The 64014-nt window shown below is 45.9% G+C and overlaps 1 protein-coding gene across 2 annotated transcripts; it reads right to left on the bottom strand.

Moving 5' to 3' along the window:
• Positions 1-6105: 6105 nt before the first annotated feature.
• On the bottom strand, positions 6106-32357 carry ANAPC4 (anaphase promoting complex subunit 4). 2 transcript variants are annotated; one of them, XM_075568372.1, is made up of 22 exons: positions 32276-32357; positions 31443-31614; positions 29822-29927; positions 29559-29691; positions 27913-27987; positions 25807-25833; positions 25665-25709; positions 22085-22169; positions 20277-20381; positions 19778-19861; positions 19547-19633; positions 15544-15608; positions 15108-15150; positions 14944-15020; positions 13666-13766; positions 13476-13527; positions 12788-12843; positions 12283-12329; positions 11346-11402; positions 11133-11189; positions 7487-7580; positions 6106-6311 (listed from the first exon to the last, which is right to left on the bottom strand). In XM_075568372.1, exons 1-22 carry the CDS (start codon positions 32293-32295, stop codon positions 6121-6123), a joined length of 1779 nt encoding a protein of 592 aa, XP_075424487.1. In that variant the 5' UTR covers positions 32296-32357; the 3' UTR covers positions 6106-6120. The 2 variants fall into 2 exon arrangements, with proteins under 2 accessions (XP_075424487.1, XP_075424496.1); XM_075568381.1 differs by lacking the exon at positions 25807-25833.
• Between the last annotated feature and the right edge of the window lie 31657 nt (positions 32358-64014).

Genomic DNA, 64014 nt, shown 5'->3' with positions numbered 1-64014 from the left:
TGAGGTCCGCGCATGCGCGGCGCGAGCACGGGCACAGTGCAGGCTGGAAGTGTGAGGGAAGCACTTTGAGGTCTGCGCATGCGCGGCGCGAGCACGGGCACAGTGCAGGCTGGAAGTGTGAGGGAAGCACTTTGAGGTCCGTGCATGCGCGGCGCGAGCACGGGCACATTGCAGGCTGGAAGTGTGAGGGAAGCGCTTTGAGGTCCGTGCATGCGCGGCGCGAGCACGGGCACAGTGCAGGCTGGAAGTGTGAGGGAAGCACTTTGAGGTCTGCGCATGCGCGGCGCGAGCACGGGCACAGTGCAGGCTGGAAGTGTGAGGGAAGCGCTTTGAGGTCTGTGCATGCGCGGCGCGAGCACGGGCACAGTGCAGGCTGGAAGTGTGAGGGAAGCACTTTGAGGTCCGTGCATGCACGGCGCGAGCACGGGCACAGTGCAGGCTGGAAGTGTGAGGGAAGCACTTTGAGGTCTGCGCATGCGCGGCGCGAGCACGGGCACAGTGCAGGCTGGAAGTGTGAGGGAAGCACTTTGAGGTCTGTGCATGCGCGGCGCGAGCACGGGCACAGTGCAGGCTGGAAGTGTGAGGGAAGCACTTTGAGGTCTGTGCATGCGCGGCGCGAGCACGGGCACAGTGCAGGCTGGAAGTGTGAGGGAAGCACTTTGAGGTCCGTGCATGCGCGGCGCGAGCACGGGCACAGTGCAGGCTGGAAGTGTGAGGGAAGCACTTTGAGGTCCGCGCATGCGCGGCGCGAGCACGGGCACAGTGCAGGCTGGAAGTGTGAGGGAAGCACTTTGAGGTCCGCGCATGCGCGGCGCGAGCACGGGCACAGTGCAGGCTGGAAGTGTGAGGGAAGCACTTTGAGGTCCGCGCATGCGCGGCGCGAGCACGGGCACAGTGCAGGCTGGAAGTGTGAGGGAAGCACTTTGAGGTCTGCGCATGCGCGGCGCGAGCACGGGCACAGTGCAGGCTGGAAGTGTGAGGGAAGCACTTTGAGGTCCGTGCATGCGCGGCGCGAGCACGGGCACAGTGCAGGCTGGAAGTGTGAGGGAAGCACTTTGAGGTCCGTGCATGCGCGGCGCGAGCACGGGCACAGTGCAGGCTGGAAGTGTGAGGGAAGCACTTTGAGGTCCGTGCATGCGCGGCGCGAGCACGGGCACAGTGCAGGCTGGAAGTGTGAGGGAAGCACTTTGAGGTCCGTGCATGCGCGGCGCGAGCACGGGCACAGTGCAGGCTGGAAGTGTGAGGGAAGCACTTTGAGGTCCGTGCATGCGCGGCGCGAGCACGGGCACAGTGCAGGCTGGAAGTGTGAGGGAAGCACTTTGAGGTCCGTGCATGCGCGGCGCGAGCACGGGCACAGTGCAGGCTGGAAGTGTGAGGGAAGCACTTTGAGGTCTGCGCATGCGCGGCGCGAGCACGGGCACAGTGCAGGCTGGAAGTGTGAGGGAAGCACTTTGAGGTCCGTGCATGCGCGGCGCGAGCACGGGCACAGTGCAGGCTGGAAGTGTGAGGGAAGCACTTTGAGGTCCGCGCATGCGCGGCGCGAGCACGGGCACAGTGCAGGCTGGAAGTGTGAGGGAAGCACTTTGAGGTCTGCGCATGCGCGGCGCGAGCACGGGCACAGTGCAGGCTGGAAGTGTGAGGGAAGCACTTTGAGGTCTGCGCATGCGCGGCGCGAGCACGGGCACAGTGCAGGCTGGAAGTGTGAGGGAAGCGCTTTGAGGTCTGTGCATGCGCGGCGCGAGCACGGGCACAGTGCAGGCTGGAAGTGTGAGGGAAGCACTTTGAGGTCTGTGCATGCGCGGCGCGAGCACGGGCACAGTGCAGGCTGGAAGTGTGAGGGAAGCACTTTGAGGTCCGCGCATGCGCGGCGCGAGCACGGGCACAGTGCAGGCTGGAAGTGTGAGGGAAGCACTTTGAGGTCCGCGCATGCGCGGCGCGAGCACGGGCACAGTGCAGGCTGGAAGTGTGAGGGAAGCACTTTGAGGTCTGCGCATGCGCGGCGCGAGCACGGGCACAGTGCAGGCTGGAAGTGTGAGGGAAGCACTTTGAGGTCCGTGCATGCGCGGCGCGAGCACGGGCACATTGCAGGCTGGAAGTGTGAGGGAAGCGCTTTGAGGTCCGTGCATGCGCGGCGCGAGCACGGGCACAGTGCAGGCTGGAAGTGTGAGGGAAGCACTTTGAGGTCTGCGCATGCGCGGCGCGAGCACGGGCACAGTGCAGGCTGGAAGTGTGAGGGAAGCGCTTTGAGGTCTGTGCATGCGCGGCGCGAGCACGGGCACAGTGCAGGCTGGAAGTGTGAGGGAAGCACTTTGAGGTCCGTGCATGCACGGCGCGAGCACGGGCACAGTGCAGGCTGGAAGTGTGAGGGAAGCACTTTGAGGTCTGCGCATGCGCGGCGCGAGCACGGGCACAGTGCAGGCTGGAAGTGTGAGGGAAGCACTTTGAGGTCTGTGCATGCGCGGCGCGAGCACGGGCACAGTGCAGGCTGGAAGTGTGAGGGAAGCACTTTGAGGTCTGTGCATGCGCGGCGCGAGCACGGGCACAGTGCAGGCTGGAAGTGTGAGGGAAGCACTTTGAGGTCCGTGCATGCGCGGCGCGAGCACGGGCACAGTGCAGGCTGGAAGTGTGAGGGAAGCACTTTGAGGTCCGCGCATGCGCGGCGCGAGCACGGGCACAGTGCAGGCTGGAAGTGTGAGGGAAGCACTTTGAGGTCCGCGCATGCGCGGCGCGAGCACGGGCACAGTGCAGGCTGGAAGTGTGAGGGAAGCACTTTGAGGTCCGCGCATGCGCGGCGCGAGCACGGGCACAGTGCAGGCTGGAAGTGTGAGGGAAGCACTTTGAGGTCTGCGCATGCGCGGCGCGAGCACGGGCACAGTGCAGGCTGGAAGTGTGAGGGAAGCACTTTGAGGTCCGTGCATGCGCGGCGCGAGCACGGGCACAGTGCAGGCTGGAAGTGTGAGGGAAGCACTTTGAGGTCCGTGCATGCGCGGCGCGAGCACGGGCACAGTGCAGGCTGGAAGTGTGAGGGAAGCACTTTGAGGTCCGTGCATGCGCGGCGCGAGCACGGGCACAGTGCAGGCTGGAAGTGTGAGGGAAGCACTTTGAGGTCCGTGCATGCGCGGCGCGAGCACGGGCACAGTGCAGGCTGGAAGTGTGAGGGAAGCACTTTGAGGTCCGTGCATGCGCGGCGCGAGCACGGGCACAGTGCAGGCTGGAAGTGTGAGGGAAGCACTTTGAGGTCCGTGCATGCGCGGCGCGAGCACGGGCACAGTGCAGGCTGGAAGTGTGAGGGAAGCACTTTGAGGTCTGCGCATGCGCGGCGCGAGCACGGGCACAGTGCAGGCTGGAAGTGTGAGGGAAGCACTTTGAGGTCCGTGCATGCGCGGCGCAAGCACGGGCACAGTGCAGGCTGGAAGTGTGAGGGAAGCGCTTTGAGGTCCGTGCATGCGCGGCGCGAGCACGGGCACAGTGCAGGCTGGAAGTGTGAGGGAAGCACTTTGAGGTTTGTGCATGCGCGGCGCGAGCACGGGCACAGTGCAGGCTGGAAGTGTGAGGGAAGCACTTTGAGGTCTGCGCATGCGCGGCGCGAGCACGGGCACAGTGCAGGCTGGAAGTGTGAGGGAAGCGCTTTGAGGTCTGTGCATGCGCGGCGCGAGCACGGGCACAGTGCAGGCTGGAAGTGTGAGGGAAGCACTTTGAGGTCTGTGCATGCGCGGCGCGAGCACGGGCACAGTGCAGGCTGGAAGTGTGAGGGAAGCACTTTGAGGTCCGCGCATGCGCGGCGCGAGCACGGGCACAGTGCAGGCTGGAAGTGTGAGGGAAGCACTTTGAGGTCCGCGCATGCGCGGCGCGAGCACGGGCACAGTGCAGGCTGGAAGTGTGAGGGAAGCACTTTGAGGTCTGCGCATGCGCGGCGCGAGCACGGGCACAGTGCAGGCTGGAAGTGTGAGGGAAGCACTTTGAGGTCCGTGCATGCGCGGCGCGAGCACGGGCACATTGCAGGCTGGAAGTGTGAGGGAAGCGCTTTGAGGTCCGTGCATGCGCGGCGCGAGCACGGGCACAGTGCAGGCTGGAAGTGTGAGGGAAGCACTTTGAGGTCTGCGCATGCGCGGCGCGAGCACGGGCACAGTGCAGGCTGGAAGTGTGAGGGAAGCGCTTTGAGGTCTGTGCATGCGCGGCGCGAGCACGGGCACAGTGCAGGCTGGAAGTGTGAGGGAAGCACTTTGAGGTCCGTGCATGCACGGCGCGAGCACGGGCACAGTGCAGGCTGGAAGTGTGAGGGAAGCACTTTGAGGTCTGCGCATGCGCGGCGCGAGCACGGGCACAGTGCAGGCTGGAAGTGTGAGGGAAGCACTTTGAGGTCTGTGCATGCGCGGCGCGAGCACGGGCACAGTGCAGGCTGGAAGTGTGAGGGAAGCACTTTGAGGTCTGTGCATGCGCGGCGCGAGCACGGGCACAGTGCAGGCTGGAAGTGTGAGGGAAGCACTTTGAGGTCCGTGCATGCGCGGCGCGAGCACGGGCACAGTGCAGGCTGGAAGTGTGAGGGAAGCACTTTGAGGTCCGCGCATGCGCGGCGCGAGCACGGGCACAGTGCAGGCTGGAAGTGTGAGGGAAGCACTTTGAGGTCCGCGCATGCGCGGCGCGAGCACGGGCACAGTGCAGGCTGGAAGTGTGAGGGAAGCACTTTGAGGTCCGCGCATGCGCGGCGCGAGCACGGGCACAGTGCAGGCTGGAAGTGTGAGGGAAGCACTTTGAGGTCTGCGCATGCGCGGCGCGAGCACGGGCACAGTGCAGGCTGGAAGTGTGAGGGAAGCACTTTGAGGTCCGTGCATGCGCGGCGCGAGCACGGGCACAGTGCAGGCTGGAAGTGTGAGGGAAGCACTTTGAGGTCCGTGCATGCGCGGCGCGAGCACGGGCACAGTGCAGGCTGGAAGTGTGAGGGAAGCACTTTGAGGTCCGTGCATGCGCGGCGCGAGCACGGGCACAGTGCAGGCTGGAAGTGTGAGGGAAGCACTTTGAGGTCCGTGCATGCGCGGCGCGAGCACGGGCACAGTGCAGGCTGGAAGTGTGAGGGAAGCACTTTGAGGTCCGTGCATGCGCGGCGCGAGCACGGGCACAGTGCAGGCTGGAAGTGTGAGGGAAGCACTTTGAGGTCCGTGCATGCGCGGCGCGAGCACGGGCACAGTGCAGGCTGGAAGTGTGAGGGAAGCACTTTGAGGTCTGCGCATGCGCGGCGCGAGCACGGGCACAGTGCAGGCTGGAAGTGTGAGGGAAGCACTTTGAGGTCCGTGCATGCGCGGCGCAAGCACGGGCACAGTGCAGGCTGGAAGTGTGAGGGAAGCGCTTTGAGGTCCGTGCATGCGCGGCGCGAGCACGGGCACAGTGCAGGCTGGAAGTGTGAGGGAAGCACTTTGAGGTCTGTGCATGCGCGGCGCGAGCACGGGCACAGTGCAGGCTGGAAGTGTGAGGGAAGCACTTTGAGGTCTGCGCATGCGCGGCGCGAGCACGGGCACAGTGCAGGCTGGAAGTGTGAGGGAAGCGCTTTGAGGTCTGTGCATGCGCGGCGCGAGCACGGGCACAGTGCAGGCTGGAAGTGTGAGGGAAGCACTTTGAGGTCTGTGCATGCGCGGCGCGAGCACGGGCACAGTGCAGGCTGGAAGTGTGAGGGAAGCACTTTGAGGTCCGCGCATGCGCGGCGCGAGCACGGGCACAGTGCAGGCTGGAAGTGTGAGGGAAGCACTTTGAGGTCCGCGCATGCGCGGCGCGAGCACGGGCACAGTGCAGGCTGGAAGTGTGAGGGAAGCACTTTGAGGTCTGCGCATGCGCGGCGCGAGCACGGGCACAGTGCAGGCTGGAAGTGTGAGGGAAGCACTTTGAGGTCCGTGCATGCGCGGCGCGAGCACGGGCACATTGCAGGCTGGAAGTGTGAGGGAAGCGCTTTGAGGTCCGTGCATGCGCGGCGCGAGCACGGGCACAGTGCAGGCTGGAAGTGTGAGGGAAGCACTTTGAGGTCTGCGCATGCGCGGCGCGAGCACGGGCACAGTGCAGGCTGGAAGTGTGAGGGAAGCACTTTGAGGTCTGCGCATGCGCACGCACAGTAGTAGCGTGAAGTCACTTCCGTCATGGAATTTTGTTACAACACAAGGGATTTTTCCTATCAAAACTCTCTAGGTGCCAGCAAAGATGTTTCACTTCAAAAAATATACCACTCACTGCTGGTTGTGACAAACATTGGTCAATAATTCCTTCCATTTGCCTTTTCACAAAGTGCAATGACTTTTGAGGGTAGTAAGGAAACAGGAGAGGACTGTCTGAGGTAAAAAAAAAAAAGGTTTGTTATATAAAACAAAAAAACGAAGTATTATTGCTAAAGCCCAGTACCACCAGATTCACGTGCAATGTTACAAGCAGGGCCGGGTATATTAAATCTGTGAGTGCTGTGGCTCTACCTGAAACATGACAAAGACTTTCATTTGCATTTCATTTTAGCTACAGTACCAGTTCCGAAAAAGCTGTACAGATTATAAGTATACACATAATAGTTGCATACATCAGGGGTTCTCAACCCCAGTCCTCAAGACCCCTTCCCTCCCCAACTGTGGCTCCCTGCTTCAGCACAGGTGGCTCAGTCAATAATGGAGTCATCTTTGCTGAAGCTGGGATATCCTTAAAACCTCACCTGTTGCGGGGGTGGGGGGGGTCTTGAGGACTGGAGTTGAGAATTTCTGGCACACGATTGTGGGCGTACAACTCGTTATGGACTGGGGGGTTGGTGGGGGGGGAAGGAGAAATAATGTAGGTTCAGCAGGGTCAAGGCTCTACCTCGGGTCTCCTGAGCCCAGAGGTGCATATCATTTCAGGCTCCGGTAGAGCTCAGAACAATGGGAGCGTTGTTATACGCAGCGACATTCAAATGTCACAAATAAATACTTTTGTTGAAATCGAATATTTTTCTGCCATCGCCTCAGCTGGCAACACAAGAATAAGTTCTGGAGCATTTCTTTTCTAATAAGCCCCAGTAGATCTGCATGTTTAGCTCCATTGCTTTTTGAGCAGCCTATTGCACTGCAGGCAACATTTCTCAAGTCAAATACTGCAAAAGAACAAAAAGTGGCATATCCTATCCATTTTACGGATGCCAAACAGTCTGGAGAATCGCTTCACAGAAAAGAAATGTTAAACGTATTATGAACAGCTGCATCGGATTCCTTTTTTGCCTCTTGCTCACGTTGCGGTCTATCCAACTTTTACATATCCCAGATCTGCTTAGCATATCTATATTCAAGGGAAACCAGCTAGCAGAGTATTTTTATGTGTGTGTCCGTGAACCCTGGCACCACAGGTGGGGGATCTGCCGCTTAGAGGAGGAGACACCACGGACACAGACTGTTTAGCATGAGAGAGCCTATAGATGCATAAAGCTCAGTGCTGCATCGATGTAAAAGTCCTTATAATGTTAAAGAGTAAAGCTACATATATACTGTACCTTTCAGGTGTGTGCTGTTCTCAAGGAAGCTGAACCACTTGTTCCCCTCTGTGTTGGGTGGGGACATAAGGGTGTCATCTTCGTCTTTCAAATACTAGGAAATAATTAATGGGAGGTTTTTGAAAATGTATCAAATATTTAGAGAGAAAGCAAAATGGTCAAATGCCTAGTCTATTATCCATTACAAAAACACAAATGTTATAGATAAGCTGCATGCCATAAAAGGTTATTTCCTTAAGTGCAATGTTTGCAGTTGATGACCAATATCTCAGTCCTTTTGTGCACTGGTATTTCCTTGGAACTAGCATCATAAAGTGGTTTTATACAGTAACCACATTTTGCACGTGTGCCAGGATTCATGTCTCCGCGGGTGCATTCGAACAGGATATTGTGCACAGACACTGCCATTGAGTCCTATGGAAACTGTGATTTTCTGTGTTATGATGGAATAGGTTGTGTTATTTGGGGGGGGGGGGGTGGAGGGGACAAAAATTTCCTTTTTCTGTAGATGAGAACAAAATATGTGCGCAAAGTGTCCAAAAAGTTGTTTCTCAAAAATCTACTTCTAAAAATTTGGGGAAAACGTTCCAAATGCACAAAATCTCACATATCTTGTTGTAAGGCGTTACAAATTCCCGAAATAAGTAATTTAATCAGAAGTGGGGGTATGATACCTTTAGCTATTTCAGCTGGGCAGCACTCACATAACACAGAAAGATATTACCACATTACAGGCAATAAAGTGATTATTTATGTTGGGCTGCAGTATGCACTCATACAAACTTACTCCATTGCCCTTCTTATTAGAACAATAGACCTTGGCTGCAACAGTGCTTTTCTAATGAATGGCTACTGTTAGGCTACGGCCACAGTGCCTGCGCTGCCCTCGCGCCTGCCAGGCTGGCGGCGCGGCAGCTGAGTACCCCGGTCTGCAGTGAGCTGCAGGGGAAGAGAGAGGGGGTCGGGCGGGAGTGTGATGGGGGCGCGGCCATGACGTCACCTGGCAGGTTCGCCCTCATTGGCTGAACCGCCGAGGGGCGTGGCCTAGCGCTCCATCGCTAGAGCTGATCACAATTTTCATGTATACCTGAAAAACTCGCAGCGCGGCGACCGTACCTCGCAGCGGGCCCAGCCCCATTGAAGGGCGGCTCTTGTCCCCGCAGCGCCCGCCATAGTGAGCGCTGCAGCAGCCTGCGGGGACCTGGCCTTAGGCTGCATCTTAAAATACTCCGCTTTAATTGTTCTCATAAAAAGTGCAAATATTTTCACGTTCTAACACGGAGTGGTAACGATCAAAGACAGCGACACGCAAGGGCAGGAATTCCTCGTGGATAATTTAGAGGGATTTAATAATAATAAAAAAAAATGCAAAAGACAGGGAATCCGCGCTCGTGCGGTCTTGTGATGTATGTCGTAAGATCAGAGCTCGTCTGATTACTGATCAAGTAAAAGTAAAATAACACACAAGTAATAATTAATGAAAAAATGTATAAATATATTTTAAATAATAACCAACCAATGAATAAATAAAAATTATTTACAAAAAATCAGAAGGCAAAAGCCACTCACACAACAGACAAGCTGTACAGTACTTAACGTGTCTGTTGTGTCAGTGGCTTTTGCCTTCTGATTTTTTTATTATTTACATCATTGGTTGATTATTGTTTAGTTTAAAATATATTATATATTTTTTTTCATTAATTATTGATTCATTTATTACTTGTGTTTTATTACATTTTTACTTGATCAGTAATCAGATCGTTATTTCAGGTCCTTGTTTGGACTTTATGCAGCTTTTGCAATAAACGTACATATATTTTATTGACCCCCCCGGTGCGCTGTTTGCATTTTTCTCATCGTGATTATAAAAAATATGAATAACATGAATTTGCAGCACATGGGTGTAATAACCCCCTTCTGCTCAAGGACACAGTGCACACAACATACTGCAAGTAATGGCATCAGGAGCACATAGCGGTCATACTGTCCAGTTTAAAGAGGCTTCTTTCTGACTACATCAGATGTACTGTAACAGTATCCGGTACCATATATTTGAAATGCTATGATACTCTATGTATAATATTACAGATTAAAGCAATACTGCGAGTGAATTTTCCCCACTTTTTGTTGTTGTTAAAGAATTCGAACCAAGGGGTGCTCCTGAGCAGAACCAGGCTATTTTTTTTAGCTCTGCGGACCCTTCCCCTCCTACTAGATCCCGGGACACTTACCTGTTTAGTTGCCAGCGTTTTCCTCGCCTTCAGGAAAATCAAAATGGCAGCCAAATCTTGCATGTTTCACCGATAGGAAGCTGCAAGGTTATCAGGGGTGGGAGGGGGGGGGGGGGGGGGAGTGGAATGACGTTGCTGCTTCCTACTTGACTACTTTTTATGATGTCCATGAGGAAACACTGGTAACTAAACTGGTAAATATCTTGGAAACCATGGGGTCCACAGAGCGACAAAATTGCGCGGCTCAGCTCTCGAGGTCCTCCTGGCTTGAATTTGTAAAAGAATCCTGGGATTTGATGCTTTAAAAAGCCACCTGACCACAAGACTATGTAATGAGGGTAAGAATCACAACAGGGGCACTTCGATGACACCATTTGTTGGAGAATGCTTAAAAATCCATAACTCATTCTGCCACCTGACTTTCTTCAGACATAATGTATAACTCGGGTCTTGGCAAAGGCAGGTTTCTTCACACTACACCAAAACACGGGCATAGGTTTATGGGAGACAATGATAATGAGAACAGGCTACGTCAAGGGCTTTCTGGTCGTTGGCTATGGTGCGCTGACGGTGATCTGGCTGGACGTGGAAGGGAAAAGGAGGCGACTCCTCTCCCGTATACCCGATCAGTGTTGTCATGATAACGTGATGGTGACGAGTTAGAGCGAAGGTGCGCAAACTTGTTGCGCTGCGCCGCCCCGTCTGTTCCATCGTGCCCCCCTGTACCTTCAACGCTTAGATGATTCTGCTGGGTCATGTGACATGTCACGTGACGTCACGTCTCCATGGTAACGGGCGTCATTTGCCGCCGCGTGGACAAAAAGCTGGTGAGTCAATTTACAGAGGCCTCGCGCTCTTAGTGCGTGGGCCTCTGGTAACTGCCGCGTGCCCCACCCCAATAAAGTCACGCACTCCGCTGAGTTAGAAGGGGCACTCTCCTGCCGTGAACCCTCTGGCACTCAAAAGGATTAAATCACCCACCAACAAAATTGCAACATCACATATTTGTTTATGGACTGTACACTTTAAGAGGAGACCTGTAAAGTTTTGGAAGCCCTTTATAATATTATTGAATCTATAACAGAGTTCAAATTGATTCCCTAAAAAGTATCACAAACTACAATGTATATACATTTGTGACAGATGTTCTAGGAGCTCTGGAGTCTCACTCTTCTGTTTCCTATACAGACATTCTAACTACTGAGGAGACGCAGGAGGTCCCTCTTTACCAGGAGAGGCAGACACCAAGAGGATGTGGACTCATGTACGGATATACTAACAAGGTAGTAAAAGAAAACTAATTTAAACAGAGCTAAACGCACTGTGTTTTTTTAATCCCTTTTCAGATATTCTTAAAAATCACTGAAAATGTAGAATGATGAACCAAACAAGATACGCAAGCAGTGGTACTTTACCTGACCCACTCTCTCTACGTTGAAGTATTTTCCCTTCTGGGTATACAGATCCGGTGCCTAAAACAAAACAAAATTCAATGGGATGGAGCAATTTGCTAGTTTAGGATTCTCTGTAAAGCAAACGGTGAAATATTCTGGGAATGTGCAGAACAGACCCGGTTTAATGTGAATTATAAGGATGCTTTAATGTACGAAGTATTCAGGGAACGTTACCTCATTAAAGTGCTCTGTTAGAAAATCTGCAACAAATGTTATGTCTTTCTGAGTCATCTACAAAGCAAAAACACAGGAACGTCAGACATATCTTACACAAAAGTATTACAGGTATTCTTTTCAATGCTCCACATAAAATATAAAGAAAAGGGCTTAGGCCATTACAAGCCCAATCCTAAATAGCATCTACTTTTTTTTGTTTGTTAAAAAGACTAATTAAATGTAGATAACTGGGATACTTTAAGCAACCTAATAAATGTATTTTGAAACAAGAGTATGGAGGTGTTTAGAAATTAATACAGGACACATTCTCCAGTGAGACCCAATTAGAGCCGCAGTTCAGGCTGCCACTTAATTTTTCCCCCCATTCAATATGTGCATCAATACAATCTACACACTGACAAGTGATTAGCCAAGTTGCTGATTGATCTGCGAAGATTCGGCTCAGGGAGGGGGGGGGGGGGGGTCACTAAAGTTCTGTCAGTGCAGCAGAAGAGGACTAAAGATGCAAAGTTGTGTGTGGAAGATGTGACCAGGCAGTCACTAGATACAATTGGTGCACTGCTAGAAAGAGGGCAGGCCTCAAAAAGGGATGTGCCAGAGCCTGTTTCAGAAGAGGAAGAGGATGTGACTCTGTAAATGGTTGCTATAGGAACAAAAAATGCTAGGTACATTATAATACATTAAAAATGACTTTAAAAATAATAATTTTTTTAATGCTACAAGTATTTTCTCATAGTACAGAACTGATGATAAAAAAAAAAAAAAAAAACACAAGAGGGAGATTGTTGAACTGGAGCTTTACGGTTTCTGTTATATCCACTGTGCACTAATGCTTACTCTTCAGTTTTATTCCGTGAGCCACTGATTAAGTTGAAAGTGTTTTTTCTTAATAGTAAAGTCTGCCTTTAAATATACACATTACATGGCACGTTACCTTGTTAAGTTCAGGAAGTACATGGTCCTCAGACATTCGCAACATAGCTAGGAAGAGAATTGGTTACACTTAATGAGTTTAACAAAAATCCATGTAAAACTGTAGGAACTATTGCAGCCACAAATCCTACTCATTTTATCATCCCGCCTCTGGAAATACCCCAAAACATTGAATTGAATTTGTATTTCCTTACCGAGACACGCAGGGACGGACAGACTTGTATTGCCAACCTCTTTACCCTTAAACTATTACAACCCAGATTAATATGGTGATTTGGTACAAACATGTTGGAAAATATAATAAGACACAAAACCTTGCTGTCATGTATATGTTGTAAATGCCATCTAGCTTGAATACTGCCCAGGCTAACAGCTTTATGGTTACAGTAACATCTTCTGATCATTTCTGGCCCCTGATTTCTGATAACCACACAAATGGAAAAACTGCTCCTAACAGCTGCTACTTGTCTATGTAATGAATCCTAAAGAAATATTGTCTTGCTTACCCACATACAACCATCGAAAGAAGGCCTTGAAGTTTTTCATGCTACCATCTATAACTCTAAAAGAAAAGGGAGGCAGGAATGAGTATGTCACATTCATCTGATAAAATCAGTTAGCAAAATCTCTCATATTATGACTGCCGCCAGCTGCTGCTTGGAAAAGCCCTCTCCCCCCCTCCCCCCCCCCCCTCCAGGCTAGCAGTAGAAAGAAGGATTGATGAAATGATGTTAATGGAAAGATCATCTTCTCTCAAACAGTCCACCAAGAGATTGTATAAAACGTTGGAACCCTGGGTTAATGATTGATGTTGAGTGTGTAGTGACCATAGGATAAATATATGCTTTGGAGTTGGACCGGGGCTCAGCCCCTCCCCCTCTTTCCTTGTCTTTCTGTCTTCATTATGTTTTTTTTGTTGTAAAATATGATTTAGTACTGTACAACACTAATATATATATATATATATATATATATATATATATTAGGCATTTGATGGTAATGTTTGTTGTTATTATTACGTGTACTATTTTTATTATTAGTAGTAGTATCATTTTTATTATTATTGTGTTACAAATCTGGAAAAACGAATAAAAACTATTTAGGAAAAAAATAAAAAATCTGTTAGCAGAGCAGTGTCATAATAGTACAGTATCCAGCAACCCATACTAGGATAAATACAGGACCATTTCTTACTGCAGGAGCTCGTTTGATTTTAGTATGAAGGAACCAACGGCTGTTATAGCATCTGCAAAAGAGGAAATACACAGTTTGCTGTGAAGATGTAACTAGTTACATGCAGGGTCAAATAGCTTAGATTATAAAGCACAAAGCAGGAAGATTATGCATAATGTTTCACACTGTAAAGAAATATAAACACACACACCTTCAATTGCTTTGGCATCAACTCCAAGGGGCTCATATTTCTGCTTCCACAAGGCCATCCCTTTCAATTCACTTAGATGGTACAGCAAGGCTTCAGAGCCACTGTAAACATAGGGGATTATATGTTGTTAGCACCAAATCAAAAGGCAAGGTGGAAAGATGCTTGTTGCGAGCTATAAAAGATCACGAACAGGCGAAGATAGGGTGCAATTCAAACCAAAGATTGAACCATTTCCAATCTTGCATTGTGTTACTAAACAATCTATTTGACATTGAGGGAGTCATTTTGATGGAAGAATTATAAATAAGATCCGCACACTGACACAGCCATTTATTTCAGATAAAAGGGGCTGCCTAACCTAGCTCTTAGAAGAAGGAAAAAAAAAACTTTATATTTATACCCCATGTACCCAAGTAAGGAAAAAATGCAGTGCTTCTAAAGATAAGGGGAATTGGGTTATAAAGCAGTGTTCAAATATTCACAATGAAGACTTATTAAAGTTTAATTTCAATACATTAGCTACATTGTATTTATGTCTTTATTTATATAGCACCATTAATGTACATAGCGCTTCACAGCAGTAATATACGTTACAATCATATAAATAACAAATAATATAAATAACACAAAGGGGAGAAGTGCTTCAGACATAAAAGTTGCATTTAGGAAAAGGAGTCCCTGCTCCGAAGAGCTTACAATCTAATTGGTTGGTACGAAGAACATACAGAGACAGCAGGGGGGCGTTCTGGTAAGTGCGTCTGCAAGGGGCCAAGGTTTATGTATGAGGTGTTAATTTTCCGTCATGGAGCTACTCGTATGCTTCTTTAAGCAGGTGTGTTTTGAGGTGGGTCTTAAAGGTGGCTAGAGAGGGTGCTAGTCGGATATTGATGGGGAGGGCACTCCAGAGGTGTGGGCAGTCAGTGAGAGGTTTAAGGCGGGAGAGGACTTTAGATAAAAAGGGGTTCGAGAGAAGACATCCTTGAGCAGAACCCGGGATGGTGCATAGCGAGAAATTAGGGCGGAGACGTAAGGAGGAGCAGAAGAGTGTAAAGCTTTAAAAGTGAGGAGAATTGAGTGTGTGATACAGGATTTCATAGTAAGCCAGGAGAGGGATTTCAGCAGGGGAGACGCTGAGACAGATTTCGTCTTTAGATTTGGATTTCAAGCCTTAGACAAGAACTATGGAAGAAAATGTAGATTGATCGTACAGGATTTCTATTGCTTCGCGGTGGTAATACAGAAGAAAATATGATGGGTAATAGATGAAATATAACATACCTTTGTAAGTGACTTATGACTAGCTTTTGTATACTGGAATATGATGACTCAATGGATTGTCCAAGCTTCTTCAAGCCCTACCAAAAAATGTTATATTAATGTCTTATTATACATATGTTTCTTCAAACAGTACAAGTGCAAAATACAAAGGGCAACAAACTTACTTTAACTGTTAGCTGAGTCATCAATAATGCTTGAAGTTCAGGGCTAAATTACAAGCGGCAAGAAAACACATTTTAATTTAGCGGTGTAAAAAACGGGAACATAACCGACAACATACAAGACTGTCTCCCTTTATAAATACAAAATATTTCACTATCAATTATATGTAAACTAATAAGCTGAATGGGCAATAAAAACACATGGACATATTTGTCGTGTAACAATAACCTTATTATATTAAGAGACCACAACGCAAAATGAATAAATACACATTAGAAAAAAATATGTCGACACTTTAAATACATACAATAGACACTATAAATGTGCTTTGCCAGCAACGCAAAAAATAGTGCTGTTGCTTTAAGATTTTATTACATTTTATTAGTTGAAATCAACCGCAATCCTGAAAATATATAGTTACACAAATAAAACAGTGACCTTGCTTTCCCCCACAAGAGCAGCTGCATGAACTCATCCTGTACAGAAGTGGTGGTATTTTTCTCCTGAAACAAACAACGAAAAAAGGTAAGTCAGGAGGCATGGTGGGATCTGTGGATGGTGGGATCTGTGGATGGTGGGATCTGTGGATGGTGGGATCGTTTGATGGTGGGCGATGACGTTAATGGCAGTTGTGTCGAGATATTTCTGCCTTAAAGCTGCAGTTCAGTCAATATCCTGCATGTGTGTTTTTTTTTAATAAATCAGTTCTGTAGCATTTTCTGTTTAAAAAAAAAAAAAAAAAAACTTTGAAAGACCATATTTCTTGTATTCTATTTTAACAGGCATGCTTGTTCCTATAGCAACGATTTACATTCCGCATATTTAAAGCTGTCGCCAAACGTTGCCGATCAATAGACGGAGAACGAATTGACCGGCAGCTATGCAGTTCTTTAGGTAATTAGAGATTGCCCACATAAAACTATTATAGTAAAAAAAAAAAAAATTAAAAAAAAAAAAATACTGAACTGCAGCTTTAAATGAGAAATAATTTCTTCAAAAGTGCAGGTCTCCTCAAAGACAGAGATAGAAAGTAGAGCTCTACTCACACGTTCATAATGAAGTTCTCCTTTTAATGTGACAGCCAAGACCAGTGGGAGAACAACGTTTCATGTGACCTGATGAAAGGTCCCCATGGGACCTGAAACTTTGTTATTCCCCTGTTCTTGGCTGTCACGTTAAATGGAGAACTTCATTATGAACGTGTGAGTAGAGCTCTACTTTCTATCTCTGTCTTTGAGGAGACCTGCACTTTGAAGACATTATTTGGCTGTGTTGTGTTGGCTGCACATGCAGGTTTCTCCTCGCCGGAGGCGGTTTCCCTGCACTTTGGAATTGGCCTAAAATGAGACGCACAGTATTTTGAGCACTCCTGCAAGTGTCGGAGTGAAGGTATTTTTCATGTCATTTGCCGGCCGTATGTCAGGCTGGGATCTGGATTGGATGGTTTACAGGAGTTAGGATAGTTATTCGATGCACACATTATAAAAATGCGGGGAGAGTTGGAAGTGAAAAGGTTCCTGTTTGAGGAATTGTTGCCGGGTTTCACAGTAACGGTCAGCTATTTTACTCTACAGGTCCCTGGCTGTTTTTCCAAAGAGTAGCCATGCTTCAACTAATATCACCGTCCTCAAGGGCCACCAACAAGCCAGGTTGTATGGATATCCCTGCTTCAGCACAGGTGGCTCAATCAGTGGCTCAGTTGAAGATTGAGCTACTAATTGAGCCACCTGTGCTGAAGCAGGGCTATCCATAAAAGCTGGCCTGTTGGTGGCCCTTGAGGACTATGTTTGAGACCCCTGCACCAAGGTAACAACATTGGCACAGTTTCTTGGAGCCATTAAAAACTTTATACTAGAAAAAAAGCCATATGTCACGTTATAAATAGCTTATTTCATTCACTAAGAGTGCATGTCTAGGTGTATAAATTCCCAAAGTAGTAATATGCAGAAATGCACTCACAATCTTCCTTACAAATTGTGGGTTTCTGGATTGCATGCTCATCTAACTGATTCTGTCACAATTTGTTTTTACATTTTCGTGCCACTTACACAATGTCACTATTTCCCCTGGCCCATTGTAATGAGCTGAAATAAAGTTGGCACAAAAAGAAAAATACTGTGGTGCTATCAATTAAACGTCTCAATGGAAAAGAACGGGTTTCAGGGTCCAGTAATATAAATATAAAACTGTGTCCCATAAATCAAAACTTGTATGTAATTACATACAACTGCATAGAGAGGAAAAGTCTCAAAGTTCAATCCTTATGGAAAAACTTCTGATCCCGCAGCTAGAGTCCCAAGGGGTCCAACCCTTATTATTAACCAGATGCAGAGAAGAATGGCTCAAAGCGTGTGGATCCACAGCTCCCGGAAAAGAAAGGAGAAAATAAGTGTCATATTGTTACAACAAAGTACTTTCGAACAAATGGCGAGAGATGCACTCACTTTTTTCTCAATAAAATGACCTTATATACCGTGTCTTGCCTCTGTATCTTCCACAGCTTGCAAGTGTCTCCGTCACATGAGACCAGGCTTTTTATTTTAAATGGGAGATTTTCATGTAAAAAAAAAAAAAAAAAAAAAAAAAACACAAACTCAGCTATATTAAGTTTTAACAAGGTTAAATATCTAAAATGTATAAAAAAAAAATTTTTTTTTTAAAAACAACACATTTACTACGGTAGTGCCGACAAGTATTCTAAAACAAATCTGGGGCTATCACCAACCAGATCCAGGTACATGCTGCAACATTTCAGTGACATTTCTGCAGACAGACTAATGGCCCATCGGATTAACAGCGGGGGTCCCTGGCAGTCCCATCCCCTGCTGTGTTAATCCGATGGGCAATTAGCCTCTGCAGAAATGTCACTGAAATGTTGCCGCATGTACCCAGCATGTACCTGGATCTGGTTGGTGATAGCCCCAGATTTTCCAAGGCAAGTTTTAGAATACTCGTCGGCGCACCTGTGACATGTGACTTGTTTCAAATCAATTGGGTGGGGGGAAAGAGTCTCACTTTTAAGGAGGCCCACAGTTTGAAAACAGAGTTAGAAATAGTGTCTTGAGTATCAGCCTGTGAACTCTAACCTCTGTCCTTTATCCATTACCAGGGAATTCCAGATGTTTACAGGTAGGTGTACTACCAGATAGGCAAAGCTTTGCTTTCTCTTAAGTACAGTCCTCTCTAACTTATATTTGTCGGAGGACAGAATCACTACTCACACTTACTGTTTTGACCCAACTCGGGACATTCTGCTCTCTCTTGCCCTGCAATCACCAGAGGGTTCTGGAAGGCCGACTCCCCCCGCTCCCTGTCTGCAGTCAGCTCAGGACGTGCGCAAGCTGTGGGACTCTTTTCCAATTGATTTTAAACAAGTCATGTTAGTGAATGTGGTTTTATCGCGGTTTTTGTTGTAGTTGCATATTTTAGACATTTACACTCATTAAAACGTAATATACCGATGCGTTTTTTTATAGGAAAGAAAATCTCCCATTTAAAATAAAAAGCTTGCTGTCTGAAAATATTTGGTATAATATGTACCGCCTTTAATGTGACACTCCCTTTGAAATGTAAAGAAATGCGTGTCTCAAAAAAATACAATAAAAACAGATTGAAAAAAAAAAAAAGCTTCGCCTCGTGTGACGAAGACACTTGCAAGCTGTGGAAGATACAGAGACAAGAAACAGTATATAAGGCTATTTTATTGAGGAGACAAAAAGTGCTTTGCTGTAACAATATGACACTATTTTTCTCTTCCTTTCTTTTTCGGGAACTGCGGATCCATGCACTTGGAGCCATTGTTCTCTGCATCCGAAATAAAGCGGTGCCTTAAGAAACAAGAACTATCCCAAATGTCCAAAAAGTCTGGTGGCCATGGTTGATCCGGACGGACATCCAAGGGGGTGAGCAATGCCACCGTCTGGCTTTGATACGGTTAAGTGAGTTCTCCTACAATTGTAACTCTGGTGGGCAGAGGGATTAGAACAGGAGGAGCGGGATCCGGCGTTCCGTGGGAAGAGACGGGAGGGTAATTAATAGAGAAGGGCAGATATAGAAACCAGGTAATGTGGCCCCATAGGATATATAATGACGAGGAGGAGGTTAAGACAGAAGAGTATCTAGGCAACAGGGTGCAGCGATTTCTCTGTCCCCCCCCCCACCACTTTCCTCTCCCTCCCCCTACCACCTTTCCCACCCATGGTGCTGTCTTAAGTTTTTGTCTGTCTGTAGGGGTAGGAGTGATAAGTCAACATAACAATGCTGTCCACGGTCTGTACAAATGCTTGTTAGACTTGTTGAAAACTCTAATAAAAACTTGAGTTGCAAAAAAAATAAAAAAATTAAAAAAAAAACCACAACAAGATTTGCACTGCAAAACCTTCCAAAAAAACATTCAGCACTTCAGTGTGTAATTGAGTTACTAGTTTTGGACCATACATACCTGCACAAACTTAGTTAGCCGCGAGTCCATCTGCATCAGTATTTCTTCCCATGCTTCACACATACACGTCAGGGATAACTTTAAATACTGACGAAAGAAGGAAAATGCAAAGACTGCATGAACAAGCTAAATTCTGAGAAAGTTGTGAACAAGGGAATTCAAATCTGTTCATGTCTAAAAATACAAGCGCAAATAAATAAAATAAAAAGCGTTATTTTAAAAGGGAACTACCTGAAGCAGAGTTGAAATGTGGGTAAATTTTCTGGCCATTCGGGTGACTTCAGGCAAGTAATCCGACAGCAAATGAGTATCCAGCTGGAAAATAAAAGGACTTTTAAAAAAAGATTTTTATTTTTTTAAGAAGTCGAAGACCGAGCTTCTGATTGAGCGACCTGACCTTTTGGCGGGTCTTGAGGACTGGAGTTGTGAACCCCTCTATTAACACCAAGATTGTAGGAGCGCCTACGTGTAACCGAATACAGTACACCCAAATTAACATGTATTTCAACAAGCAACGCTACGTTTTGTGTACAAAGAGAAATAAAAGGTCGTCCCGTCATGTGGATCCTCATTATTCTTAATGAGGAAAAGATTCAGAACACTGTTCAAAACAAATTAGGAATATAATTACTTTTCGCTTAAAAAAAAAGTGATATTTCCTTAAAATGAATTCAAGGTGTAGCAGCTCCGCTGAATACTAATTCCTGCAATTACCGCAAAAGAGGCTTACCTGAAAATAAGTAATTTCAGGCGAGGTATTCGTTGACAGCTCAGTAATGACAGACAGCGATTTTAAATCGCTAGACAGGCACAAACCAAGGCAAGATCCCAAAACCTGACAAGAGACACATTAGGGTTCATAAAAACGTCATACAATAAACGTACAGTTCACGGAATCTAATAGAGGAAAATGATGTAATTTGGCTGAATGGGGCATTAGGCAAAGTCTTATCTTCCATTGGCCAGTGTTAAAATACCCGTTTTAACCAAACTATTTATTTGGGAATACATGCAATCCTCTGGCTTTTTACAGTAAAGTATTCATTTTTTCTATTCCATTTTAGTTTGTACAACTTTCAAAATGATGCTGTTATACCCTGATGAATAGGAGCTCCTAAATGATAACATGTTTTAATCGGGAGATTTGTGAATGGGAAATGGGTTTAATTAAACCTTCCAATCACCTTCTCCCACATATTTCATTTTCCACCCAACTTTCCATGAGGATTCCTTATATGTTAACTTTTATCTTTCATCCCGTGGTTCAGGTACATAAAACATCTCTCCATAGGCGTTTCTGAAAAAATGTTTTACTGAAAACCCAACATGCATGCTTAGCGCTGGAACCCAACATCCATGCTTAGCGCTCGAACCCAACATCCATGCTTAGCGCTGGAACCCAACATCCATGCTTAGCGCTGAAAACCCAACATCCATGCTTAGCGCTGAAAAACCCAACATCCATGCTTAGCGCTGAAAAACCCAACATCCATGCTTAGCGCTGAAAAACCCAACATCCATGCTTAGCGCTGAAACTCAACATCCATTGCTTAGCGCTGAAACCCAAAGTCCATGCTTAGCGCTGAAACCCAACGTCCATGCTTAGCGCTGAAACCCAAAGTCCATGCTTAGCGCTGAAACCCAACGTCCATGCTTAGCGCTGAAACCCAACGTCCATGCTTCGCGCTGAAACCCAACGTCCATGCTTAGTGCTGAAACCCAACGTCCATGCTTAGCGCTGAAACCCAACGTCCATGCTTAGCGCTGAAACCCAACATCCATGCTTAGCGCTGAAACCCAACATCCATGCTTAGCGCTGAAAAACCAACATGCATGCTTAGCGCTGAAACCCAACATGCATGCTTAGCGCTGAAACCCAACGTCCATGCTTAGCGCTGAAACCCAATGTCCATGCTTAGCGCTGAAACCCAACATCCATGCTTAGCGCTGAAAAACCAACATGCATGCTTAGCGCTGAAACTCAACGTCCATGCTTAGCGCTGAAACCCAACATCCATGCTTAGCGCTGAAACCCAACGTCCATGCTTAGCGCTGAAACCCAACATCCATGCTTAGCGCTGAAAAACCAACATGCATGCTTAGCGCTGAAAAACCAACATGCATGCTTAGCGCTGAAACCCAACATGCATGCTTAGCAGTTAGGTTGGTCCCGTATTATGTACAAAAAAGGAGTGAAACTGGTTGTGGAGCGTGAATTATATACGGAGTACAATTTAATCAAGATATACCTTTACGTTATTCTGGATAATAAAAAAATAAAAAAAAGTTCTAAATATCTGGGCTAGAAAAAATTAAATGTAAGAATTAAATCAACTTCTAAAAGCGCTCTATTAAACACTGAATGCCACCGCTCTTATAAACCATTTTATTTTAACGGTACCTGGCTCCTTTTTATAACTATTTTTATTTTAAACACGTTAGCAAGCCACGACAAACAATTAGGAATAACAGACGTCATTCCAGAAAACAAACTAAAAAAGTCGTCATTCCAGAAAACAAACACACGCAGTACTGTACCTCTGTAATTGTGGCAATTTTGTACATCCCGTAGGCATAGATCTCAATCTGCCCCGAGTTTCCTCCAAGGACCAGAGCATTGAGCCTTAAGAAAAAGTGTGAGCAGGTTACTTACAGTCAAGCACAAGGAATATGGGGGTGCGGGGGCAAGAGACATGGCTTATCTCATCATAAATGGACTTTACTAACACTAGTGCCGGCTTGGTGGCTTAAGGGTTTTCTACGGGATCATCCTTCACCAAAACTTCGTCAACCCAGATTCAGGGATATATTTATAAACATCTCCCAGGTGCAAAACCGGGGCACAAACTGCCAAAAACTGCACCAGATTTAGACACATAAAATGTCCTTTGATGGCAATGGTATTATTTTCCTTTCATAAATCTGGTGCTGTTATTCTTTGCACCAGTTTTGCAGCCCGATACATATATTCTCAAGTGTTTGTCAGTGATCTTTTCTTCTTGTGAGTGGCATTGGGTAAAGCTACCAAATGCCCTGGTGGTTAAACCCACCCCTAGAATTAATGTTTTGCACTCAATGTAATTAAACCATACACCCCCTCCTTTCCCCTCATTTTAAAATGCTTCTGATTTTTTAGCGAAGTATATGGGGGATTTTCAATGCGAGATCCCTTGAAGGGGAAGCCCCACTTCGGACCTTAATTATTGAATGGCAGTAGCATGTTTAATATGGTAGGAGTCGATTGGTACAAGTAAAAAGTATTTTGAGCTTCAAACTAATGCTATAACGGGTTTTTACAATCTTTACCTAACTCTCAAAACCTCAGTTCTCTCCAAAGGACTAACATTCTGTCCCACCACCAAACTGGACCAAATCCAATTATTCTCAGACCTAGAAGAATTCTTCAGGAGACTACGACTGAAAGAATACTTCCACAAAAAAAGAGAGCACCCCCATAATGACAGAGAACAACAAGAAGAAGAAGACCTAGTTCACACCACCAACAGGATGCAACGTCATACTTGACGGCTACATACAGAGCTTCAGATCGCACGTTTCCTCACTAGCATCAACACAGCAGAAAAAAAACTATCTGATATCAAGGAACTGCGAAACAACCACAACATCACCATCAAACCAGCAGATAAAGGAGGCGCAGTGGTGCTTATGAACACAAATAAATACATAGAAGAAGGCAATAGACAACTCACAGACAACACCTACTACAAGAAACTCACACACGATCCAACCCAGGATTATACGAAGCAACTCATGAATCTCATTCAAACATTCCCTAACCACCTGCAACCACAATTGAAGCAACTAATACCTGACAACCCAGGAGTTGGGATCTTCTTCATGCTTCCCAAAATCCACAAACCAGGAAACCCCGGCCGACCTATTATAACAGGTATGGATACACTCACTGAAAAAATATCAAGCTTAGTGGAGAATATCCTCAAACCTTTAGTCAGAAGCACCAACAGCTTCATACAAGATACCACAGATTTTCTCAATAATCTTAACAACATCAACCAACTACCATCCAACACACTGCTAGTTACCATGGATGTAGAATCCCTTTACAGCAACATCCCCGACAAGAATGGTATTGAGGCAAGCCTGCAATTCCTTACAACATCTCCAATGGATCAGAAATACAGCGCTGATGTAATTACCAAACTGATAGAATATATCCTCACACACAACTACTTCAGCTTCAACAAGGAAATGTACCTACAACTAATGGGGGCTGCAATGGGTACCAAGATGGCACCGCAATATGCCAATCTTTTCATGGCAAATCTTGAACAAAGATTCTTAACTAAATGCCCCCACAAACTCTACAAATACTACAGATACATTGATGACCTGTTTATAATATGGACAGCGGGTTAAGGAAACCTAAAACAATTCCACGAGTCCCTGAACTCATTCCATCCATCAATTAAACTCAAAATGGATTATTCGGCAAACCTAGTACATTTTCTAGATGCAACAGCAACACTGAAAGATGGAAAACTACACACATCTGTATACAAGAAACCAACTGACAGATGCAGTTACCTCCACAACTCCAGCTTCCATCCCACTCATACCAAACAAGGTATCATACACAGCCAGGCTATAAGATACCACCGCATATGCTCTGACACTGAAGACAGAAACAGGCATCTCACAACCCTGACCGAATCGTTCAGACAGAAGGGATACAAACCAAAGATCATTGCCAAAACTATTACATCTGCACTAAAAGCCCCACGAGAACACCTGCTACAATACAGACAGAAAGAACTTACCACACACATACCACTTGTGTTCACATACAACCCTACCCTAGAGGGTATACGAAAAATAATCAAAGATCTGCAACCCATGCTGGCAGAGGATGCGACATTAAAAGAAATCTTTCCCAAACCTCCCATTCTTGCATTCCGGCAACCACCAAACCTCAAACAGAAATTAGTCAGCAGAAAACTTCACAATGAACTTAAAGACATTGATAATAGCACAAAACTGTGCAACAACACACGTTGCAAACTGTGCAAACATATATGCCAAGATCCCACAGCCAGTCACAACCATGGAAAACTCAATGTTAAAGGATCATACAGCTGCACATCCAGTAACGTGGTGTATATGATTCAGTGCAACAAATGTGACCAAGGTTGCTACAGTGGGGAAACCAGCCAAAAACTACAAGGCAGAATGAATATGCACAGACACTCCATACTCCATCACGAAGAAGGAAGATACTGTTCACCTGTGGGACATCACTTCTCACAACCAGATCATTCCATAAATGATTTAAAAATCAAAATCCTCAATGGAATGTTTAAAAGCACTCAAGAACGGAAAACATTTGAACTCAGAATGATAAGACTCTTTGACACCAAAACCAAAGGACTTAATGCGGATATGGTGTTTCTCACACCCTATCAAAATTGTTTGTAATTATCCTGCTTGCCTCTATTCTTATCCACACTTTCTCTGCCCCCCCCCCCCCCCCCCAGCATCCCTCCCCCTCTCCACCTTTCCTTGTCACCATCCCCTGGCTTCTAACACTTTTAACACCCTACCTTATCTACAGTACATATCTGTTTTTTTTTTTTTGTTTTTTCTCTCTACACTGTTTTAGCCATAGATTCCTGTGTATATCAGTATTGCTGACCTGAAGAAGAGAGGAGAACTCTCGAAAGCTTGTCCTATGACATAAATTGTTAGTCCAATAAAAAAAGGTATCACCTAATCTGATTTTATATATATATATATATATATATATATATATATATATATATATATATATATATATATATATATATATTTATATATATATATATATATATATATAAAAATAAAAATGCTCATCTGCATGTCTTAGGCAGGTCTGCAACCCCGCCTTTCACCATTATCACCCAGCACACAGCACTTCCACTGCAGCAAGGAAAATGACATGTAAATGAGCACACAGTGCCACTTTTTGCTTCAAAAACCATTTTTACCATGGTGCCCTATAGGCTTAAGCTTGCTGCATGGTCACAGCTTTGAGCACAGCCAGGGTTAAGGTGCATACCCAGAAAACCCATATATATTAGGAATAAAGTTACACATTTTTTACCTTACATCTCCCAGCAGCTTCAGTATTTCATCTGACTTTTCCTCACTAGAATACAAAAGGCATATTGGGGTTGCGGTGAGAGACTCCAATTTCTCAGTGATAGATTATATATACACGGTATATAATGTTCATAACTTCCTACCTGAAGATTTTGGCCGTGGCATTGTAACTGAATGTAGAAAAGGAAATATTAAAAGGTTACAAAAATCAAAATGTAATTCTACTTCAATGAAACGATAAAAACGTGCTTCCTGTAACCGTGCAGGATTAATGGTGCAGTTCCACTTAGGCTGGTTTACACAATCCCCAAAAATGCTGGGTTTGTTAGGAGTGCATTTCACTTTTCCTTTTTAGTCCTGATCGCGTACCACAGAGTGAAATTAGCTGGCGGTTTTCTATTTTGGATGCGATTTTAAAAACAACCTATTTTATAGAACAGCAAAGTTAAACCACAACTTGGCATTTTTACTGCATTCTTTCCCTAATTAGGTATTAAAATCATAACAACGGCTGCACGAGTTGTATGGTTTGTGCGATTTGTTTCTGTAGGCGAGCTTAAATCTGCCAAGATAATGTGTACATCAAGTTTTAAAACAATCATGAAAAGTAAGAGAATGTATTCAATTCCTGAGGGTTCTCACCATAGAACAATCCCAATATATGTTGTAGCACAGGTCTTCACCTTCATATAAAACTCTCTCTCCTTCTACTAGCTAACCAACCAAACACCACTGCTATTCTTAGGGCCAGATTCACCAACCTCTGTTAAGACATTTTCTGCATATCTTCAAAGGCTAAAAACGTAGCGTTAAGCCCTGTTTTTTCTCTTCAACAGCGTCACGTTAACTATAACATCTGTTAATGATAATCAGATGCAAAGAGCGCCCCCCCCCCCTCCCAACAGCGCAGATCTACTAAAGGCGGTTAAAGTTAACATGTGGATTTAACGTTCCGTATCTAAAATTGGAGTTTCTCGCAGCCAGACGCTGAAACAGGGCCCTTTACAGGGTCTGCTACCGAGTGCCACAACTTTTGGAGGTAGGACGACTCCTAAGTGTCTAATTAATATGTTCTTGGTAACATTTTGTGATGATTTAGCCTCGAGAAAGCATTTGTACACACAAAACGCGCGCGTCGGCATAACTAGGCAATAGCCTGTGACGTCCCAGTGGAGAGTGCACCGCAATATGGTGTTTGTGCAGCACCGTGGGCTCAATCTGTTCCTTATTTAATTCACTTGAGCACACAATGTTACTAAGAACGTATTAAGACTTATTGGAGTCTTCTAGCCCAAAAGTTGTGGTACTCAGCATCGCATATGCACCAGAGAAATCCAAGCTCTGCCCTGTCCACCAATACCTGGCGGTCGGTTAATATTGTTAAGTGAGAACGAGGGCATATGAAGAAGCAATCACAGTGTGCAGAGACAGAGACCCTCGTTCGGTGGCGAGGGGTAAGAAACTGCAACTGAATACTATCTGCAGTTCTCTCTATACCCGCACCATCCGTCCTATATTCACTGGTTTGATACAACAATTTATTAAGTGTTAATGATTTAAAAGCCCACATCTTTCAGTATATGCTAGCTGCTGACCAGGATAGCGCTCAGCGACACTGCACCAGAGACCTTCTCGCTTATCCAGATCATTATCTGTTATATCAACGAGACAGGAGGGATATAGGTTTTTATTTTCCGTGTACCAGAGAAAATAATGCCCATCACTGATTTAGGCAATGTCTCGTTCTGAGCCCTAAATTAATGAAGCTTTGTTGATCTAGCCCTTAATCAGCTCACTCACTTACCAGTCCTCTTACTGGTCTAATTCCCTCACCTTCCCTACTGGTAATAACACAGTCATTCCAAATATTCCCACTTACTACAGTGCTTACGTTCTAAAATCTTTATAAAGGGGATTGCTATCTCAAACTCTTTCTACTTACGGTGAAACACTCTTACATTAACATTGTGCTTTCATGTATTAGTAATTTCCCTCAAACTCTCCAACGTAGAGTTCCAAGAACTCAGTACTCAGGACTTCCAAGAACTCAGTACTCAGGACTTCCAAGAACTCAGTACTGTTCCAAGAACTCAGAGAAATAAAGTAGCACAATCTCCACTTACTGTACAGCAAAAACAATTACACACATTCCTAAAATAGCTACTCAAGTAAGACCTTGAATGATGAAGCAGTTCGATGTTATGTATCTAAACAGAAAAATGGCATCCCCCAGGTTGCTGTATAATTACTTCTTTGGCAGTGCAGGTAGCTTAGGTAGCAGGACATTGGATTCACTCTCTGCATTATAAAAGGAGGTCAGTATGCTGGAAAAAAAAGAACACATAAAACGGTAATTCGCACAAAACTTTCTGATACACGCTAACTGAACATGATGTAGTACACACATTGCACTGCACACATACTGAACCCTCCACGCAGTATGCGTCTTACTCATGCAATAGGGAACACACAAATCAATGAACATGTCTAACGAAAAAGTGAAGTTCCTGGGAAGTACGATATCCAACATTTGGTTATGAATACTGGCAGCCGGTAATTACATGTGTGGGGTTTGTGTACAATGTGAATGCACCACTAACCTAGTCCTGATGAAGGCAAAGAATATCTTGATAATGAGTTATACTAATTGAAAAAGCACATATGTTGTTTATGTCCCCATATACAAAACACATTTTTCTATATATGTTGGTGGTACTACTAAAGAATTGAGGAGGTTTTTAGGCCCGTATTCAATATGTTGTAAAGAGGCTTCTCCAGGTCTCTCAAGCTTCTTACATGCAAGAGAAGAGAAATGTTAGAGCAAGAGTGACTGAGTCACTGATTACGCCACCAGTACTGAAGCAGGGATATCCTTAAAACCTGACCTGTTTGTGGCCCTTGGGGACTGGAGTTGGCCGCTCCTGCTTTAGAGACTTCCCAACCAATGAGAAGCAAATTCACAGCATATTGACTAAGAGCTTAAGTCTGCATAAACCACGCATACATGTGTTTTTTTTTTACACTTTAGGGCTGGGACCAGCTGCGCCCGGCGGCGCGGGCGGCCGCACGAGCGTTCCCCACCAGCAGGGGAATCCTCCCGAGCCGGTCCCAGTCCCCCCTCACGGCACAGCTCACTACACGCTGTGACGCGTCAGCCGCCAGGGGATTCAAGAGAATTGTAATCCCAAGCGGCGACGCGTCACGGGGTGTGCTGTGAGCCAATGAGGAGGGGAGGCTTCGGGGAGCGGGGAGGAGAGTGTGGGGGGAAAGCAGCGTGAGTGCCTGTCTGTGTGTGTATGTGTGTGTGTGCCTGAGTGCCTGAGTGCGTGTCTGTGTGTGAGGAGTTGAGGGGCTGAGGATTTGAGGGGCTCAGTGGGTGAGGGGCTGAACGGCTGATGGGTGGTCCCGCCCCCTCACGTCATGGCCGCGCCCCCCCACCTGTTTTGGCCCCCCCCCCCCGCTCACAAAAATGGTCCCTTTGGACCGGAAAAAGCCCCAAGTGCCTCTTCACGCGCCGCCTGTCTGCAGTGCGGGCGCATGGTCTGAGGCAGCGGGCCTTAGCCTTAGATAATGCCACGGCAGCTCATTTTGCAGTGGCTAATGTGAAAATCACTAAAAATCAATTAGCGTACCGTAGTATAGAAAGCGAAAATAACTTGCGATGGCAGCAACCACAGCAAACTCCTAACAAAGACTCACACGTTGGACACAAACTTATAGTTATAGGAACATCTCATTTAAATCAAAGATTTCATTTAATTACCTTACTAACTTAAATATGGTACATTCTGTAGCACAATGATAAAATACATTCGGATACAGAACTGAAGGGGTTAACCGCTGTGGGTAGTAAAATAAAGACACAGCGGTGTCCCCATTTTTCCCATTGACTTGCCTGTTCTCCTCTGTCACTTCCATCCAGTGCATACAGGATATTGGGGTTTCCACAGAAAATGAATGGAGGCTCTCTGGCTTTTCCACATCACACAATACGACTCGCTTGGTATCAGCCAGACCAAATGCCAATACTATCAGGAAAAAAGGAAGGCCTGGGTTACATCCACCTATATGTCACAATGGCAAAACAGCACCACTGCACTGTGCAGTACGTTAATATTAGCAACATTGATTTATTATGGAAAGACATAAGCAGTTTACTTTTGCCGTCTGGTCTCCATGCCAGTGATGTGACTTCTTTTCCGGTATTTTCATTTGGGGGCAGATGCCAGACTCTCTGAATATTTGCCAGCCGATGGAGTAAAACCTAGAAACAGAAGATGCCGCATTTCTATTAATCATCGTGGATGCTTTAATCATATATCTGTCTTTAGTTTCAATGCGATCGAAGGTAAAGCAACGTTTACATGCAAATCGGAGCGCCTGCTGCTTACTGAGGGATCATATGAAACGGAGAAAATAATGCTGCAGTGACTTCAAAGAACAATGGGGAGGTTACAAATCAGATCTTGCCAAATTCCTATTAGCATCAACTGAAGTTCTCATAAATACTAGATGGCAACATTTTTGAACAGTTGACACAATTTCTATGAATGAATTCTGCAATCTAAGCGAAACAGGCTACCTGAGCTGATATCAAAGTTATATGCACACCAAAATGTTCACATGTACACTCAAGGTCCAGTCCACTATCCTGCACATAGATCAAATCAACCCTCTAAAATTGGTGCCCTTATTAGAGTTTAAAATTAATTTAGGAGCCAACAGCTACTGAACACTTCAATAACCGTTTTAGGGTCTCTTCAATTGGACGAAACAAGGTAATTATGTGCAGACAAACATACACAACAGTTACCGGCAGCGTCTATTTCTTGCAATGAAAACAAATACAGCTGGGGAACCCTGGAATTGAAAGTTCACACTCCAAATGATAATCATGTGTTTGCACATACTGAGCACAATGCTTACCAACATGTTTACATACACTTACCAGAAAGATTAGATTGATCCAATTTTTGGGGAGAAATTGTATGCTGCTCTCCACAGGAATCTACAGGCACTACACCTAAAACCTTGATCCAGCATCACACAATGTCTGCCTCAGTTATAAGGGTTATAAGATGTGCAGATGACCATACAAAAGCTGTTATTTCCATCCAGCGGTTAGAAATACCCGTGTATGGGCCTCATGAGTCTGGTTGCGCTGCCCAAAGCAGGTATTGATGTGCACACAAAAGTACTTGTTTGGTTTTAGGAATCTATACTTTGTGATGGTGAGCAAACAAATGTCAATAACTCAATTATAGACCAGCCAATCCAAGAACTGTAAGCTGCATCTCTCAGTGAAACCTCACATTTTAAACATAGTTGACGCATTTCATTCATCTTCTGCCAATGACTGCCCAACACTATGATGCCATTACTGGTTGTTCTTTTCATTTCAGCATCATGTAGTTGTAAAAAAATAAATATTAATAGACGTATGGAGTGTCATGATCAGAGGTCGCATTAAAGCGTGTGTAGGTGCCCTCTAAATGAATATGCATAAGGCTTCAATCTGCAGACAGACCGCCCCCTTGCACTGTCGTCAGAAGCAGAGCTGTTTGTCACTGCTCTATCCGAAGTTACGACCCTCAATATCTTGCGTAGCGCTACACAAGGCATAGTGGGATATGAGCTCAGAGGGCAGAACAGTGACTGACCCCTCTGCCTCTGAGAGGGGTTCAAGTGTGCAGTCTGTCTCTCCCATGTGTGTCTAGCACAACCTCTGTCTGTTATATTTCCAAATTATTTCTCACATGCGTTATTATGTATGCATTACCTCTCCAGCTTTGTTGACAAGTGCAATGAGATCCCTCTTGGGTGACCAGGCCATAAATATAATCTCCTGTGGCAGCTGCTTCTCCCCAACCTGACGAAAGGATGGCATTGTGGAGGTCCTACAAACAGCAGCACAGACACAGGTGTAGAACTGCACACTGCCTGTCTGCAGTCTGAAAGAAATAAAGGAACCTATTCACTTGGAAAAAGTCAGCGAGGATCACATTGCCACGGAATATGAATGAGGCACGATACCGTGTTTATATCCTAGAGATACACATGCTACATCATACAGTAGTATAGCTGAGGTCACAACACAAGTAAAATATTTCCGAGTGGGGTGAGAATACACACTAGTTTCAAACCCATCACTTAGAAGGTGCAGCCCCATGTAGGAACAGACTGAATTGACGACAGTGACAATTAATAGGCTAATAATATGTGCACAAATAAATAATTTGAAATAAGTTTTTTGGAAACCTGAAATATCCCTTTGTTTACCAGGGAAGCCCCATGACAATCACGGTGATTACATCGTGTGTAGCAGCAGAGCACCTTTCTTATAATTAGGGAACATGCAAATAAGGTGCATGTGTTAGACTGCCCTGGCATGCAATGAGGGAAATCCACGGAAACCACTGGGATTATGTGACGTGTGTAAGAGACCGGAGTGCCCCCGTGTGTAGTTTATAAGGGCAGCCCCATGCCGGTGGGTGTCACCCAAACATATAAGAAGGACCCCCCATATGACAGTCACTGGGGACGTGCGTGCTATTGTTTGTATGGTGGGGCTCTCGTGCAGGGTACAGGGACTGCACCGGACCCCGCACTTACCCTGCTGCCCGCGGGAACATGCAGCGGGCGCGCGCTGATGATGCCACACTCCAGCGCCAAGTGGAAAGCCAATGTGACGACGAGAAAGGGTACAGCGCTCACAGGGAGGAAGCGCTTGGAGGTTCCCATGGCAACAGAAACCCCGAGGCGGGAAAAGCAAAGTGGACAGCGACGGCAGACATAGTTACCGCAGTGAATACCGTACAGGAACATTCACACATGCAGGAACATTCACACATGTAGGAATATGCAGTATGCAGGAACATGCGGTTTGCTGCAGTATGCAGGAACATGCGGTGTGCTGCAGTATGCAGGAACATGCGGTGTGCTGCAGTATGCATGAACATGCAGTGAGCAGCAGTATGCAGGAACATGCGGTTTGCTGCAGTAAGCAGGAACATGCGGTGTGCTGCAGTATGCAGGAACATGCAGTGAGCTGCAGTATGCAGGAACATGCGGTGTGCTGCAGTATGCAGGAACATGCGGTGTGCTGCAGTATGCAGGAACATGCGGTGTGCTGCAGAGCTGCAGTATGCAGGAACATGCGGTGTGCTGCAGTATGCAGGAACATGCGGTGTGCTGCAGTATGCAGGAACATGCGGTTTGCTGCAGTATGCAGGAACATGCGGTTTGCTGCAGTAAGCAGGAACATGCGGTGTGCTGCAGTATGCAGGAACATGCAGTGAGCTGCAGTATGCAGGAACATGCGGTGTGCTGCAGTATGCAGGAACATGCGGTGTGCTGCAGTATGCAGGAACATGCGGTGTGCTGCAGAGCTGCAGTATACAGGAACATGCGGTGTGCTGCAGTATGCAGGAACATGCGGTGTGCTGCAGTATGCAGGAACATGCGGTGTGCTGCAGTATGCAGGAACATGCAGTGAGCTTCAGTATGCAGGAACATGCAGTGAGCTGCAGTATGCAGGAACATGCAGTGTGCTGCAGTATGCAGGAACATGCAGTGTGCTGCGTGTGCACAAGCTCTGAGTTGTGCGTTGTACACACAGTTCCACTAAGGGTAACCTATTCCATCACCTCCCAATGATGAACAGGGCAGCTCCATTGGACAACAGGCATTTATCTGCTACACAGTGGGTCTCAACCCTATTATGGGCTACTAGATACCGCTCACTGTCTCCAAATTAACCCCCAGCTTGCCCCAAAGCGTAGCAAAAGCCCTTTTTTTTTGTAAAAAAAATAATTCCATCTAGAGGGAACAAGATGGCTGCTCACATGTGTACAGAAACTTGGCAGCTTGAAATCTGATGATGATTTAATTTCTAATTAAGACTCGCAATAGCCTTCCACCAAACAAGCTCTCCTGTGTCATCTGGTTAATATAAGACAGATAATTGTGTCTGAACGAAGCAAATGTGCAGACGCTCTCAAGGGAAATTATTTAAAGTGAACAAAATAAGGCGCAAACAAATAAAATTGATATTTTGTGAGCAAACTCAGATGCAGCCTAAACACCTGCGGAAACTCAGACCGCAAAACACACTAAACTAAACAAACGGGTGTTCGTGACGCAAAATGAATGTGGATATAACAGTGCAATATAACCATGCAATAAACCCAGTGAATATAAATAGACAGTGGTATCCATGGAACAGAGTCCTCCGAAGTGGCTACTCCTTGAAAACCTCATGTAGGTTCCAGCTCCAGACGCGGGTACACACACAGCAAGGAGCCGAGTCTGGAGTAGGAGTGGTTTGACTGCACTACTGTAAGATGAAAGAGGACATCCTTCGAGCCAGCAGATCAGCAAGCAAGCTGACTGTCAATGGCACAACAATTCAAATCTTCCCTGTTTCCCCGCTCACTAACTAGATGAAGAGACTGTGTCTGGATCACATCTAAGCTTAAGATCTGCTGGAGGTGGAGTTTCCCATTTCACCTTCTTGCATTCCACAATAGCATCCAGACTTTACTGAGAGATCTAGGTGAAGGCAACAATTTCCTTGAGTTCTTTGGGATTAAAGATTTCCCTTCTGCATCAAACAGTTCACCCCCGGCCCTGAAGACTCACCGGAATCCAACTTGGTCAAAGGTCACCCGTTCCAAGAAGGTTCCAGACCCTATCCAGACCTGTCTTACTCACTGACTATCCAATGCACCTCATGCTTTCTGAACTACATCGATCTTGTGGCCTACCACTAATTTGACTTTTCTACAGCGACCCCTTGTGGATAAAGGGATCCATCACATGTGTCACAACATATAAAAAAATATGCAACCATAGATCATTCATAATGAATGATATCATAATCAAATATTAAAACAACAATAGAAGAAGAAATGGAACCTATTCAATGGAATCTAAACATACGTATATATATACATTGATAATATTTTTGACCAAAAATGACCATGGATCAAGGTGACTAATTAAACATCATATGATAAATAATCATTTTGGTATGAATATATCAAGATTTGGAAAGATAAATATATACATATAAATGCATAGATCTACCTACTTGACTAGCAATTTCTAAATCTAAGACTTTAAAATTATAATCTAAAAAATAGATAAATACATAATCATATGTCGCCTTGATACTTAGGCAATACATAAAAGCTGTACAATATTGGAGAGCAGCAACATGAAAAGATATAAGGCAATATATACTCCACCATATACAGTGGCGGCCGCCTTTACCCTAGTGCGGCCGTATCGGCGAAACTCTGAAAACCGCGGGCAGATGCAGTATGTTCCGATATTTTAGTCGCGGCCGCCTTTTTCCTATGCATTGTATTAGCGCTGTCTCGCCATGAATGCGGCATGAACGCGGTGAAGTGCGTGGCATTCGGAAAAAATCCCCGAAAAAAATCGGAGATGTTGGAGAATAAAAGGGGCCACGACAGTAGATCTAAAGATAATGGTATATGGTGTACAGTGAACGCAGTAGAGTTATTAAACAACAAACGCTTGTTATACATAAACAAAGGTACCAATTTATTATTGTTATGGAGCCAGAGAGGACACAAACACTACTAGGCGCAAAAAAAATATATATACTAGATATTTTTGTTCAACCCCTTGAATTAAAGCTGAAAGTCTGCACTTCTACTGCATCTCGGTTGTTTCATTTCAAATACATTGGGGTGGCATACAGAGCCAAAATTATGAAAATGGTGTAAGTGTCCAATTATTAATAATAATAATTTCCGGACATATATATATATATATATATATATATATATATATATATATATATATATATATGTATATATATATATGTATATATATATGTGTATATATATATATATATATATATATATATATATATATATATATATATACCTTCAGCCCATATTCAAAGTGGCCCATTATAAGTGGCATGACTACTGAACAACTGAAGTTTAAAAGGAAGTTCAAAAGAAGTGAAGAATAAGTGGACACCTCAACAGGCCCTGATTCCTGCATTTGAACTACGCTGGAAAGGAGGATATCATCTATACCAGACTGCATCATTACTGCTGTGATGCTGCCTTTACCATTTATATTTGCTGTGACTTCACTTCTTAAATTATGCACTTCTTTTTACCAGTCTCCTTATGTCTCTAACTCTATTCATATATCTCCATCTCACCTTCCTTCCCCACTTCTCAGTTCACATGAACTCCTTTCTTACCTGCGTCCTCTGACACCACACAGCTATATCCCCTGCACTAAAACACACCCCTACAAATCATCCTCACATCCTCTTTCTATCCATGCTTCTCCTCCTTGCTTCTGTGGATATCTCTCCCAATCCTGGTCCCTGTCTTATTCCTACATGCGCTCGTCCTCGCCTGCCAATTGCAACCTCTACTCCTGGTGTCAACCCCTCCAACCTCATACCCATCCCCTGCCACCCTCCCTCTCTCCCTTTCTCCTGTGCCCTTTGGAATGCTCGCTCCCTTTCTAACAAGTTCCTCTCTGTACATGACTTTTCTCTCTTACTCTTTGCTCCTACTTGCTATAACTGAGACCTGGCTCACTCAGTCTGACTCTGCTCTGGAAGCTGCCCTCTCCTATGGTGGCCTTTCCTTCTCCCACACTTCGCGCACTTATGGCAGGGGTGGAGGCGTGGGGCTCCTGCTCTCCTCTCTCTGCCGTTACGAACCCTTCCTATTCCTCCCTCTCTTGCTTTTCCCTCCTTTGAGGCTCACACTGTTCAGATTTTCTCTCCTCTCCCTGTCCATGTGGCGATCATCTATCGCCCACCTACCTCTACTCATCCCCCTTCTGCCTTTCTCTCACTTTGAATCATGTCTCTCTTTCTTCCTCTCCTCACACTCCCCTGTTCTTCTCTTTGGGACTTCAATTGCCACATTGATGACCCCTCTCTCCCTTGGGCTTCCCGCTTTCTTTCTCTAACCTCTTCTTTTGGCCTTCAACAGTGGACTGCAGCCAGCACCCACAAGGATGGCCACTACTTAGACCTGTAAATAGAAAAAATGGAGAGTAAACCCCAATGTTCCAATGCTGCAATCATAAAAAACAAGCAAAAAATGCAATCACTGTCCAGGAGTAACTAGGAATGTCTTTAGGCAGGTGTAAGATCATAAGTATAAAGGAATAAAGTCAAGGTGGCTATGAAGGTATGGGCACACCAGTCGGGGGTTAATTGCAAATGTGAACCAGAGATACAAAGCAGTGAGACCGCAGCCACATTAACTATTGATCAATAATAGTCCCAATAATGCTAACCTGACCCGACCGGTAATCCTGCCAGCTTTTCAGCCGTGGGATGTGATGAAGCAAAAATCCCCTCCAACCTGTATATGGCAGGGGAATCCCAGCTGTAGAGGAATCAAAGAACCGGGGTGCTCCTTTCGCTGATCTGCCGATGGACACCGCAACTCATCTGCTGCCTGGCGTGTATGCCAAAACCCTCAGCTCGCCGATGTTGATGACGTAGGGGCTGCGTCACCGATAGCCACGGCCGCGCTGTACTGGGGTCCTGCGGGTAGTGCGATCAAGCCCATGAATAACACTGGGGCTCTATACCGCAAGGCAACCAGCCGTGCTGTGACCAAGGCAGATGACGTGTAGGCAGTGTCACAGAGCTCACCGGCTGTACTGCACTGGGGTCCCCGGGTAGAGCGCTCCAACCCTCCGATCTCACTGGGTCTGCCTCCAGAAGCAAACGGCCGTGCTGGGACTTGGGATACTGCGTGCAGGGTGTTGCTGTAGTGCAGATCATTACTACTAGAACTAGAACACTACTTAGACCTGGTTTTCACTAAGAACTTCTCTCTCCGATTTCTCCATTTCCCCTTTTCCTCTCTCTGACCATCATCTCATTCTCTATCTCGCTTCTCCCCTTCTCCACCTCCATCTACCCCCCGGTTCTGCAGAAACCTGCGCTCTATTCACTTACCTGACTTTGAGTCCACTTTACACTCCTCCCTCTCCTCTCTCAGCTCTGCTACAGACCCCGACAATCTGGTCAGGAACTACAACTCTGTCTTGTCCTCGTCTCTTGATCTACATGCCCCGCTTTCTCTCTGCCGCACTCGCCCTTCTAACCCTAGACCCTGGCTAAATTCCCACACACGCATGCTGTGTTCCTCCACTCGTTCCTCTGAACGCCTCTGGACACAGACTTCCTTCACTACAAATTTATGCTATCCTGTTTCAACTCTGCCCTCTCGCAAGCTAAACAAGCCTACTTTTCTGCACTAATCAACATGCACAAGTTAACCCACGCCGACTGTTCTATGTCTTTGATACTCTACTCAAACCACCCTCAGCTGCCTCTACTTCCTCCATCTACGCTCAGGACTTTGCTGACTATTTTAAGGAAAAGGTGGAATCCATACGTCAGAACATCCCCTCTGTCTCTTCCTCCATCCTACACCTCTTCCTAACTCTCCTGCCTTCCTTGACGCTTTTCCCACTGTCTCAGAGGAGGATGTGTCGCTGTTGATCGCCTTTTCTCCCTCTACCACTTGCCCTCTTGACCCCATGCCCTCCCATCTCCTAAAACCTCTTGCTCCTACTATAATGCCTACGCTCACACACATTTTTAACTCCTCCCTCTGCTCTGGAACCTTTCCATCCTCCTTCAAACATGCAACAGTCATACCATTACTCAAAAACAGCAAGCTTGACCCTACCTGTCTTTCTAACTATCGACCTGTCTCCCTCCTGCCTTTTGCCTCTAAACTCCTTGAACGTCTTGTATTCTCTGGCTTGCTCCATTTTCTCAACACCTATTCTCTCCTAGACCCTCGACAATCTGGCTTCCGCACTACTCACTCCACGGAAACAGCCCTCACTAAAATAACTGACGAACTCCATGCTGCCAAAGACAGAGGTCATTACACTCTGCTCATATTACTCGACCTCTCTGCAGCATTTGACACCGTGGACCACCCTCTTCTTCATATTCTCCATACTCTTGGTATTCGGAACAAAGCTCTATCCTGGATCTCATCCTACCTCTGCCATCGTACTTTCAGTGTCTCTTCTGCTAACACCTCCTCTATTGATCTCTCTGTGGGGGTACCCCAGGGCTCTGTCCTGGGACCTCTTCTCTTTTCTCTGTACACACTCTCTCTAGGTGACCTAATAACATCTTTTGGGTTTAAATATCACCTCTATGCTGACGACACATAAATATACTTTTCAACACCCGACCTTACATTTGCTGTACAAACCAAAGTTTCTGAATGTCTCTCTACTATATCATCCTGCATGGCCCTCCGCCGCCTTAAACTCAACATGGCTAAAACAGAGCTCCTCATACTTCCTCCCAAACCTGGCCCTACTACCTCCTTCCACATTACTGTTGGAACAACGATCATTCACCCAGTAGCCCAAGCACGCTGCCTAGGGGTCACACTCGACTCCTCTCACATTCAAAACATTTCTAAAACTTGTCGCTTTTTCCTCCGCAATATAACAAAGATACGCCCTTTCCTCTGTTGCTCGACTGCTAAAACTCTGACTTAGGCCCTCATTCTCTCCCGCCTTGATTACTGTAACCTCCTGCTGTCCGGCCTTCCTGCCTCTCACCTGTCTCCTCTACAATCTATCCTAAATGCTGCTGCCAGAATCACTCTACTCTTTCCTAGATCTGTCTCAGCATCTCCCCTCATGAAATCCCTCTCCTGGCTTCCGATGAAATCCCGCATCTCACACTCCATTCTTCTCCTCACTTTTAAAGCTTTACACTCTTCTGCCCCTCCTTACATCTCAGCCCTAATTTCTCGCTATGCACCATCCCGACTCTTGCGTTCTGCTCAAGGATGTCTTCTTTCTACCCCCTTTGTATCTAAAGCCCTCTCCCGCCTTAAACCTTTTTCACTGACTGCCCACACCTCTGGAATGCCCTTCCCCTCCGTACCCGACTAGCACCCTCTCTATCCACCTTTAAGACCCACCTTAAGACACACTTGCTTAAAGAAGCATATGAATAGCACTATGAATATTCTGAACACATGATACATAAAGCTTGGCCCCCTGCAGACGCACTCACCAGAACTCCCTCCTACTGTCTCTGTACGTTCTCCCTACCTACCAATTAGACTGTAAGCTCCTCGGGGCAGGGACTCCTCTTCCTTAATGTTACGCTTATGTCTAAAGCACTTATTCCCATGATCTGTTATTTATATTATCTGTTATTTATTTGATTACCACATGTATTACTACTGTGAAGCGCTATGTACATTAATGGCGCTATATAAATAAAGACATACAATACAATATATTTATAACCCCTGCCTGTCCACTTCTTCCCCGCTATGCATAGTTCCTGTTTCCCTGTGTGTACCTGACCTATGCTGTGCTCCCTCTGTGTCCCTGCTGTTTCCTGTTCCTGTGTTTCATATTGGATTTCCCTGGCTTTTGACCCCTGCTTGTCCTGGACTACTCTGCTCTCTGGTACCCCTCTGAACCTTGCTACGAACTCTACGATTCTACTCTCCCTTTGTAATTTGGGGATGCGCGCGCACAGGCTGCAACACAGCGACGGCCCGCAAGGACTGAGGGGAGGAGCGTGCACGTGCGCGCTCCGTGGGCAGAGGAGACGCATGCACATGTTGCAGCAACGAAAGGGACCGCAGGGACCGAGAGGAGGGAGCGATCGTGTCAGGGAGCCCAGAGAAGGAATGTGTATGCGCGCCCTCCTTGGGCTGCGGGAGCGCATGCACAGGCCGCGACACCAGGCGCACGGAGGCCGCGGGCACCACGCTGGGAGCAGGTAAGGGAGAGGCTGGCACCGTTGGGGAAGGTAATGCGGGCACTGCGGGAGAGAGGGAGCGAGGAGCATCATAACGGGCTCAGGGACCGCATGGGTATGTGAGACCTGCGGGGCACGCGCTGCGGCAAAGGGGGAGAGGCAGAAGGTAAGGGAGAGGAGTGAGAAGAGGCAGAGGGAGTAACAGGAGATAGGAGAGAGGGACAAGGAGGGGAAGGACTCCCCTGAGTCGTCACAGTATCCCCCCCTTGAGGATCAATCTCCGAGTGATCCAACCACGGCTTGAGGGGGAATTTCTGGTGAAACTGGGAAGGTAGCCTTGGGGCATGAATGTGATGTGCCGGTACCCAGGAACGTTCCTCAGGCCCATAGCCCTTCCAGTATACCAAAAACTGAAGCCTATTTTTAGACGAGAGTTGATGAGGGATTGTATCTCGTACTCTTGTTGACCCAGGGTGGACACTGGATTGGGTCTCCGAGAGGAATCGGGAAAATGAGGACTGGGAACATATCTCTTAAGGAGGGAGACGTGAAACATGGACGGAACCTTCATTGTGGAAGGTAGATCGAGACGATAGGCCACCAGATTAACTTTCTCCAAAATTTTGAATGGTCCCAGGAATCTAGGCGACAATTTGGGTGATGGAGTCTTGAGCCTAATATTTTTGGACGACAACCACACCAGATCGCCAGGTTTGAAGGAAGGACCCTTTTGACGGTGACGGTCTGCCTTGGTCTTTTGTTTGGCAACCGCAGTCTGTAAGGTCTTGAGGATCTTCTTCCAGGATTCTTGTATGACGCTTGGCTATGACGCAATGCCAGAGGACCAATCATAGCCTGACATCAATCAGCCAATAAGGCGATAAAGACATATAAATATTCTCTAGAAACACTTTGAAACTGCCCCCGATGAAGCCACAACGGTGAAACATATGTTGGGCAGGCTTGGCGCTACTACCAGGTGCGCAGGCTAGTCGGAGAGGTCTGGTGCTATACTTTCAGTCAGAGCGTTTCGGAGCCTTCGTCATGGGAAGCACAACGCTCTGACTACTTCCTTCATAGTTTATATTTGAGAGTAAGGCCCATAGATTGTGGTCTAAGAGGGCTATGTTCCTCTATTTCTCTCACAAGAGTATTTGGCTAATATTTGTCAAGCTGTTCACCAGGACAGACCTACAGGCTCAGTGATTTCTGAACCTGGTGGTCTGGTAACACAGCGGTGCGCAAACTGTGGGGCGCGACCCCCAGGGGGGGCGCGAGACTGCCGACGGGGGGCGCGGGGTTTACAGAGGCCCCGCGCGCTTCCCGAAGGCACTTAAATTAAGTGCCGGGGGAGCTGCAGAGCCTCTGTAAACCTAACTTACCGTGGCTCCGGCGGCTTCCTCCCTGCGTCGCCATGGCAACGCGGCATCAAAATGACGCTGCGAGGTCATGTGACGTCACGTTGCTATGGCAACGTGACGTCATTACGCCGGAGCGCGGGTAAGTTGGGGTTGGGGGGGGCGTGGGAGTGAGGGTACAGCCGGCAGGGGGGCGCAGGGAAAAAAGTTTGCGCCCCCCTGTGGTAACACTATGTATGTGTATATAGAGGTTGGATTATAATACCCCACATACAATCATAGTTATGGACACACAGAGCCAGTAGCCCTCTTCCATTTTCAACACTCTCACTTATTTAGGAGTAGTCATCTGAAGACCTACAATTGTATTTGAATGGTTATTACCACGGTTAGTATAATTATATAACCGTGGGACAAGATTATCAATAATAGCCATTTCTTTATTTAAAAAAGCAAAAACATTGTCAAATTATATTTCACCCAGTATATATACAAACCCTCACAGAAAGACTAGGGGTTTCGTTCCTCCTACTGGTTTTTTCAAGTGTGGTTTTTGTAAGGTCTGCACCTATGCAAAATCTGTAAAAGTGATGCATTCAAAAATAAATAAAGACAAAATCAAACTGAGGAGCTTTATCACATGTAACACCAACCATGTGATATACATATTGACATGTGGTTGTGGTATGAGCTAAATAGGGAGAACAATACGCCCATTGAAACTTCGAATAATGGAGCATATTAGAAGTATAAAGAACAAAGATCAAAGGTTCCCAGTGGCAAGACATTTTTTGGAATGTCCAAAAGGGAAATTAGACCTGTTAACATTTAGTGGGATAGAACACATCCCACCGCCAGTCAGACGTGGTGACCGCCAGAACATCCTTAATCAAAAGGAAATGTTCTGGATTTTTACAATGGACACCATGACACCGAGAGGAATAAACGTTGACTGGGAGATAAAACATTTCCTTTAAATGATTCCTTTAAATGATTTCTTTCCACTGGGATCCTTTGAACGAAACACATGTTTCACCTATGTGGCTCAGCCACAACACATTTCAAATTAATCTTTAAATAAACCCTCACATAATATGCGTTACCCTGAACAAATGATATTCAAATATAGCAAATACAGTTGCTTGGAAAACCACTCTATAACACCGTCAGTTCAAACTAAATTACTACACTATATGTGGCCATCATTAGACCTCATAAGATACCTTGGTAGTTTAATTACAACAATCTCATGCACAGCTATAAAATTTGTTTGGCATGACTCTTGTTATCTCTACATATACATACGTTCTCGTCCATATGAAATGTAATTTTTATTGATAATACATGGTCAATTTTGCATAATTTAAGAATTCAGAATTCATGACTTTATATGCATTCTCACCCCTTCCCCCCTTTCCCCCCCTTCCCCCCCTCCCTCCCCTCCCCTTTATCCCTCCTTTCCCTTCCCCCCCTCCCCTCTCCCCCCTCCACCCCCCCCTCCGCTCCCCCCCCCCTTCATGTATGCGTTTTAAATACTTGGTCACAACAATGAAATTCATTGCAACCATTGCATATCTCAAAAATAACAATGTGTGTCACTTTACACATCTATATATTGATAATCCATTTAGATAATATCATTATATTAGATTATCACTGTGATCATTTGACAATTTTTGTCTATGCATATCTATATGTGAAAATATTGAATTTATGTTTAAATTAATGTTTATATTAATTGGAAATCCAAAAAAACCCTGAATCTACTCGTTTTTTAACTTTGTATTATTCCTTAAATCTTTGCTAGATGTTGTCTACATTTACCATAGTCTTGTATTTGAGTGATGTTGTTCACACTTTTGCATACTTTATTTACATATCTACCACTCATACTAGGACTAATGGTTATGATTAAGGTATATTTTATATGTTTAAAATGTTAATCATGTATCACTTATTTTTATCTTGCACTATGTCTGTTTATCCCGTATTGTGTCTATTGCGCATGTCCCTAATGCCGAAATGTACTGCACGTACACACTACAGCTGGGAGCGCAGCATCCAGTCATACCACCTCGGGAGCGCTCGCACCCCATTGGCTGAGTAATGTCACGTCCGGTTTACTTCCGGTATTTCTAGGGACTGCACACGAGTAAAATTACTCTTTGAAAAAGCCCATGCTTGGGTGAAACGCGTTAGAGGCGCAGGGGATTGCCCCCCTCCTCTTGGTTTTTTAATCCATGTCCTAATAAAGAATTTTTAGCCCAGTCCAGCCATCTGCAATTTTTTCCTGCACAGTGGTGCCTGCTGATTCGCCCTCCCTCCTCCGGTAAGGGTGATTTTTCTGCCTGTATCTACCCACAGCAAGGAGCACACTGATCCGGTAGCAGTCATGGACTGATGTGAGTACATCTCATTTATATTTGTGGGAGCTGCCCCAGGTCCAATTGATCATATGTTGCTAGATTTATTAAGGGGTCTAGGAGGGTCTCAGGACCTTTCCTTGACATCCCTTATTTTCCTAGCCAGATCTTGTTCCAACTAGGGGTTAATGCTAAAAGCCCCACACAGAATATCATCATAGATCCGGATGCAGCATTTATTTTCACAAGTGGGTGATATGCTTTGCAGCACTAGTAATTGAGGGTCCACCTCAATATCCAATTGTTACATTTCTTTATTTACACTGTCGTTTTTAATAAATAGCACACAGACACCTCCCTTATTTTAATTTGTTTTAATCATCTGGTTCATTGTTTATTCTGCTGCAATAAATATATTTTAATTAGTTATTAATAGTCATTTTAATTTAGCTAAGGGTGTTTTCGCTAGTGCGACACAATAGGGAGCTTTCTTTCTTCTGTTTATCACCCTTTGTAATTAACCCTAAAATTATGAGGGGGTTGTATTAAAGTCTGTCTCAGCTGTAAAATTGGGGCAAAACGGAAAAAAAAAATAAACACCAACATATCTATTAGGGTAAGAAATCTTATTGTATCCTGTAGGAGTTTTTCTCCTGGTGCAATGTCTTTGCTCCAGTTTTGCTGTTGTCTGGCAATCGGGATACTCATACTGTACTGGATGCTCTCTGAATATCTGGACTAATACTCTGATTTCTTCAAACAGGTATGACTGGGGTGATTTCCATCTAACAATTGAAGGAACTTTAATCAAATTAACATCTAACTGGTATGAGCTGAATAGGCAGACCCCTCCCTTAATTGTTAGACAAGTGAATGTGTTCAAGTATATAAGGCAGGCTATTTTGGCTGTGAGCCATATGGCTGTGTGTAACATCTAAAAGTGTAACATTGAAAGGGTGGAGATAATTTTGGAGATTTATTTGGAGGTGAAGATTGGAGGAAGATCTGGACTCTGCACAACAACAACTCTGCTGCTGTGAGAACTTGATTATCTAAATGCTCTTATTCTTTGTACTCTTCCTATCCTCCAATACCTGGTCTGTCTCTCCTCCTGCATCTCACAATGCCCTCCCTATTGCTTTTCTGCTTACTATTTCCTCACTCCTTTGTGAACATCTCTGTTCTCGCCAACTTCCCCACTCCCCACTGCACCAATATTTATACACCTCTCTCCCAACAACTTCTTTACCCCTCAATAAAAAACACCCACACAAATCCTCCATTCATACCCTCTATCTACTCCTTCCTGCTGCTGGGGATCTCCCCTAGGCCTGAACACAGACATACACACCTGAACTCATCCATGCATCCCTGCCATCTCGTTCCCTGTAAATGGTATTAACCTTCTGATCTAATACTCACTAACCTTAAAACTCACCCCACAAGTTAAGAATCCCAGCAGCCTGCACTCATGGTTACTATCCCACACTCGGCCACTCCTACCACCCAGTATGGCCAAGCACTGCCATACACAGAACTTATTCCCTCACCTGCTGTCTCTTTAAGTGTCCCATCAAACATCTTAGATTGTAAGCTCTTCGGGGCAGGGATTTCCTTTCCTATTGTCTGATTTTGCTGCACTTACTGTATTATTATAATTCCCTGTACTGTATTCTTTGTGAAGCGCTGAGTACACTTTTGGCGCTATATAAATAAAGACATACAATACAATTCTGTACATAAGCTCCATTTCCTGATGCTTGACAGCTCATGTAACTTGCTAAGGACTGCAGTGCAGAAATGTCTCGTTATAGGTCACAAATCAAACCTCAAGGTCTCTATTCAGAATTCAATTACTATTGTAGGCTATATTTGTTTTTACTTTAATGCTACAGTAATGTTTATTTTAATGTTGGCAGCTCTTGCTGATTCCAGTTTTTGAGCCTTCATTGGCCGTTGAGGCCCAGTATTTAGACTTTATTTCTGAATGCTCTAAAGCTTTAGCCCAGGGGTGGACAACTCCAGTCCTCAAGGGCCACCAAGAGGTCAGGTTTTCGGAATATCCCTGCTTCAGCACAGGTGGCTCAATCAGTGGCTCAGTCTTTGACGGATCCCCCTGTGCTGAAGAAGGGATATCCTGAAAATCGGACCTGTTGGTGGCGCTTGAGGACTGGAGTTGTTCACCCATGCTTCATCCTATAGTCTATCAAGTTTTCTTTACATGAAATCTATGTAACAAGAAGTTACATTTTAGTCCCCCGAGTGACCAGGCAGGAGCGATTCTTCCAAGCCTGCAGTGGGATCATATAAAATTGACAAAGGGCGGTGAGACACATTTCTAGTTAAAAGTATCATTGCACAAACAGTTACAGTAAGTAAAATGACCTATCACACTGCAGTTGCAAGTGAGACAACTTAAATAATGGAGAAGTGTTCAGCTGTATATATGGAATTTACAGTGACCTCAAATGAGGTTAATGCTTTAAAAATCCCCCTCAATAAACATGTATCGTTGTGTTTGATCAGTTTACGTCTTTATTACTCTAGACACGTTAACAGTAGGGTAGGTTAAAAAAAGTGATAAAACGACTGCACCGTACAAAGTGCATGAAAGATTAAAAACACTATAGAGCACATTTACGACTTGCATTGTCTTCATGTCTTTTTCCCAGACTACAGGTATAAAAATATACAGAGCCCAGATATAGGAATGAGTAAATAAAATGTGTAACCTGTGGCTTCATGAACATTACAGAACCAACTCTATTAGCCAACTGCATTCCATGACCAGCAGAGCTGGGTTTGGGGCTATCACTAACAACCCCTCTTATGTGTCATTTTAAACTTCTACTAGTGCTGCCTCTCAATTTTTACATGTACAGTTATACTTTTGAATGTGGTTTGGGAGGAAATATGAGGTGCTCCGTTCATGCCATGTTAAGTTTAAGTCGGCGGAGGGCCATCCAGGATGATATAGCGGATAGATATTCTGAATGTTTGGTCAGTACAGCAGATGTAAGGTCGGGTTGAAAAGTGAATGTGTGTGTCATCTGCATAGAGGTGATATTTGAACCCAATAGATGTGATTAAGTTACCTAAAGAGAGTGTGTAAAGAGAAAAGAGAAGATGTCCCAGGACAGAGCACTGGGGTACGGCGTCAGAGAGATCGATAAAGGTGTAGGAGGTGTTAGCAAAAGAGACACTTAAAGTATGATGGGAGAGGTAAGAGGAGATCCAGGATAGAGCTTTGTTATGGATACCAAGAGTATGGAACAGAGAAGTGGGTGGTCCACAGTATTAAATGCTGCAGAGAGATCAAGTAATATGAGCAGAGTGTATTTTTTTTTATAGTATGTTCTTGTACAGCGCTGCAATTTTTACGTAGCGCTTTACAGAGACATTTTTTTTCAGGCACAGGTCCCTGCCCCGTGGAGCTTACAATCTATCGGTTTTTTTGTGCCTGAGGCACAGGGAGATAAAGTAACTTGCCCAAGGTCACAAGGAGCAGGTTCCCCTGCTTCAAACTCAGTGCCAGTCAGTGTCTTTACTCACTGAACCACTCCTTCTGCATGCTGCCAAGACCTTTGTCTTTGGCAGCATGTAGGCCATTCGTTATTTTAGTGAGGGCTGTTTCAGTGGAGTGAGCAGTGTGGAAGCTAGATTGTAGAGGGTATAGGAGAGAATAGGTGTTGAGTAAATGGAGCAAGCGAAAGAATACGAGACGTTCAAGGAGTTTAGAGGCAAAAGGCAGGAAGGAGACTGGACGATAGTTAGAAAGACAGGTAAGGTCAAGCTTGCTGTTTTTGAGTAATGGTGTAACTGTTGTCATTATTTCAGTTAATTTGTTTATGTACTAGTAGATGTTAATCAGGTATGTTTCTGATGTCCTTCAGATAGCACTAAATACCTTTTTATATCTATCAGAGTCATAAATTCAAATTGGTTTTACATGCAGGGTTTCACTGAACCTTTACACTTACAGATTTACCTACAGAGTTCTTAATCCTTCTAAATGTCAATGGGTCTCCTCATGGATATTTTTCCATCCCATTAACCCAAAACTGCCCTAATGACATTCTCTGAACTCAAGGAGCCTTTATGACGTTCAGGGAATGTTATAGAATTGTTGCTTGTTTTCTAAGTATTCAGGCAGTGAAATGGTTACCTCTCGTACCCAATGCTCAGCAGATATGGATTATATCACTAACAGCTGACCCAAACCTGGTTTCACCAACATATCAGAAAGATGTCTGTCTTGGTCCCAAGTCCAACCAGCTTCCACAGGACTATTTAACTATGCCTGCAGTTCCTCCAACCCCAATTCCTCATCTTTACTATATTAGTGAAAGCACTGTATGCCTGCCTGCCTGCCTGCCTGCCTGGATGTCCCGGTGTCCCTAGGGGAAATCTCATTGGTCCCTTGGCCCGCCCCCGCACACATCCAGGGACACACACACACACACAGGGACACACACACACACGGACACGGATGGGGACACACACACACAATCCCCTCCCGGTGCCCCTCACTCTCCCCCGTCAGCTGGACCGCACCTCAACTTCCACACCCCCCCCACCCTCCCTGTGCCCGAACTTACCCGGAGTCCCGTGTACACACACACACAGAAATTCCCACCCCCCCAAGCTCACACACACCTCACCCCCCCCCCCCAAGCTCATCCCCCCCCAAGCTCACACCCCCCCCACACCCCCAAGCTCACACCCCGGCGCCGCTACAGTCAGCGGGGGAGCGGAGCGAGCGCCCGGGACACACACGGGGGAGCGGCCACAACACGCGGCCTCCCACCTCACATCCACGTGGGAGCGGCCGGATGAGTGAGGCAGCGGCCGGATCAGTGAGGCAGCGGCAGGACGGGTGAGCTCCTCCCCCCTCCACATGCTACGTGCTGCTCTTGCCCCTCCGCTCCCGGCTCCCCCCTGTCACCACGTGACAGGCCGCGGGACGTGAGATGGGAGGGGGGATGCCCCTCCGCTCCCGGCTCCCCCCTGTCGCCGCGGGACGTGAGATGGGAGGGGGGATGCCCCTCCGCTCCCGGCTCCCCCCTGTCACCGCGTGACAGGCCGCGGGACGTGAGATGGGAGGGGGGATGCCCCTCCGGTCCCCGCTTCACCTTCTCCCCACCGTTGTCCCCGCTGCCTGCGCAGGAGGAGGGGGTGTGTGTGTGTCTGTGACTGTGTGTAAGTGTGTGTAAGTGTCTGTGACTGTGTGAAACTGTGTGTAAGTGTCTGTGACTGTGTGTGACTGTGTGTAACTGTGTGTGACAGTGTGTTTAAGTGTTTCACAGTGTGAGAGTGTGTGAGTGTGTGTAAGTCTGTGTAAGTGTCTATGACTGTGTGAAACTGTTTGAAACTGTGAAAGTGAGTGTAAGTGTGTGTAACTGTCTGTGATTGTCTGTAACTGTGTGTGTGTGTGTGTGTGTGTGTGTGTGTGTGTGTGTGTGTGTGTGTGGTGCACTGTGCAGTGTGAGCAATGTGTGCAGTGTGAGCAATGTGTGTGTGTGTCAGTGTGTGCAGTGTGTGTGCAGTGTGTGCAGTGTTAGCAATGAGCAGTGTGTGTGCACTGTGTGCAGTGTGAGCAATGAGCAGTGTGTCAGTGTGTGCAGTGTGACCAATGAGCAGTGTGTGTGCAGTATGCAGTGTGTGTCAGTCTGAGCAGTGTGTGTGCAGTGTGCAGTGTGACCATTGAGCAGTGTGTGTGCAGTATGCAGTGTGTGTCAGTGTGTGCAGTGTGACCAGTGTGTGTGCAGTGTGCAGTGTGTCAGTGTGAGCAATGAGCTGTGTATGTGTGTGTGTGCAGTGTGCAGTGTGTGTCAGTGTGACCAGTGTGTGTGCAGTGTGCAGTGTGTGTCACTGTGAGCTGTGTGTGCGCAGTGTGCGTCAGTGCGACCAATGAGCAGTGTGTGTGCAGTGTGCAATGTGTGTGTGCAGTGTGCAGTGTGAACAATGAGCAGTGTGTGTCAGTGTGAGCACGGTTCACATCCCGGGCAACGCCGGGTCTCTCAGCTAGTTCCCTGTAAAGTTAAGACTGACAGCATAACTGAATGCCATTGGACCTAAATACTCAACATAGGCTTATAGACAATAGAATGCTGAATAATAAACAACTCTTCTGTGCAGTTGTTGGCTGTTGAATTTGTCTTTGTGTTTTCTTTGGCCCTGCTGCTTTTGAAGGTTATACCTCCAACTTACAAATACATTTATTCTAGACCAAAACAAAATCTCCAGAATTAAAGTATAATAATAACCCTAGATTTGTCAGGCAAACATTTTCTTTGCATTGTACTTTTTAGGCTAGGTCCCCAGTGCAGCCGGCGGTGCGCGCGCCTCTCACCAGCCCCTTACCTGCTCCCTGGCTGTCCCCAGTTGCTCCTCGCTCCCAGGGTCACTGCGCACTGTGACGCATCAGCCGGCAGGGGCTACAACCAGTTTGTGATCCCGAGCGGCGATGCGTCACGTGGTGTGGCAGGGAGTCAGAGAGGCGCGGGAGCGAGGGGGGGGGGGAAGTCTGCTGAGCTCCGTGTGGGTCACAGAAGCCTGTGTGTGTGTATGTTTGTGTGTGTGTGTAGGGGGGCCATGTTTTTTTTTCTTCGTTTGTCCGGCATCGTAGCACCGCCCTTCATCATAGCTGTGGCCACACAGCCCGTTTTGGCTACGCCCCCCACGCCTCAGAACACCGCCTGCAGATCGCTGTATAGCACCCTGCACGTACCGCCAGGTCGCAAGGCGGATGTGCAGGCGCGTGCAGTGGGGCCTCAGTCTAAGACTGAACACCCTACCTCTTGGCATTTGATTAAAAAAACAGCCTATATTCGAGTTGCCCAAAAATGACTACTGACCAATCAGACTTCAGAGGGGAAATTCCAAGTGGCACGCTGTGAAAAGGGCTGTTGTTTGAATGGGAAGCCAATAAACAGGGAAGTGTTTTTAATGTGTTCGTAGTGGAGGCCCAGATATATACCAAGCAAAGACAAAAGAGGAAAAAGTTAACTTACGGTGTATTCTATGTTTTAGAGACATAACTCTCCAGTGGCAGTAGCTGTTAGGCTGCGTCCATGCTGCCGCTTACCACGCTTGGCCCTAAGTGCGGTCAGCACAATGAATACAAATGTGTCCGGCCACGCTCGCGGGCGCTAGGTGCTTGCCGAGACAGATCAAATTGTCTTCAAGGTGCGCTGAAGGGTCACATGACCTCCTCAAGCAATCAGCTCCAGTCACTGCTCGGCCATGCCCTTGACCACGGTCCACACGCTCGCGCTTAAAAAATATGCCGGACAGCCGAGCGCTCATGCTTGGAGAGTTGGCGTTCTCAAGCATGAGACACAGTGGACGCAGCCTTAGTGTACCAGTGAACTACTTATATTGTGCTATTAAATGAACAAATAAAAATATGGACGGAAGAGAAATCAAATAACTTTAATTGGATTTCAACATATTTACATCAACCACTGACTTGTTTCCCTTTCTTAATAGCCATGGTAACTTTTATATAGTTATATAAGCTGTAATTCTATATTCAATGTAGGCTGTGATACCTTTTAGTAGATCAAGATTAGGGTTCTTCATAGATGAAATGTTAGTGTACAGAGCTTTTGAAATGTTATGGTTGTTTTCTTCATATGTAATATGGCAGCACAGTTAGAAGAGTCGGCATGAACATAAACTCTGTAGGGAGTCTTCATGTGGAAAGGTGAGAAGATTAGCATAAATCAGCAGGAGCTACTGTAAGTATGCTAAGTGTCGATGGTAGATGACTTGGGTAGATGTGAAGATGTATCTGGCTGCACATTATATTCTTTCTTTTCCTCTTTTTCAAAAAAGCTCTGTACATTGTAATTTCATCTACAGTAGGAAGAACTGTAATGTTGGCCGGATAAAACATCACAGCCGTAATCAAATCTGCCACAAAAACCTGTAATAAGTCACTATTTTTAGTGTACGTACAGTAAATCTTTATTTACGTAGTGCCATCTATATACATAGCGCGTCATAGCAGTAATACACGCGACATAATATTATAACACATAATGGGAATAAGCTCTTTAGACATCAAAGAAACAATAGGAAAATAAGTCCCTGCCCTGAAGAGCTTACAATCTAAGTGGTAAGTGGGGAGAACTTATGGAGACAGTAGGAGGGTATTCTGGTAAGTGCATCTCCAAGGGTCAACGTCAGTGCATGTGAAATGTTTAGTAACAGCCAGCGAAGATACCATATGCTTCTTTAAAGAGATGTTTTTAAAGATGGGCCTTAAAGGTGGAAAGAGAGGTTGCCAGTGAGATATAGAAGAGAAGGACATTCCAGAGGTGTGGGGCAGAGAGTGAAAAGGGTTTTAGGCTGGAGAGGGCATTAGATACAAAAGAGATATGGTAGATACAGTACATACATACAGTACATACATACTATCTTTATTGACCTATTGCTCAATTATAATGTGAACCTAGTTGTACTGTATTCTTCATGTATCACATCTATAGAATTAGCTGGCACCATATCAGTACTAATAACTAATAATAAATGCAGAGTCCTCTATACCCTGGTTAACCCAAACACTTCATTCAATAGCCCACCTGGTGCCCCAAATTCATTACAATAGTACTTCTCTGTTCAGTAAATATGAGTCTCCAACAATGTACTGTATATCTCTGCAGTTTGATTTCATGGGAAATACATGAAACAACAATCGAGAAGTAAGAACCCTAAACTTCAAACAACTACAGAAATGACTGGATTCCTACTGGCAGGCTGATGGATCACATCGTTACTAAGACTTAAAGGTGCTTCCTTTGTGCTGCACACACCAGATCACTTATGCTCAATGCAACAACAGAAACTTGACACTCAACAGTTTTATCTCAACCCGTAGAAGGAATCCAGAAGGAGAAAAAGTGGAGCAACAGCGGCAAACAATGTGAGGGCTACGATTCAGAAGCTACATTAAAAACAGCTTTATTGATTAGGGCAATGTTTCCCAACTCCAGTCCTCAGGGAACCCCAACAGGTCAGGTCTTAAGGATATCCCTGCTCCAGCACAGGGGGTCAGTCAAAATGACTGAGCCACTGATTGACCCACCTGTGCTGGAGCAGGGATATCCTTAAGACCTGACCTGTTGGGGTTCACTGAGAACTGGAGTTGGGAAACACTGGATTAGGGTGACAACATGGCGTCGGCAGGGTAAATCACTAACGCGTTTTGCGCGCCTAGGCGCTTTTTCAAAGAGTTATCCATGGATGAAATACCACACTCGCTATCTACTCACTGGTCCTACTACAAGCAAGTTTATTTTTTATAAGCAGTTATATATTGGTATATCTCATTCATCATTCCGGAAGCACTGATAATCAGAAGATTGTTCTTTTTTTCTCTACTTATCACCAACCAGAATTAAGACATGTCTGTCACAACCAAAAATCCTTCTAATATACAAGATATCACAGGCCTCCTGTCTTTCAGGGACAGTGTTTTTAGTTCTGCCAAAGCTTTTCAGACCACACAGCCCCTCGTTAGTTTCTCAAAGCCAGTTTCACAAAAGACACCCACAATCTTCCTTTCCAGAGATCGAGTTGACAAGCTCTAACTCTAAATTCAAAGGGTACATCATTACCGCAATCAATTTAACTTCATAAGATACCCAGAACCCATGTTAATTGCTAGTACTAACCACTCCTTTTATGTAGACCGGTAAGATATGACATCTACTGTACATGATCTACAGCAATGAAATCACTGGGTGAGTGCATTCTTGTTGTCCAACCTGAATGGTGCTTAACAAGGCTGCCGACAGATTTCCTGGGGCCCATAACTACAGTTTCCAGGGTGGCCTCCCCTATCCTCCATGTCGGTAGCCTTGCGAGTGCACCCCCTCCTTTCTCTTACAGACACCCTTGCTCTCACTTCTATCTATTCCCCCATGTATTTCTCCCCCCACCTCTTTCTCTCACACATTCCCCCCTCTCTCATCCAGTCTGACAGTCTTCCTCTCTCTTTCCCTCCCAACTTCCTCTCTCCCTCTTTCTTTCCCCCTCTTACACTCTCACCCCCTCCAAGCCACCCTTAAAAAAGCAACTCAGGTCTAACTCCTTATTTATGCTGGAGGGAGTCATAGTATTAAGTATTTTAATTCATTCAGCTTCTCTTTGGAGTAGCAGTTTTAACCTACTGCCCTCTCTCTGAGGTCTCTCCACCCCATCGATAACCTGGAATCTAAGCTTCTTGACCTGGCCTTTGGACATAAAATTATGGACTACCGTTGCCCCCAAGTCACCCCTAGGTATGGCTGCCTTGTGTTGGCCAATCCTCTCTTTCATCATTTGTGTGGTCTCACCCACATAGCCAAGCCCAGAGGGACATTTGATGTAGAAAAACGACATATCTAGCTAAGCAAGAGTAGTGTATGTCGGTTCGACATTAGAACCCATGGCCAACCCAGCAATAATAGGGCGACCGGTTTGATGTAATAGGTGTAGCCCCCTTTCCCTATGACTAAGGGAACTATGCGTGCTGAACATACCTGTTGCTCACAGGAGGCCTAAGCATCCACCACAGGGAGCCTGGGGTGAGCTCTTTCTCCTCGCGGTACAGCGCCTCCACCTATGAGGAATCCTAGCGTTGGCGGGATAACCACTCACAGGAACCAATGCAGTAAAGAATAATACACACAGGTATATAACTTGTATTTACTGTAACACACTATAGCAATATAACAACAACAACAATGTCCCAATGCAATACCCACACCATATATCACACCAATGCAGCAACACAATGTGGTGGCCCAATGTTCCCCCAAAGTACTGAGGGTGCCCTGGGCACCTAACCACCCAATGTCCACAGACTAGTCCCACACCCAAATATGAGGTAGCGCTACCCCCCTTGTGCGGTGATGGTGCATGGTGGGTACCTTCCTGGCTACGACCAGGAAATTGTGTAGGTCTTCTAGTAGCAGAGCTGCTGTACTACTAACTAATGTACCGCGCCCTGGATAAGGACGCTATATAAATGTTGTTATAAATAATAAATAAATACATTTTAAAAATCTAATTGTTTCTTGAAGATAATCCACCTTCCCAAGTTTCCTTACAAATCCTTTCTATTAAGACTCTATTGTCCTTAGTTGGGTCAGTGTCAACCCTTTTGGGGATTTTTTGTGTAGAAACTGTATGGATTCCGGTCCAGGGTTTGGCTGGAACTCATCCTTACAGAGCTATTCAGTTTCCAGACAAGCCCCCCTAAACCTACAATCAGGCATCACCTGCTTCTTGCTGCCTCCTGTGCAGCTCTGGCCTGATTGCCTTCCTGTGCTATTTAGCTGCTGCCTTTCTTCCAGGAAGTTGCTGAACATAGACTTAGTAATGGTTTTGCAAGTAACTGTGCTTACCACAAACTCCTCTGTTTGGCCTGGCTTGGCCTCCTTTTGCCTTAGCCTCCTGCTCCTCGTCTCCTGCTTCCTTATGCCTTCTTGCACAGTAGCCCCGGCGCTACTTACCTTGTTCCTGGCAGACTTTGCCTTTGCCGCGCTGAAGCGGCTGCGCTGGTTTCCCCAGTGTTTCCTGTGTCGTGTCTGTACCCCTGTTTCCCGAGGCCTTCGCTCTTCTCTGTTACTGTTCCCTCCTTCCAGAAGCCCTACTACGCTGAGGCGGCTTCGCTGAAGTTCTCTTGCTTTCTACGCTGAAGCGGCTTCACTGAAGTTTCCTGCTTTCTACTCTGAAGTGCCCCGTTGAAGATTTCCTGATGACGACCTGCCCTGACCTCAGCTCGTGTCCGCGACCATCGCTCCTATGCCAGCTGCCCTGGCCTATATATATTATTATTAGAAGTGAAAATAACTTTAAAATACAGCTTAAATTCTATTTTAATGAGCTGGAAAGATGGGTTTAACATTTTGTTTTAACTGGAGCAAGACTGGTGGTTTGCAATTTTACAAACCTCTCAACTTATGGTCATGCACTATTGTTTCATTCACATTGTACTGCAAGTGTATACATGTTGCCATCAGACATTTCTGCCAATATTAAATTTTTAATGATTGGAAGTGTTATGATTGTTACCATTTACATTGAAAATACACATATATGAAGAAAAAGGGTTTCAGTTGAACCAATTTTGTAAATGCATAACTTGAAAAACAATAGTCAAAATGGACTCATGCCAAACCCTAGTGATTCATCCATGCTAAGCCTGTGTGTTAATCAGTGAGTTTATGCCAACCAGGATGTGCTTACTTTATAAGGAGGACATTCCTTTCATTGTTGGACTGAAGGGAATTTACATTGACATCAGTGCTCAAAACGGTCAGAAACGTTCTACTTCCCTAAATCTAGTGATGGCAATAGTTCACTGTATTAAGGAGGACAGAGACTATCTGCGAAAATTATCACTATCACAGACCTAATATGCAATATTCCCAAGATTTGTAGATGTGAGTCAATGGTTTCCCCACCTCTATTCTTTGTAGTGTTTGCCTTTTATCTGTTCAGTGATATCCCACAAATACAGATGACTAATTAATACCAATCATCATACAGCGTCTCATGAAGTAAAAAGGAAAACAAAGACCCTAAAATAAATAAATGCTGCAAATTTGTACCAAACAGAATATTTTTCAGACACGCTGTTGTGAGAAAGTGCTGATACAAATTAAGATGTTGGGGAAGTGGTCAGTGAACTGAGAGAAAGAGAGTCACTAAGCAACTAATTAGGGTCATAACATACTGGTGATGAATGAGGAGAAACGTGATAGGTTTAAGAGGTTTAAAGTGATAATGTGATATCTGTTTTTTGAGTTTTGTAATTAAGCTATTTCTTGGCAGGTAAGGCGTGTAGTAGCAGGTACATTTGTCAAACAGATAAAAAGAAAAAGAGAAGAGCGCAAACCCCATAGTGTAGTATATTTTTTACTTGACAACAAGAGAATAAAACACACTTACAAACATTTGTGGACAAACAGCATTAAAATCAGGGGTTGGGGAGCAATGCAGTTGGCGTAAGAGGTCCTTCCGCCTTCCCGTCCATCAGTGTAGACAACGGGATCCTTCCGTCCTTCCGCACCACGTGTATTGCGTCTTGATGTCACCACCGCTAGACAGATCATTGGAAAGTCTCAGTTTCTCCCTCGCACGCTGCTCGATCTGCTCTGCTCCAAGTTCCCACAGAATGGTCAAAAGAGAACTACCCTGAGCGTTTCGGGGCATCTCCTCATCTTCATCAAGGATGTAGTTCTCTAAGACCTTTCCAAAGTATAAATTCAATTTGGTATTCCGAAAAACTTCATGCTTTATTAAAAAAAAAAAAAAAAAAAGCCCTCAGTTGATATTTGTCCTACTGTTATGCAGGGATCCTAAGGCCAGCTCAGGGAGGATAGAACACGCAAACACGCAAGTGGAGCAGAAGGGAAAATCTTAAACTATTCCCAGAATCTGAAAATACTAGGGAAGGTGCTGTATGATTGGTTCATGTTAGGAATCTGATTTCTCAGCGCCGTCCGCGCAACACACAGACTACCCTTGAGGAGACTCAGGGCGCGCAGCGCAACCTCCGCTTACCTGCCTCCACAGGCCGTCAGCTCCTCCATCGCCGCAGGGTCTCTCCCCTCGGCGGTTCCGCCGCTCATCCTCGTTCTCAGTGGCAAGCGCGGGTCCTCCGTCCCGCGCTCACATGTGTGTCCTCCAACGCTGGTCACGTGCACACGCAGCTTACAGAACACGCGCCCAGCACCCACTCTTCTACTTCCACTCCTGCTGTTAGGCTCCGCCCCCGTACACCACACGTGTGTAATCAGAGTACTACCAGTGCTCACCTGGGTTGTATCAGCCACACCTATCCAGAGAGGCTCCCTGCAGTCCTCCTGTCCCGCCCCCATCACTGATTGGTCAGCCCAGCCTTATCTATCATCTCTGAACCCTCACTCATCGCTCGACATAGTCTCTGTATGGAAGTGTTGGGTGTTCTCTCGGTTACTACAGGTTTTGACACGGCTCATACGATTACCCCCTTTGGCTCTCGACTTCGGCTCTCCTTGGACTACGTATCCTCTGGCATCCCACGATCACGGCTTGGACTTCAACCTTCCTCATCTCTCTGCTCCCTGACCTCGGCAAGGCAATCACTATTCTACTCCTATACCTGGTACCGGCAAGTATTGTCTAGGTTACTTACATCTGTCCTGGCGACACATAATACCACACTCTGGACTCGCTCCCTTTGCTGCGGGTGCGTGTATTCCTACCTCCCCCTTCAGCACAGGGGATGGGTCTGGTCTGCGGGCAGCACCGGCGTAACATTATGTCGAGCCCACAAGACACAGACCAGACTGAATTAAGGCAGTTTCTCTCTGATCTGCTTCAGCAAAACCAGGCCATGGCGGTTCAAATTGTGGCACTTATACGTCCGGTCGCCGTACTCTCGGCCCAAGTACCAGCCATGTCCTCTCCTGCTGTTAATCCCCAGCCCGCAAGCGCAGCTAGCAGCTCTGACGTAAAAATTCTGCCCCCCAAGCCTTACGCAGGCGAAGCGCAAGAATGTAGGGGTTTCCTCAATCAGTGTGAGGTGCAGTTTGAAATGGCCCCCTATCTCTTCAATACTGGACGTAAGAAGGTAGCCTACATTTATAATTTCCTAATGGGCAGCGCCCTGGCTTGGGCTTCCCCGGTCTGGGAGCAACGTTCTGATCTTACCCAGGATTACCAGGCCTTTAAGGCTGAATTCCATCAAGTGTTCGATTCTCCCGCATGCCGGGAGATGGCATCTGTTTCTCTCCTACAGATTACCCAAGGGCGACGAACGTTGACGCAGTATGCCGTGGAGTTTCGGACCCTCGCAGCCGAGACTAACTGGGGGCAGGAGACCTCGTCTCTGTATTCTGGCAAAGCCTGGCAGATCCCATCAAGGATGAATTAGCTTGTCAACCAAGGCCAGATCAATTGGAGGTTCTTATCGAATTTTCAACCTCCCTTCCTCAGTACTCCTGGCAGTACCCCTGTGGTTACTAGTGCTATCACCCCTCTTTGTCCTGCCCTGGAGCCACCAGAGCCGATGCAATTGGGGGTACAACGCATCCGCACACCTATACGGCAATTCCGCTATGCCGGGGGACTGTGTTTCTAGTGCGGATCCGCTGAACACCTGGTCCGGGAATGCCCCCTGCTGCCGGGAAAACGGGAACACCCAGTGAGTACAGAGGGGCTCTCTCTGGGTGTCATTTCTCCTCGTCCCCTCCATAAGGGAGAACTCCCTAAGAAACTCACCATACCCGTCTCTCTTACAGGCGATAAGTTTCAGACCTCGACTGCAGCGTTCATTGACTCTGGAGCAGGAGGAAACTTTGTGGATCTAGAATTCGCCAGGCTGAACCACATACCACTCGTGTGGTAGAAAAGTCCCATCATACTGGTCGGTATAGATGGACTTCCTCTTACCCCGGCATACATCTCCGTAGAGACAGCCTCTCTTCTTCTGACCTCACACCCTCACAAGAAGACCTTAGTCCTCGATGCCATCCATGCTCCTGGAACACCCATTACCCTTGGCCTTCCCTGGTTACAGTTTAACAATCCGCAGATTGATTGGGCTTCCTCTTCCCCCATCACTTGGAATCCGAGGTCAGGCGAGACTTTCCAACTCTTGGCCAATACCTCCGTCCCTGAGATTACCCTTCCCCTTGTCTACCACCCGTTTCAGGACGTTTTCAATAAGGTCCAGTCAGAACTTTTACCGCCTCACAGGACCTACGATTGCCCGATCGATCTTGTTCCAGGTTACTGCTTGCCCAAGTCCAAAACCTACCCCTTGTCATTACCAGAGTCACAGGCCATGGATGAATATATCCAGGAGAACCTCAAGAAAGGTTTCATTCGCCCTTCAAACTCCCCAGCAGGGGCTGGCTTTTTCTTCGTGAAAAAGAAAGATGGCTCGTTAAGACCTTGCATTGATTACAGGGGTTTGAACCGCATCACAATTAAGAATCTTACCCCCTTCCCCTTATTACTGAACTGTTCAATAAATTACAGGGGGCTAAGATCTTTTCCAAGTTGGATGTACGTGGGGCCTATAATCTGGTGCGCATCAGGCAGGGGGACGAATGGAATACGGCTTTCAATACACGTAGCGGCCACAACGAGACCTTGTACTGCCCTTCGGCCTATGTAATGCTCCAACAGTCTTCCAGGACTTCATTAACCACGTTTTTCGTAAGGTACTCAACATTTTTGTATTAGTTTACTTGGATGACATACTGATTTTTTCCAAGGATCTCCAGGATCATATTCACCACACTTCCTACGTTCTCTCTCGTCTCCGTAAACACCATCTGTACGCCAAGCTGGAGAAGTGCACCTTTCATCAGACCTCTACTCAATTCCTGGGCTACATCATTTCTGACGAGGGTTTTATTATGTTACATAGTTACATAGTTACATAGTAGATGAGGTTGAAAAAAGACGTAGGTCCATCAAGTTCAACCTATGCTAAATTTAGACAACAGATACTTTATCCTATATCTATACTTACTTATTGATCCAGAGGAAGGCAAACAAAAAACCCCATTAAGGGGGAAAATTAATTCCTTCCTGACTCCAAGAATTGGCAATCGGATTAATCCCTGGATCAACATCCTTCCCATGTATACTTATTTGGTATATCCCTGTATACCTTTCCCATCTAAAAAGATGTCCAAACTTTTTTTGAACAAATCTATTGTATCTGCCATCACAGTCTCCCTGGGTAATGATTTCCACATTTTAACTGCCCTTACTGTAAAGAACAATTTCCTTTGTTGCTGGTGAAATTTCCTTTCCTCCAACCTTAAGGGATGGCCCCGAGTCCTTTGTACTGCCCATGGGATGAATAGTTCTTTTGAAAGCTCCTTGTATTGTCCCTGAATATATTTGTATATAGTTATCATATCCCCTCTTAGATGCCTCTTTTCTAATGTAAATAAATCTAATTTAGCTAGCTTCTCCTCATAAGTTAGAATGTCCACCCCCTTTATTAATTTGGTGGCTCTTCTCTGCACTCTCTCTAGTTCCATGTATTTTCTTCGGATTGGTGCCCAAAATTGTACTCCATATTCAAGGTGTGGTCTTACTAATGCTTTGTAAAGGGGCATAATTATGTTTACTTCCCTTCCATCCATTGCCCGTTTGATGCAAGATAAGATCCTGTTTGCCTTTGCAGCTACTGCATGACGTTGGGCACTATTGCTAAGCCTGCAGTCTACAAGCACTCCTAAATCCTTCTCCATCAAGGATTCTCCCAATATATCTCCATTTAATTTGTAAGTCGCCTTTTCATTCTTGCATCCTAAATGCATAACTTTACATTTATCTGTATTAAACCTCATCTGCCATTTACCTGCCCACGTTTCCAGACTCTCCAAGTCCTTCTGAAGAGAAATTACATCCTGCTCTGATTCTATTACCTTACACAATTTAGTATCATCAGCAAAGATGGAGACTTTGCTCTCGATCCCAACCTCAAGGTCATTAATAAACAAGTTAAAAAGCAGGGGTCCCAGTACCGATCCCTGAGGTACTCCACTCACGACTTTAGCCCAACCTGAAAAAGTTCCATTTATGACAACCCTCTGTTGTCTGTCCTTTAACCAGTTATGGATTCCGGTAAACTTCTGGCAGTGACTGAATGGCCAAGACCCAATACCCTCAAGGCCATACAACGCTTTTTGGGATTTGCGAATTACTATCGTAAGTTTATACGTAATTTTCTACCATTGTGGCACCCCTCACAGCTCTTACGAAGAAAGGGGCCGATCCAGCTGCTTGGTCACCCGAGGCTCTGTCCGCCTTCAAGGTACTCAAGGAAGCTTTTGTATCCGCTCCTATCCTCCGTCATCCTAACATCAATCTTCCCTTCGTGTTGGAAGTTGACGCCTCCAATTGCGGCGCAGGGGCAGTTCTGTCTCAGAGACCTACGCCCCAAGACAAGTTACATCCCTGTGCATACTTCTCAAAGAAGATCTCATCTGCTGAGAGGAATTACGACGTGGGTAACAGGGAACTCCTGGCCCTGAAGATGACTCTCGAAGAGTGGAGACATTTCTTGGAGGGATCGAAAGAGCCGTTTACTATCCTCACGAATCACAAAAACCTTCTCTACATCGAGAACGCCCGACGCCTTGGTCCACGACAGGCTCGTTGGTCTCTTTTTTTTCCAGATTCGATTTTCACCTTTCTTATATTCCCGGGACAAAAACGTAAAGGCGGATGCACTTTCCAGACAACATTCCTCTGAGGAGAGACCAGAGGAGTCCTTGGAGACCATCCTTCCACGGGAGAGGATTCTCGCCGCATCTACCTTCAAGAACCTTGATAAAATTATGCATTCTCAGAGATGCATTTCTAAGCACTTGGCGGTTCCTGACAACAAACTCTTCATACCCCCCAAATTTGTTCCTGAAGTCTTGAGTTGGGGCCACTCTTCTAAATCCGCAGGTCATCCAGGTTTTAAAAAGACTATTGACCTTATTCGTCGCAATTTTTGGTGGCCTAAAATGTCCCAAGATATTTTGGAATTTACCCGCGCTTGCCCTACCTGCGCACAGAACAAGACACCCCATCAAAACCCCCAAGGTTTTCTGTTACCTCTACCAGTCCCCGACCGTCCTTGGTCCCATAGTTCGATGGCTTTCATCGTGGAGTTGCCCAAATCCAGAGGAATGAACACAATCTTGGTGGTCGTGGATAGATTCTCTAAGATGGCCCATTTTATTCCACTGAAAGGACTACCCACCTCTCCCGACCTTGCTGATATCTTTACGGATCAAATTTTTTGGATTCATGGGATTCCTTCCTCCATTGATTCTGACAGAGGGTCCCAGTTTGTGTCCAAGTTTTGGAGAACTTTCACCAAGAGATTGGGCATCTCTTCCTCCTTCTCCTCTGCTTATCATCCTCAATCCAATGGATAGGCGGAGAGAATTAACCAGTCCCTGGAAAAGTACCCAAGATGCTTTATTTCTGACTCCCAGGATGATTGGACTCAATTCCTTCCTTGGGCGGAGTATGCTGTTAATTCTGCCAAGAATGAAGCCACCCGTGAGTCGCCCTTTTTTTTTTTTTTATAAATGATGGGTTTCACCCTCCCTGCTTGCCCATTTCCAACATTCCTTCTGGGGTACCAGCCGTAGTTGAACGCATTTCTTCTCTGCAAGCAGCATGGTCAGGATTCAAACTACCCTTCTCGATGACTCCCGCAGATCTAAACTTCAGGCCGATCGCCGCCGTCATCCTGCGCCCAGGTACAGGCCAGGCGATTTGGTATGGCTCTCCTCTAAAAATATCCACTTAAAGGTACCATCCCCAAAATTGGCACCTAAATTCCTGGATCCTTTTCCTATTTTAGAACAAATCAATCCTGTGGCATTTCACCTCCAGCCACCACATAGTATGAAGATCCCCAATGTTTTTCATGTCTCTCTCTTAAAACCTTTCGTCACCAGTCATTTCTTCCCGGACCAGACTCGCAAAGCCGTATCCATTTACCATCCAAAATAACGAAGAGTATGAGGTTCAATCTCTATTGGATTTCCGCGTGTCCAGGGGTCAACTCCTGTTCCTGGTACAATGGAAAGGTTTTGGACCCGGGGAGAGGTCTTGGGTTCCTTTAAAGGACATTCATGCTCTGGCTCTTCTTAGAGCCTTCAGAAGGAGGTTTCCGGAGAAACCTTTTGAGGACCGTCCAGAGGCCGTTCCTAAGGAGGGGGCTACTGTTAGGAATCTGATTTCTCAGCGCCGTCCGCGCAACACACAGACTACCCTCAGGGAGACTCAGGGCGCGCAGCGCAACCTCCACTTACCTGCCTCCACAGGCCG

Source organism: Ascaphus truei, chromosome 1 (assembly GCF_040206685.1).
Source record: "Ascaphus truei isolate aAscTru1 chromosome 1, aAscTru1.hap1, whole genome shotgun sequence".
Lineage (NCBI taxonomy): Eukaryota > Metazoa > Chordata > Amphibia > Anura > Ascaphidae > Ascaphus > Ascaphus truei.
Note: the sequence above shows the minus strand (reverse complement) of the source record. Positions and strands in the feature narration are given on the sequence as shown.

Excerpts from the sequence above, each read along its gene's own strand:
- ANAPC4 (XM_075568372.1), bottom strand. The coding sequence starts at position 32,295 with ATGTTCCCGCGGGCAGCAGG. Across the intron at positions 12,844-13,475 it reads AAATCAAACGAGCTCCTGCA|AGTTATAGATGGTAGCATGA; the intron begins GTAAGAAATGGT and ends CTTTTCTTTTAG. Across the intron at positions 12,330-12,787 it reads CTTTCGATGGTTGTATGTGG|CTATGTTGCGAATGTCTGAG; the intron begins GTAAGCAAGACA and ends TTCTCTTCCTAG.